Consider the following 69149-nt stretch of genomic DNA (forward strand, 5'->3'; position numbering starts at 1 on the left):
TGGGATGGAAGGAGCTGTGCAAGGATAAGCTGAGCCCAGGGAGAAGCAAGAGAGGGAACAAGCATGGAAGAAGAAGCTTGTCAGATAACCCAAGAACTCCTGTTTGTGCGTGGGTGTGCACACGTGTGTGTGAAGCACAGCTCTGCCATTTGGTCTTGGTTTGGTCTGCATGCAAGGGGAAGATTTTTGCTCTCACACCTGGATGGAAAGAGGAAACATTTCCAAAGGAGCAGGGATGCCAAGGCAGGTTCATTCACTCTCTTCACAGATCCTCTGGCATTCTCACAGAAGGAACCTTTTGCAACAGGGGCATGTCTCAACCCCATCTTGTTTCCTCTGTCCCTGCGGCTGCCAGCAATTCCATCCCTCTCTGCCTCCTCCCTGGGTCCATTCAAAGCCTTCCCAGACAGGGCTGGATCAGGAAGCCAGGCCTCTCCCAGCTTTGGCAGTCCAAAGCTGGCCTTTCCCCAGCAATTCAATCATTCCTTCTCTCCCAAAGGGAACGTGCCCCAACACCTTTGCCTTGAACCGAGCTGCATTCAGGAACCTGGGTTTGCCCACACATGTTAAAGGTACGGCTGGAGGCCAGGAGCAGGGAAGCCAGCCACAGCTCCAGCGTGGAGGAAAAGGGGAGCCCTGAGCAGAGCCCCGAGTTTGGGGCTGTGGAGGGGGGGCTGGATGCTGGAGCAGCAAGGTGTGCCCTGACATCCCAGCCCAGCTCCTTTCCAAAGGAGTTCCTCCTCAGCTAACATCTGGCTGTTCAAGCCACAATGGAGCGTCCTTGGGGACAGGAACCATCCAGAGCAGGAGGACTGGGTCTGCCAGGGGTCATAGCCTGCATGCTGGGTGATGACTGCAGCTGTGTGCTGGGGATGGGGTCTGGGGGTGGCAGGAGGAGGGATGGGCACAGCAGTGTGGGAGTGCTGGGCTGAGCCCCGCAGTGCCCAGGGCTGTGGAGGCTGCTTGGCTCCCAGCCCTGCTCTCCTCCCTGTGGGCAGCACGGGCAGGGGTCTGTAGGTGTGAGCTCTAGGTGCAGCACTTTCATCCCTGCCAGTTTTTAGGCAGAGGCAGCCAAGGAGAGGAGGATGGTCTTCTCCTCTCTTCCTGTTTTGCCCTTTGCATATGGAGAGGGAAATTCATTCTCCTTCCAGTCTGTCTGCCATGCCAAGATCTCCAGGGGAAATGAGTTTCCATGGCCAGGGGTTGAAGTTTGCCAGCACTGGCTTGAGAACATCTGTATGCACAGGCCCTGTGTTATGGTTAATGTGCAAGGGATATGGGCATCTGCCTCTGAAGGGCAACAAACCTCTGGAGCCCTCCAGATTTCCCCTCTGATTATTGCAGCATGTTTCTTCCTGCCACAGGTAGTTCATCCGATGCCAGCTGCCAGGCAAAGGAGAAGGATGCAAACAAGACATGTTAAGTAAAATACTCCTGGATGAGCAAGCTGTAAAGGAAAAGGAAATTATTCCTGTGGAGCAGGATAAAGGCTCACCAAACAGACAGTATGTGGGCAGTGCTCAGAATGGGGAACGGCTCTTTGAAGGGCATGAAAATCTGCACCAGAGCTAAAACCTGCAGCTGGCTCTCAAGTGAAAAGGGAATCATCTGATGGAAGATAAGGTAAGGTTTTCATTAAGGACACCATGACCAGGAGGAAACAACAAGAATCCTGCAGGATGAATGGTGCTGCTCAAGCCCCAGCAGACAGGGCATGATTGCAGGTGTGGTTGGTGCAGAAGAGCAGCAGGACTGGGTCAGACCAAAGGTCTGCCCTGACTCATCTCTGCTCTCAACAGCAGATGCTTCAGGGAGAAGGAGCAGAGCAAACAAATGGTGATACTTGACCCAGATATTAACCCAGCTTCCAGACTGCATCCAGTTCAGGCACTTGTGAGCTGAAGCAGCTCTTCTGGGCACATTGGTGTTGGGAGAGAAAGCTTCCAGTTTCCAGGAGATCCCTCATTTCATGGGAAGGAAATGCATTGCATGGCTGGGCAGCACTGGATGCTCACTGTAGGAGTCCTGTGGTGGTTTTACACCGCTCCTGGCTGTGAAAAGCCCTGTGACTGTCAGGCACAGCCCCAGCCACCAGGAATTGTCCTGCCAGGCATGGTTGTGGTGCCACAACTGCCCTGGGCAGCCGCAGGCAGTCACCATCAGGCTGTGGTCAGGCTTGGCTTTCAGCACGGAGAATTTCGGCCCCAGAGCTGATGGCAGCAGAGTCTCCAAAACCCAGGCAGTGAAGGTGATCAGTGAGGTATTTGGACAAGAAATAACAAGAGACTTGTGCAGTCTCTCGAATCCAGATGGAGTAGCAATCAAAAGGAATATGAAATTAAGAAAAATGTAGGGAATGCACATAAAAATGTGTCCTGGGGCGAGTAGTTTCCCAAGAATCACAGAATCAGAGTTGCTTTGATTAGGAGCATAATACTGAGCCTGTCAAAAAATGGGCTCAGCTGGGAAATGGCCCTTGTTTACGTGGTAGGACATAACACAGAAAGTAATGGAAGTTCTCCATGGGCAGTGCAGAAACTGGATAAAACCTGACACAAATAATTACTTACTGTACAATTACCTTGGCACCAGAGCATCAGGCCAAGCCCAGCTCCTGTTAGAATTCAGCATCACTGTGCAGTGAAGCACTTGTCTGTCTCTCTGTCTGTCTGTCTGTATGCATCCTCTCTCTGTCCTCAGGCCACCCAGAGGAATGCCATGGCTGTGGTTTTATGCCCCATCAAATCAAGTTAAGACCAGCCAGTAGATTCAAAAATTAGAGGAATGGTACTGAGAAAGACAGAGCGAGCTGCAAAACACAAAGCTTGGAATCACATAAGCCATGAATCCTTTAGAGTGCAAAATGTGCTCCAGAAGGGCTGGGGGTGGGCTTGGGCACCTCAGGGTGAGGTGGATGGTGTCATTAGGTCACTTAAAGAGTCACTGACAAAGGTGTCAGCAAAAGCAAGTTTGAATGAAAATTTGTGGAACTGCAGAATTTGATGGGCAACATCCACTCTGTCACTTCCTATGTGGATGAAGCACACAGAGGCAAAGTGACCAAAATCATCTTAAAAGGATTTACTTGGAGAGCAGAGACACAAAAGGATGAGTGCACAAAAGGGTAAGGATGAGCCTCCATTGAATTGTGAAGTTCAGAGTGGATCTCCTGGCCAAACTTAGCCTGAGATTTGATCAACTGCTTTGTGTCTAAAGGGTTTAGCAAATGGGACAGGACGGGATGGGATGGGATGGGATGGGATGGGATGGGATGGGATGGGATGGGATGGGATGGGATGGGATGGGATGGGATGGGACGCAATGGGATGCAATAGGATGCAGTGGGATGTGATGGGATGCAATGGGATGCAGTAGCCCATCGTGGTTGGGACGTAGCCCTAAAGGGATCAGGGCTGCGAGCCGCTCCCCTGCGAAGGGCAGAGCCCTCAGCTGAGGGATGAGGGAGCGGGTCTCTCCTCTCTCCCTGTGCCCGGGCAGCCCCGGGACAAGCTGCCCGCCCCGCTCCGCTCCAGCAGAGGCTCCCCGCAGCCCCGGCTCCATCCCCGGCCGCATCGCTCCCCCCGCCGGCCGCTCCGCGCCGCTGCCGCTGCCGGGGACGGGACCGGCCCGGGGAGGAGCGGGACGGGGAGGAAGGAGAGGTCACGCCTCTCACAGTTTCAGGGGGCGGACAAAAGTGTGTCTGCTTCCTTCCCTTCTGCCCTCCCTCCAGGCCGGCCGCCGGAGATGCGTCCCTCGAATGGTTTCCCTCGGCATTGTCTCCTCGCTGGAGGTTGGGCAAGATTTGACTGAATTCGTGCATCTTTCAAATGTAAGGGATTTTAAGACCAAAGGATGCTCCGCAGTGGATATGGGCAGTTTGGGAGCTGCTCCTCAGGCCGCAGCAGGGCAGATGGGTGGAGGAAATCCTGACACTGGGGGACACCCTCTGTGCCAGAGCCATGATAAGATCCCCCCTCAGTAATTCCGGGGGTGCTTGAACTGCTGTGGCAGAGAGCTGTGTGTGAGATTCCCACTGGGAATGGTGACTCCATCTACCCCACCACCCTGGGTACCTGAACACAGGTCAAAGCCCTCAGTTACATGGTTCAATCTTCCTTTGCTGGGCTGATTTTAGCTGATGAGACTCGAACCTGTGTGAAATACCAGCCTTCACACATGGAGCCTGAGGGAATGATGTGAAGCTGTGTCAGGAGAGGATTAGGTTGGATATTATCAAATATCCAGGGGTGTTGGGCGCTGGAAGAGGCTCCCAAGGAAAGTGGCCACAGCGCCTGCCTGATTTTTAGAAGCATTTGGACAACACTCAGACACATGTTGTAATTCTTGGGATTGTCCTGTCGCAGGAGTTGGACTCAGAGATCCTTGTGGGTCCCTTCCAACTCAGAATTTTCTGTGATTGCATGATTCTGTGCCGTAGGATGAGTTTAATTCCACAGGTTTCCAGCGTCACTGTTAGCTAGAGCAGAAGCAGCTCCAGGTGCAGCTGCACCTCACAAACAGTGGGGCTCTGAGTCCAGGCTGTTCCCAGGTGTGTGACTGGAGTAGTCCTGGTGATCCCTGGCTTGTCACCTTTTGCATCACCTGCATTTTGTACATTTCAGCCACAAACCTTAATACACTATGCCACAGTTTGTCTCTCTTACAAAAGTCAGAGTCGGGCAAACAGGACAGCACAAATCTCTACAGAAATCTTTGTCTGCCCCATCTTTCCTCTCTTGAATGCAGGACATGGCTCAGTGGGTAACTGCACCAAAAGGAACCATCTCTGCAGATGCACTGTAGCACTTGGGTCAGGCTGGTGCTGGTTTTGGATCCAGATCTGTCTGTTAGTTTTTTATTTAGTTTGGTTTTTTTTTTTCTTTTTCAGGTTTGCTGACTGTGTCCTCAGTCAGCACAAACCACAGGGAGAATTTCCACTCGGAAAGTACAGGGGAGTTTCTTTACTGCTGTGCAGGCACGGGAAGGCTCCATTTCAGCTCCAACAGGGAAAGGGCTGTTCTGTTCCACCCTTGCTGACTGTCTGGGTCTGAAAGCTCAAAGAGGCCAGCTTATTCCTCAAGACCTGACATAACCCCTTGTATGGCATTTGCCCCAAGGCAGTGAAATTCCAACCACTTGATACTTCAGGCTGTGACTTTTGAAGGGTTAAGAGAGCCCTGGCTCACATCTCCTGAGCTCATTGTGATGCTCAGTTAAAGCCAGGCCAGCTGCACTTTGTTATAGCACTGTGTTGGCTCCTTTGGGCTCTGCCAGACTGCTGGGACAGGAGTGTTGTCCCAGGGGATGGGACATGGCCTCGGAGAGGGATCACTGCACCTCCAGAGCCGTGATACCCAGCTCTCCCGGTGCAGCCTGCTGGCTTTCCTGAGCTCGCTGGGACTCAGGGCTGACTCGTGCACCAGAGGGGAAGGCAGGGGAGAGCAGGGCTGGACAGCCTTCCCCTGCACAGGAGCCAAGCTCCCGTGCCTGTCTGGTGGCACTGGCAGGAGGGCTGAGCTGGAAGGAGTGGAGCTGCCTCTCAGAGGGGAGCAGAGCCAGGGTTTCTGGCTGAGAGGGAGTAACTGGAGAGTGGTTTGCACGGGATGGCTGATCTCCTGCAGCCCCTGCCTGTCCTCCTGTCCTCTCCCCTGCCCAAAGCTTCTCTCAACAGCCCTCCAGGCCTGGAGGTGGGTCACATCCAGCTGGCTCTTGCAGGGGTGCCTGTCTCTGTGTCAGGTCTGCCAGTGTGTAGCAGCTGCTCCCACCGTGGGGATGCATTCACTGTGTCTCTGCTGAGAGCCCCCCTTGGCTAACAGCAGTGTGGCCAGGGGGAAGGGGTGCTCTGCTTCACCTGCCCCCTCTGGGCTCGGCTTTCCCTCGGGGGTCAAACACCTTGGCCATACAAAGTGTGTGTGTCCTGTGGGATCTGCCCTGGCTCTGCAGCCAGGGGTGACCCTGTGCAGGATCTGACCTGACAGCCCTGCTGGGAGCACAGCACATTCCACAGGGGCTGTCAGCAGCGACCTCACAGCTGAGCCAGAGCTCTTGCCACTTGGCTATTTTTAGCCCATGCAAATGGGGGTGTTTATTTTCCTACTCTCGTGCCTTTTTGCCTTTCCCAGGGATTTTATTGCTGATGAAAGCAAGGGCCTGAGAGCCATGTGGGTGTCTGTGCTGGCTGCTGCAGTGACCCCATGTTTCTCTGCCCGTATGTTTCCCATCCAATATTCCCCAAGCCCTTTACAGTGATGGGCTGGAATGGGCAGAAGCACCTCAGCTTACCTGGAACCAGAACCTTTTTTGGGGCTGGGAGACCTGTGGTAACAACTTGAACCTGTGCATGAGGCAGGTGTTGAGGGGGCAGTCCCTCTCACCAGAATGGGATGAAACAGAGGAACATTGCAGGCTGGTTTATTGTCAGTGTTTCAAATCAGTATTTTTTATTACAGAAACTCATCAGGTTGCTCACACTGTGGCAGGAATTTAATAATATAAGGCACAGGGAACATTCAGAGGTAAAAAAGGGTTCTCAGCCTGTGAGATTTAACCATCACTTTGCTCCTGTCAGGACCCTCTCTTATAAAGCAAAATCCAAATACCTTCTCCCTTCCATCCTTTGCATCCCTTAAATCCACAACAGGAAAACAATATTACAGCCTTTCCCTCGAGCATGTGGCAGACAGGCCACTTTCTGAGCAGAAATACCCCTTCCAAGTCTGACAAGCTTCCCTGGAAGAGCAGGGCTGGAATTTAGGCACACAGAGGGGTGGGAAGTGCTTAAGGGCACTGAGATTTGGGGAGAGCCAAGAGCTTTGTCTCACCTGCAGCTGAATCACAGCACCAAGGTGAGCCACACACACCCCGGGGAACAGGCAGCCACACAGAAAACACGACAGCAGCGTGGTCATTGAGTGATGGTGAAGCATGTAGCACTTTCAAACCTTTATTATTCAAGAGGATTTTACAGGATGGGAATAATTTCATCTTGTTTGTTTTAAATTCTGTGCGCTTCCCTATTTGCTTGTTCAGTTAATCTTTTTTTTTTTCTGTGCCCAATAACTGCTAAACCCTGGGAATGGGAGGAAAAGAAAAAAAAAGGAAAACAAAATCCTACCACTCTCTGTCTTTCTCACCCCTCTCCTTCCTTCCTACCACGAGCTGGGTGGCCACAATGTCACCTGCAGCTACTCTGCTTGAGAACCCAGTCCTCCTGCATCCTCTGGCTCTGCCTTCCCTCGCTGGCATCTGTGCCTGGGGTGGTGAATCAGCTGAGAGGGTTTTGTGTCTGAGTGTCCAGGAACGTGCTGTTAGCGAGAAGTTAAGAGAAGTCGATCTGAGAGCGGATGGTGAGGCAGAGCGGATATTTAGCACAGGAACAATCGGCAGTAAAGACGTAGGAGAGAGAAAAGGCTGGTAAGAGCGTGTGGAAACAGCTGGGTGAGTAATCTAGTGGTGATAGATAAGGCTATGAATGAGGACTGTTATTTCTCTTAGCACCGTTACTACATATGTTTAGACCTATATTAGCACCTTGTTCCCAGGGAAAAACAAAACAAAAGCAGTTTAAAAACCAAAGGAAGTGGGAAGGTTAAAACATGACAAAGTTGGCAGCGGAGCAGGAAGGTGAGCGTTTAGATCACAAGATCCTTGTCTATGTCCTCTGTGGAAGGAAAAGAGAGAGACAAAGTTAGGAGGTGGATACTGCCAGGCTCCCACTGTTCCTGCAGCCTTCCCACTCCCCCCAGCTTCCCCTCACCCAGGCTGGCTGCCATGCATTGCTTCATCCACAGTGGGGGTTCTGGGGGTGCTCTTCAGCCTCCTCCCACCCCCATTCCTCCCGGGTACTTACGCTCCTTGATGCCAAAGCAGCTGGCCCACTCCTCCAGGGCGATGTACTTGTCGTTGTCCAGGTCACAGGCCTCGAAGAAGCGAGTGGTGCAGTGCTCCATGGGGATCAGGGGGGCACGCAGCGGGGCCAGCTCCGTGTGGGACAGGTACCTGCCAGGGTCACCACACTCTCACTGGAGGGAAGGTGCTGGCCCCAGCTCTCTGCTTTGGCTGCTGTCCCTGTGCCCTCCCAATATCAGCCACGGAGTGTCACCAGGGTCAAGGGCTGGTCACAAAATAGCCACCAGCTGGGGGTCCCTGCCAGCTGCCCCCACCCCACCCCACAGGCCTGAGTGTGTGATCACTCCCATGCCCATCTGCAGCCCACAGCTAAGCCAGCAGCTGCTATCTCAGCTGCTGAAGTTATCCCAGGGCCTTTGGACTAAGATATTTTAGGGCACTGTCATAGAACAGTAAATCTGAGAAGAGAGAAACTCCACACGCAAGGGAAGTGGGAGCAGCTGGGGCTGGGGGAGGCCCCTCTTCCTACAGAAGAGCAGTTTGTGGGAGGCAAAGGTGCCTCTACCCCAGCCTGGTTTGCCACAACATCTGCCACCAGCCACCCACTTGTGTCACATCTCCACCCTGCCTTGACACCTTCTCCTGCCAAATCACCCTGGTCCTCAGGTAGGAGATGGTTCTGGGGTCCTCGTCCTGCTCTGCTGGCACTCACCCATCAATGGGGTGCTGGTCCAGCTGCCCGAACTGCCAGTGCACAGGGAAGATGTACATGTTGTAGTTCTTCTCAAAGTCCCGGGCCAGGAGCTCCACGGTGTGGTCACCGGCCTCCAGGCGCTTCTCGTTCTCGTGGATCTTCTTCACCTGCCATGGGAGAGGTGGGGAGGCCGTGTCAGCAGGGAAATGGGGTGCAAGGCTCAATCCCACAGGTCATTCTGGACGAGCTCCCTGTCTGTGCTGGCCTCCCCTGTGGGAGTGAGCTCCCAGACCCCTTCCCCTGTGCCCCACCTTGAGCTTCTGCTTCTCGGTCAGCAGGTTGTTGTCCTCGTCGCGCTCATAGAGCGTGATCAGCACGTTCTTGAGCCAGTCCCGCATGCGCAGGGGGAACTCGGTCAGCTCTGTGTCCAGGCAGGCAGGGATGACTGCAAGTCACACACAGGGCTCAGTGCAGCATCTGCACATGCAGCTCCACGCCCTGGACACAGCCCCGGTGCCCTCCCACCTCAGCCCTGACCTTGCCAGGACCTTTGCTCTCCACCAGGCTGTGAACATGGGGGCTGTGCCCAGTTAGGGGTCTCCTTGTCTGAGGGAGTGGCTCCACTTACATTTGCAAGGTCCAATGTAGTCCAGGTGGAGCTTGTGTCCCTTCTTGGTTCCCTCCAAGGTGCACTTGGTGGCAAAGAAATGGCAGGAGGAGTCGTAGGTCTTGTTGTCAGTGCCGCAGACCTGCACGGGAAGGGGAGATGCTGCGTGAGAGACAGGGAGAGCCTCCAGATGAGATGTTTAGCTTGTTCCTGGGGTGGGCAAGGGCTCCTCTTCACCACCAGATGGGGACCAGCCACCCTGACTCTGTCTCCACATGTCACCATCTCTGGCAAAGCCCATGTGGGTACCTCCCTGCCCCGGGCACCAAGCAGATGCTGCCCTCACCTTCTCGAAGACGCCGGCGGTGGCGGGGCAGCTGGAGGGGTCCTGGCACACACACATGGGCGAGTTGTTGTCATCCACCTCGCACACCTTGCCGTGCTTGCAGTGGTGGTTCTGGCAGGGGTCTGGAGCAGGAGGGAGCAAAGTCAGAGCCAGCCACATCCTCAGCTCCCACGAGATGCTCAGGGCACCTCAGCACAGAGGGAAGACTGGGACTTCACCAGGGACAGCCCCCCCACATCTGTTGTCACACTGGGAAGATGTGAAGGTTTACAGAAGCCCATGTTAGCCCTGGGGCTAATCCTGGACTCCTTTCTGTAGCCACACCAATGGCTTTTCTGTGGCAAAGATGGGCTTGCAGAGAGCCCTGGGCTGGAGAAGGCCATGTGCCTCTTGCTTTGAATGTACATCCAGGCTGGCATTGTCCTTGTGCTACAGCCCTTCCCAAAGGAGCCCCTCACTGTTTGGCGGGGTTAAAGCTCCCACACACAGGGAGGGGACAGTGTCCCTGCCAGCTGGAGGGCAGGGGAAGCGTGACTTACTCTCTGCAACAATCTCCTCTACATCCTCTGTGGGTTCCTCGAACTCTCCCACCTCAACCTGGACAGGATTAGCCCCCACGGGCTCCTGCAAAAGAGGTTGGTGTTTCTGCTGTTGGTGCACAGCCCCAGATCCTGGGGCTCAGAGCAGCCCCCATGGCTCCCCAGAGCTTTGGAGATGCTCTTTGCAGAGCAGTGGGTGCTGAGGAGTAGGGTGAGGAGGGTAGAACCGCCTACCTCTGTGGTGGGATCTTCGATGACCTCTGTCTCATCGGGCAGAGCCTCCTGCTGCAGAGGAAAATGCACATGAGTGAGGGTCCAAGGGGGGCAACCCACTGGAACAGGCAGTAGGGCCACCCTCAAGTTGTCCCTCATTCCTCAGTATTTGTTACAAAAGCAAATCCCCTTGGCTGCTCCAGAGGGACAATCCCAGCAGCAGAGGCTCTGCTGTCTCCTGCACTTACCGGAGCTGCCAGGGCTTTGCCTGCCAGGCAGAGAAGGAAGAAAATCCAGGCCCTCATCTTTCAGCAGACCTTGAATAAAGCAGAGGAAAAAGAGGGATGAGGAAGGAGGCCACTGTGTGCTGCTGGGCTCCAGGCTGAGCAGACACGTCGAGGAAGGCGTTCTCTCCATTTCCTGCCTCATCTGTTCAGTGTTACAGACCCACATGCTGGCTTTTCTAGCCAAAACCTTGGGCCAAATTGTGTTTCCAAGATAAATTCGTTTGATTTTGCAAAATGAGACAGTGGGGTTTAGATGTCTGTTGCTCTCCTGGATGCCTTTAGGAAAATCACAGTCAAAATGGCTCTTTCTTATCTAGAGGGTTTTTTTTTCACCAATCCCCCCACATTTTTCATGTTAAAAATCCCCTGATATGAGTGCCAGGTACAAAGAATGGAACTCTATCATCTTAGTTGCCAATCAGAATAAATATGGAAGTAGATGAAGGAAAGAGATAACAGAGAGACAATGAGACAGAGTTCTTGTGAATGAAATCCTTTAGAAAACCCCTTTCCCCATGGACACAGACATCCCTAGGGTATCAGAGACCAGTCTATCATCCCCAGCACCCCAAAATGTTGGGGTGTCTGTTGTTTTTCCCTTTCCTGCTCAGACCTGAGGGTCTCCAGACTGGGTTTGAGGGATCCAAGACACTTTGGGGTTGTGTCCTGCAGGGAGACGAGCTCCAGAAGGACGAGCCCTTTGCACCCTCCCTCTCTGGGCTGTTGCAGAGCCCCTGCAGGAGAGGCACCGGCTGGGGTGTGAGCCAGGAGAGCACAGCTGGTGGCATCCCCGTGTCCTTGTCCCCCCCGGTTCCTGTTTGGCAGGGCTGAGCGCTCTGTGTGCGGGCGGAGAGGAGCTCAGCTGCCCGCTTAGTATGCGGCTGGCATCGCTGCTGCCCGCGGGGGCTGCCCGCTCCTTCCGCCTGCGGGGACACTGGAACACCCCTGTCCTCTCTCCTGCCAGCGAGGGGACCCGTGCCCCTGCCAAGCCTTCCCTTCCGCCTGCCCTGCTCCACTCCACCTGCACCACAGCCCGCCCTGGGGGCAGCCACCGACAGGGGTTTGCTGGGACAGAAAGCGTTGGACGAGGTTTCGCCTTCTCTCCTTCTCTCCTTCTCTTCTTCTCTCCCAGGGTATCCAGTGTCACTGCAGTCTTTTCCTCTCTGGGTATAAAGTCACACCAAAGCTGTGCTGCCAGGGCACCCACCCAGCTGGGCTCTGCTTCCTGATTTAGAGAGGTTTGGCCACTCGGAGAAAATCCTCTTTCCAATCTCAGGACCTCACCCAGCCTCCAGTGGGGTGTCTGTGCAAAAGAGGGGTCAGGGAATGGAGGGCGGCTTTTTTGGGATGTCAGAGGGCTGGGAGGGGGTGGTGGGGATGGCTGCTGTGGTGGCGTGAAGGGGAGGGGTGATGAGCTCGTTGGGGCTGTGGGCAGGGGTGATGATCTCTTTGGGGCTGTGAGGAAGGGTGATGAGCTCTTGGGGCAGTGAGGAAGGGTGATGAGCTCTTTGGGGCTGTGGGCAGGGGTGATGAGCTCTTTGGGGCTGTGGGCAGGGGTGATGAGCTCTTTGGGGCTGTAGGCAGGGGTGATGAGCTCTTAGGGGCTGTTGAGGCTGCAGCTGAGCAGCTCTCACCTCTCCTGCTGGTGTGAGCTGTCCCTTCCTCTCGTCTTGATTTTTCTGGAGGTTTCTGTGAGCTTTGCCAGCGTTTGCCAGCAGAGATCACTGGTTCTTTCTTTCTGCAAGGGTTGTTTGGGGAGTGAGGTGGAAAAGTACAGGTGATCTGGCTATCTCCTCCTTGCTAGTATCCCCTGGCTAGTAAAGGCTCCTCCTGGGCTTCTCCCAGGGGCTTGTTTGCTTTGGAAGGTGCTCTGAGGTTCAGTGATGCTCACTGGGCAGTGCCCAGCCTGTAGGAGAGGGCAGTGCTTGCACATGTGGAAGGTGGAACTAAGAGGAATCCAACCCCATGCCAAGGCCATCTTAGATCATTTCCCCAAGCTTTAAAAAAGCCTTGAATTTCAAAGTCTGGGCATGTAGTAAGTGGGGTCAGGGAATTAGGTGTTTGCTAGGAGCCAGCAGACAGTTGGAGCTGCCAGTGTTGTGTTTGGAGGAAGAAGGAGCATGAAAAAGTCTGAGCAAACAACCTCTGCAGAGCTGTCTTGTGCCTTAGATGGTAAAACAAATTTATTATAAAATAACAACTTTTTGAAGGCAAAGCTGTGCAGTGAGGACATTACAGAGTCTGTCAGCCCCTGGCTGGGTTGCAAATGGTCATTCCTGAATGCCTGGTGGCCAAAAGTCCTGAAATAACAGCTCAGGAGCCCTGCACACAGGGTTGCTCCAGCAGGATAACATGGTCCATGGTGCAAGTCTCCCTCCTTGTGGAGCAACCATGGTCCTGCTATGCAAGAGGATGCTCTTTGGAGCTGGCAGCTGGGCCACACCCGGAGCTCAGCATCCATCCCCCAGCTGAGGGACTTGGGAGGATCCCTGAGAGGCTCTGCACTGGGAATGCCTGGCACTGCTTTGTGAGCCCTATGGAGGGCAGAGGGCAGCAAGGGGGGTACAGCCAGGAGGTCATTTTGGACAGAAGAAAACAGGGAAAAAGATTTTAGCAAGCAGGGACTTAGGCCCTTCTGCATCCTGAAGGAATCAACAGGCACCAGCACTTTGCAGGATGCTGGAAGCCAGCACAGAAAGTGCTGCTGAGTATAGAATAAGAGAAGCTCCATGGTCACCACCCTCTCCTCAGGCCTGCCCTCCTGAATGCTGTGGATTGAGCAGGCAACAGGGCACCATGGGCTGCAGGACCCATGGGCTGTGCAGATTTTTTAAGACCTGATCCCACTTGCATCCTACATGGGGACTTCAGCTCCCAGTCACTCTTTAAACAGAGTCTGGGGGCTCCCCCAAACCCCTCCCAATGGCTCACCTCTCCAGCATGGCCCTCAGCACCAGCTGCTCATTGCATTTCACAGCCATATCCCAGAGAAGGAAACCATGGGGTGTAGAGAGGTCAGAGCCTGACCCTCAGCCCCTCCATAAACCCCGAGCCAGCTGCTCAGGGAACTCTTCACCCCCCAAGCTTGTGGCACCACCATCAGCTCCTCCTGATGGGGAATGCTCCCCACAGTGATGCACTGTCTGTGCCCCTGGGTCTTTCCTGGGGACCCCAGCTGGGCCCTTTGTGGGCTGGGGAGGACCCTGATGTGGCGGGTGCAGCCTCCAGGAGAGGCTCCATGGATGGCAGAGCCGGGTCCATGTGGCGCTGGCCCTGGCCAGGGTTGCGTAAGCCCTTTGGGATGCCACGTTAGCGTGGGGAGGAGTCTCTCCCTGGCCACTTGGACAGCTCCTCCTCACCCCGGCTGCCACCCCTGCTAACCCGGGCAGAGAGGGGCTCTGCTGCCTCCTCCCACTGCAGCCACGGGGGCAGGAATGGGGGGCACAGCCCTGCCGTGCCTCAGCTCCCTCCTGCACCCAGCCTCCTCTGCTCACTGCTCCTCCAAGCCTCTGGAGGATCTGACATTCCCCCACCTCACACTGAGTGTCAAGGCAAAGCTGGTCTAGAAAGATTCTGCCAAACCCAACTGGGGTCCCAGTGTTGAAGGTGCAGATGGGGGACCAAGTGTGACCCCCACAGAGTCACAACACCAGGCCTGGGTCCCCACTGCCTGCCCTGCCCTCCCTGTGCAGGCAAGACCCTCTAAACTTTACTCAGCAGCCACTCCCAGGCTGAAATTCCATTTGAAGCCGGAGATGTTTGCGTGAGTTCCCATGAAGCTCCCTGCTGAACAGGTCCCTGCACGTTCAGTGCTGGCTTGCCCAGATGTGCTGCAGCTGCCCTGGGTGCCTGGGGAGCAGGGTAGGGGACTGGGCAGAAGCCAGCCTGGCCCCTGCCACCTGCACAGACCCCTCTCACACACTGTGCAGGCTCAGAGAGCCAGGCAAGGTTTAGATGGAAGTGAAATTCCCTTTAGCTCCCGTGTAGAGTCACTAAAGACACGGCTACACCACAGCACTGTGTGAAGCCATTCCCTGTGCTGGGAGCTGAGCAGCTCTGTGTGAGCTCTGTGTGAGTTCAGAAATGCTCAGATCTTACGGGGTGTGTTGGTACCACTGCAAGAGCCCAGCCCCATCACAGCTGTGTGCCGAAGCTGCCATAGTTTCTCCAGGTTACAGATCGAATCCATAACGGAAAACATTTAAATTAGTACCAAGAGAAGAGCCTGGATGTGCCGTGGGCTGCAGGCAGCCGCTCATGGATGAGCCCTGTGCAGACAGGCGAGACAGAATTTTGCTGTCCTGCCGGAGCTTTTCCTTTTCTGCGGGCTGGACCTAAGGCAGTGTCAAAAGCAGCCCGGACGCTTTGTGCCAGGTGCGGGAGGTCCCTCCGGCCCCGGGGGTGCCACCAGCTGGTCCCGCACAGCTCCACAAAGGAGGCAGAGAATAAACTGTCCGATAAATATGCTGCAAAAATGCAAACCGGCTCCAAAGCATTCCCTGGACCTGCCCTGCCACAAGCGCTCCAGCGATAACAGCCCCGACATCCCTCGGACCAGAGGACCCAGAAAAGGTTTCCATGGGAGCCGACATTCCTCTGAGGCTGAGTCATGGAAGAGCGGAGTGTTGTGGAAGGGAGGGTTTGAAAAAAAGTTCGAAAAGTTTGTTCCTGCTCTTCCCCCTCCCAACACCGCCCGCACCCCTGCTCCTGCCTATGTGGCAGACAATGGCTTGGCTTTAGCTGCTGAGCCGGACGCCACAGCTTTTCTTTTCCACTTAAAACTCGTCTGGTCGACCCTAACAAACGGCTGCAATTAACTTCTGTCCTTTCGGAGGGATGCTGAGTTTCTGGGCCGTTTCAAGTTGGTCGCCTCTGAGGACTCGGGAGTACTGCTGACATTGCCGGTACCCCCGGTTTCACTCCGGCTTGAAACCTCTGCCTTTCGGTTTGGGTGGGGATTCAGCCCCCAACCGGTTAAATTTCCCTTTTTTTTTGGCCAGATGCTTTCTCAGAGAAGGGACACAAAGAGCAGAGTGAGACTGTCACGTCAGCGGGCCGGGAAGGACAGCGGCTGCCTTTAAAGGAAACGAGCCCTCGTCTCTTCTATGTGGACCTAAAATTGTGGCTGACGGAACCCAAGTGCTTAAAACTTGAAAAATAAAACCACCCCGAAAGAGCTTTGCTCCTCCTCTCCGGCAATCTCCGTCTCCCTAACAGTCGATCAGCCAGAGTTTGGCAAGCCAGGGCAGCAGACTTGAAAGGCTTTCTGAGTTTGCTTGGAACAAAAAGCCGAGTGTCTTTTTTTTTTTTTTTTTTTTTTTTCAAAGGAGAAAAAGGACCGGCTGCACTGAAAAAAATAAAACCGCTGACATGAAGCCAGCAGCTCTTTTGTCCTTCCTCTGGATACTCTGGTGAGTAAAACATCACCTGCCAACACACCTCAGGCTGGGAGAAGTGGGGACTGTTCGTAACTACATCTGATTTTCTCTGCAGGTTGGTTTGATGTGCCCAGACCTTGGTGTCATGGATCTCACTAAAGAACTACCCACCAGCTGAAAACACAGAGGGGAAAAAGGGAGGAGAGAGAAGAATGAGGGCAAGTTAAACCTTTACAGTCAGATGCCACCAAAGCATTAAAGTTCTGTCAGCGAAATTGAGTCAGAGTCAGTTTAGAAGGGGAAATGCTGGGAAGAGGAGAAGGGGGTGAAGTCAGGAGGGGTCTCTAAATGCACCGCTTGGGGTGGAGAGCGTCCAGCTCCCCATCCCGAGTGACGCACGGCCAGCACTGGACGGACTCCCCGGGCTGGGACAGCGGGTCCCGGGACCCCCACGAGTGGGGCTGTGGGACCCCCGTGTCGGGAGGAAAAGCACAGCAAAGACAATCGCGAAGCTCGGGCCATACCTCGCAGTCCCGGCAGCACGGCTGAGGGAACTTCAGGCGCTTGGACAGGCTGGAGGAATCTGCAAGTTTTAGAAGGAGGCAGGAGGAAGCCAAAGGGTGGGCTGGGTTTCCCTCTGCCTCTCCCCCTCCTCCTCCTCTCCGGCTTTCCAAATCGGTCTCTTCCTCTCCTCCGCTTCCCAGTGGGCAGTCCCTGAGCCTGCCTCCAAAGGATAGACCAGAGAAATCAAGCTGAAAATCAAAGGGTCCCTGTCAGGGACAGACCAGTCCCCAGCACAGCCCTCCCAGCAGTCACTGTCACAGCAGCTGCCTGCACTGAATTTTCAGTTCTCTGTCTCTCTCAGACTGACAGCACACGGGGATGGGGAAATGCCGTCTCTCTGCCTGGTTTTGCACCTCTTAGCACCTCGACCTGCTGCAATTATAATGTTAAATGCTGTCATTTCTCAGCGGGGTAGCTCAGTCCCTGAACTTGTGTTTCCCATCCTCAGGGGGATGCAGAGAAAAACAGTTTTTGCTTCTTCATCCTGTCTCCTAATATTGCTGCTATCTGTGACTGCCTTGTAGAGAGGGAGAGGAAAGAATGAGCCAGAGAATGTGGAGGATAGATAATTTCATATCTGAAATGCTGTAAGTAGGCAGAGAAATGCTGGGCTGGTAGATGTGACTCTCAGCACAGTGATCTCTCTGTTGTTGTTATCATCCAGCAGATCTGGACTGATTGAACAAAACCCACAGCCAGAATTGCCACTCAGCTGAATTGGGTGGTCTCTTCAGACATCACTCACTATTTACAGATCATAACTCAGCTAGAGCAGCTGCCCAGCCAGAGGCAGCCAAGCAGCAAAGCTGTTTGCAGTAGAGTTTTCCCATCTGTTCCTCTCCTTGCCCAGGGTGAAAACCCAGCTCCTCTCTCCTTGCTTCTCTCCATGGCTGAGAGGATCTGAGGTGCATCTGCTCCCGCGGCACCAGCATGGCCTTGGCGCTGCACTGCAAAGGAGAACCAGTAGCCAAAAATTGCTACAATTTGGGCATCCCTAAAGAATGTCTCTGTGCCATACAGGGCCGTCCTGAGCCCTGTGGATAATCCAGCTCTTTGCAGTTTGTGATCCCCCTGTGGCATCAAACCTCACCCTGGGGCTGCTCTCCAGGGCAAGGGAAGGATGGTGTCTCGTGTAGCCAGCAGGACTGAGGACATCTGGGCACCAGCAGTGAGATTGTGGATGCTGGGTGAAGGACACCCGAGATCATAGCAAAATTCAACATTGTGTTTTGTCTTGGCTGCCTGGGGTTTGGGCTCATTCTTGATTATGTGCTATCTTTGAGACGGCTGAGATGTGGACCTGGGTGCTTAACTCTTGCCACTGATGTTGCTGAGGATTCAGATGTCAGCACAGGGACTGGCCCGTGATGACCTGCCAGGCTGTGCTGGCTCTCTGCTCTGTGGGATGCCTTTGTGTCGTGGCTCTGTATCAGCTCACTCCTCACCCAGCCTCACAGCACTTCTGCTGCATGTGAGAGATCAGAGGTAAGACTAAACATCCCATGGCCAACAAGGAAAAAAATATAAACAGCCCAGAAAGGGAAAGCAGAGGGGAAAGAATGGAGGAGGGTTTAATGAGAATCCATCATCACTTCCCAGTGAACAGGCAATCTCTGTGATCAGGCAGCTCAGGAGGCCGGTGGCAAAGAACAAGCGAAGAAAATCTTCTTCACCCATTTCTTTACTTGGCTGCACACTCCCCAAAAGCCATCCCTGAGTGCTGGTATGTGGATGTTGATACGACTCACAGAGACATTCATAAATATTCAATGTGACCCTCCTAGGTCCCTCTGGAGGCTGGATTTGTGATGGTGTCTAAGACTCCATGGCTCCTTTTAATGCAACCGACTGGAGCACCTTGTCCTCCCACCACAAGTGTCCGTGGCTCCCAGGTGCAGCCCAGTGCCACTTGTAGGTCCAGTTTGGCTCCAAGAGGTCACACATCCCCTAAGCCAAAGTCTCATTTGCTTGAGTCCTAACCCAAGGAGCTGGACACAGCTGTTGAATGCTCTCTGCAGTGGATTAGTCACGGCTCGCATTGAAATTGTGCTGCTGCTGGTTCTTGTCCTAAGGAAAAAAAAAAAAAGACATCTGGAAAAAATTTTAGAGAAGGAAAAAAAAAAAAAAAGAAGAGAAAAGAAACCACGACTTTTCTAACTGACAACGTGGCAATTGCTCTGCACTGCAGCCTGAAGTTAAGCCCTCTACTAAGGGCTTAAACAAATGAGAGTGCCATGGAGATAATTATAGCAGGGATTTCTTTGTGGATGTGGTGGCTTAGGCCCTGGGTCTGAGTGAGAGCGAAAAGCAGTGCTGCAGTCACATCTGGAAATGGCCCCCAGGCTCATCCAGTGAGCCCGGGGGTGGGAGTGAGGGGTGCTCATGGTGCACAGGATGGGGACAGCCAGGTCCTGTGCCTTGGGAAGGACACAGTGCCAGGCATCAGCACTGGGATGGAGGGGGATCACAAAGCGCCTGGAGCAACAGCCTGGCTCTTTAAACTCAGCAGCTTTAAAGAGCTCCAGAAATGACTGAGGGCTTGCAAAGGAAGTCCTGGAAAGTCCTTTCCACTCTTGTAAGGCTTAGTGGGGTCAGCAAAGAGGAGATTTTTCTGTCAGGCTGCCAGGAGGAAAACTGGACCTCACACATATTTAGAAAGCTGTCTTATGCCATCTGGGGCAATGGATGGGCAGGAGATTGCCCAAGGGGCCTCTTCAGCCCCAGGAACCCTGGCAGGGCTGCAGCAGGTCCAGCTCAGGCTCCTGACCTGTGCCCGAGGGTGCTTTGGGCACAGCAGATGAACCCCAGGGCTCCCAGTGCTCGCTCCCAGCTCAAGTGACTGCACAAACTCCGACAGAAACAGCAAACAGGGCAAGACCCTTTGGAGCCTGAGCTCATTTTACAGCAAAGCCAAGAGGTCTGGAGGGGTGAGGTGGTTTGAACTCCAGCTAACCCCAGATGAAAATCCAAATTTCTTCATCCTGCTTTGAGCCAGGCTGGGCAGATCTGGGCTGGTGCAGTTGAGAAAGCCCTGGTGCTTTCCAAGAGGGGAACAATTCTGCTGTAAGAGATGAAGAAAAAGGCAAGTGAGCAACTCTGTAGGAGTGATACAAGTGTAGATTAATAATCTTGCTGTCCCCTGCTCACAAATCTATCAGTGTGAGGAGCCTTTCCTTCCCTCTGCTCTGGGAGGGATTCTCTAATGAGTTTTTCTCTAATGTGTCTGCATTAATTTCTGGCGGATGCTGCTGCAAAACAATGAATCCAAAGTGCATATAAATAAACAGGATGCCCTGGAACCACTGTGGGAATGTAATTTGCTAAGTCTTCATCCCTGGTTGTGTGGCTGAAGGCTGAGCTCCTCACAGGTGCAGGGCAGCGTGGGGGAAGTCAATGGCTGCAGGGGTGGGAGCCCAGCACCCAGCTCAGGAAAAGTTGAGAGTAAATGCAGAGCAGAGAGGAATCTGCTTATCCCAGGAATTTCCCATCTCTCCTGCTCTCTGGGAGTGTGTCAGCTGGAGGGTTTCTGTTTTTTTCCATTTCAGAAGCAGATCAGAGGCAGAAGGGCTGTGCTCTCTGGGCTTGCACTAAGCAGATGCAGGGCCACTGGAAGCACCATCTGCACAGGGCAGGATGAACCTGAAATGCACTTGGAACATGCCTGAGAGTGGCTGTCTTTGTCCTGCATGGGGCAAGGAATTCTTCCCAGTGGGATAGGACTCTGTCCCTCAGCTGAGCTGTGGGGCTGATGCCTGGTTTAGATGGAGCACACACTCACAGTCTCTTGGATGCCTGCGCTGGGGTGCTGGTCAGAAGCAGATGGAGAAGGAGGAGTGGATTGCAGATTCTCAGCTGGAATCCAGCAGGGCAGGGGATGGAAAGGCAGCTGTGCATGGCTCTGCAGTGACTCATGGCCTGGGAGCAGGCTGCAGAGCTAGAAAGCAGGACAGGCTTACTGTGGGGTGACTTGTTCTTCCCATGAGGTGTGTGGACTCTCACAGCTGTCCCAGGGGTCTCTGGTGGAAGGCTCTTCCATGCCCCATAGGGAAGGTCTCTCCTCCTTCTCCTTCAAACTCTCCCTGCATTATCATCTCACTCATTTAAAAATGTGTGGGGCTGCAGGCCTGGGAGAAGCCTGTCTGTCCTCCCTGAAACCAAACTGAGGTCAAAGAAGCAGGGGAGTAAAATCCATCACCTTCCTCAGCTGTGGTGCAAGACTGGAGCTCTGTGTGCTGCAGCTGGCCCTGCACTGCCCAGGATGTTGCTCCTGGGCATCCATCTGAACACCCAGAAAGGGTGGCAGAGAGAACCCCTCTGGCTGCAGCCCCCACTCTGTCCCTGTGGCAGAGTCCCTACAGCCCTGCCTGGAGACATCACAGCAGGCACTGGCAGGCAGGACACCTCCTCAGCTGATTTGAAACTCCCAGGCACACCCAGCATGGCTGAGCTTGGTGCCACCCCAGCACCTACAGTGTCCAAAGAACCTGAATGTCCATCCCAATGTCCTCCCTTGCTGCCAGGGCTGTTCCCTGCTCATCCTGGGCACAGGGATGTTGAGTGCCTGAATTACAGTTGGGAGTCTCAGCCCAACTCTACTCTTGCTTGAGACCTGGTGCTGGAGTTGCGCCTGTGACTTGCAGAAGGTGAAATAAAACTTCCAGGAGGGAGGTGCTGCTAACTCCAGGTAGTCCCACCTTGTTCCTGGTGTTTACCTACGATGCACTTTTCAGTCCTCTCGAGCCCGACAGATGCGGTTTGGCAGCTTTTGAAGGATATGAATAGAACTGCTTGAGGAAATAAACAGGAATCCACTCTCAGGCCCCTGGGACCTGTGGGGAGGGAAGCTCCTGGGTTGCAGTGGCAGCTCTTTTCCATGGAGAAACACAGCCTAAAGGGCAGCTTTGATGGGAGTACCCAGGTGAAGCTGTGGCAGCCTCAGAACATCAAATGTCATCTGGAAAGTAGTGGCAATAACCATGGGTGAGGAAAAGCCCAGAAAGGCAAATTCCAGGGTTCACAAGGCTCTCTGGGGCCAGCTCCATTTGGTTTTTTTGAGTCATGATTGTGAGGTCCTCTAAGAGAAGCTTGATTCTCAGATGAGTTGGCCGCTCACCCCAAAACCCTTTTTAATTTAATCAGCCACACCAGCTTTCACCTAAGGGATGAAAACAATGCTTTTTCTGGGCCATGTCTATGCTGGGAGCCCATTTACAAGGCTCCCCTTTGGGATCGTGGTGCAGTGGTTTGGCTGGTGAGTGTCCAGTGGGGCCAAGCAGTGATGGGGCTTCATTTTCATTTTGAGTTGTAAACCATGAAATTTTCAGGGTTTTGCAGTAATAATCTGTAATAATTATGTTTGTATTTATTAAAGTCTTATAAACAATTGAAGAATTGTTATCTGAGATGTATGTGAAGATGAACTGCAGGTCCTCAAGTACCCCTCTGTGGGAGCTGCTATGGATTGGGAATGCAACTGAGGCAAAGCAGGCAGCAGGGTTTGGTGTTCTGAGCATAAGGAATCCTCGCTGCTCCCAGGATCCAGCAGCTGAGAACGCTGTAAGCGAGGGCTGCCTTCACTGCAGGCTTGTGCATCGCTGGAGGCAACAAGGAGCAAAAGCCGGTCTTGGCGAGGGCAAGGCACACTGTGACAGGCAGGCTGGAATCTGAGCTGAAGCCTGGAAAGTTTAGCAGCTCCCCGTGGAGGCTGAAGAACAGGACTTTAGTGTCCTCCTTTTAACCCTCGCTGCTGGCAAAACCCAATGAAAACATCCCGGCTCCCGGGCAGCCCTGCCCCGCTCACAGTGCCTCGGTGTGTGCGCCCTCCCCGCTCCCTGCTCCTCCCCATCCCTCCATCCCTGCCCTCTGCGCAGCGGTGACACAAGCCGGGAAAGGCTCCGGACAGAGCCATCCCCAGGGGCCACATCCCCCTGCACTGCTGGTGGATGAACTACAGCATCCCTGGGTGGGAGCTGAGCTGTGCTGGAGCATCCACAGTACTTGAGGTGCCTGAGGTGCTTGGGCCACCCCCGGCTGAGCCTGCACCCATCTGCCCTGAGAATGCACATTTTTCTGTCCATTGCTCTGCCACTTTCTGCTCCAGCTGAGCTCACTTTAGAACAAGCTCTGGCTTGAAAGGTACCAGACAGGCTGCTGGATGCAGGAGGCTCCATAAACAGGGTGTCCCTCAGAGGAGGCAAAATGGGATTGGTTTTGGCAAAATGCATTTGGGAGGATTGGCTACAGAGGAAAAAACAAGTGTTGGTGCTTGGTTGCCCACTGGGGTTGCACCACCATAGCTAGCCACAGGCAGCCTTAGAAGCTGGTAAAGAAGATATTGGGGGAGACAGTAGGAAATAGTTTTGACAAGACTTTGGATATCTTGTGAGCCTGAGCCACCCCTGTCACGCAGGATCTGTGTGAAGGGCTGTAGGGTCAGGCAGGCAGGGCTGGTAGGGGCAGTGCTGGGAACCACTCTGGGATTTTGGCATCTGTGATTTACAAACATGGCCATTCCAGGCTAACACCAAGTGCAAGCACTGACCTCCACACCATCTCTGCTTGCTGTCTCCTTTCAGATCATCTCCTGTGCACTTTTGAACCTCTCTGAGCTCCCCTGTCCAGTGTGGATTTTACTCTGGGGAGTTCAAGTTCCTTAAAGTCTTCTTACCTTGAGCAATGCAGATCTTTAAGGCCATGTATAGGCCCTTGCAAGGGCCAGTCAGTGGAGGAATCATTCTCATCATCTGTGTGGAGCTTGATGGAATTTCACTGATCAGGGAGTAAAGGAAACTGAGAGGACACAACCCCCTTAGGTGCATGAAAACACAGCGGACATATGTGGGCAGAAAATACCTCTTCCATCAGTGCTTCAGTGTGTGAGTTGTGGGGATCTCAATTTAGCCCTGCAGCTTGTTTACTTCCCTTCAGAAACCTCCATCCCCTCTGGCCGGGGTTTGGCAGAGCGGCACTGCGGCAGCAGCAGCTGGGCTGTGGGAAGGCTCGGGCTGAGGCCACGCTGTGTCTGTGGGCTTGGGGCAACGTGGGACGTGGGCAGCCCCAAAATAGAGGGGTTGTGTGGGGCCCTGAGCAAACGCTGTGACTTTCCATCCTGTGCCTGGCCAGAGCAGGGTCCTCCCTCAGGAGCTGCTGCTAAAATTAGCAGTGCTTCCCCAGCTGTATGCCCTGCATATGTTATCAGCAGCTGTTTAAGGAGAGGGAGGGACCAAAATCACAGTTTAAAAAAACCCTGTCAGATTTGGAGAAGTCCCCTTTAAGCTTCTATTTTATGGGAAAAGCAGAGAGAAAACATCCTTCCTGAAATGTGGGAGAGAGAGAGAACACTGGACTCTCCCCTGTGTGATAATGCTGTGAGACTGCTAATGAACATTAATTGTATCAGGCATCTGCAAAGACTAACCAGAAAATTTCTGAGATGAGACAAGCACTGGTGATGTCACCCCCCCAGTTCCTTAACTTCAGACATGCCCACATGTACCCACTGCAATCTCTCTCCTGTGCCTGCCCATGTCACCCCAGGGAGCAAGATTACCCAGGATTTGCTACCAGGATTACTGCAGTGGATTTTTAATGGCATGAACATTCAAAATATTCTGTTGTTCACTTAGGGGGAAAAGGTGGGAACTGGAAAATTATGGAAACAGCAGCTTTCTCAATGGTGGTGCAGGGAATTGTCTGGGCCCCTCTGGAGGTACTCAGCTGCAAAACAGGAGGGAGGCAGCACTATGCTTTAGGATTATTGAAGGCCCCCCAGCTGGATGCAGGCACCAAACCTGCAGTGGGGATGTTCCTCTGTTCCTTCACTAGTGCACACAGAGGCTGATGGAGCTGTGGGCAGTGGGGGCATCTGGGCAGCTGCTGAGGGAGCTTGGCTCCTGCCTGTGCCCATGGGCTCCTTTCCTTCTCCTCTCCCCCAGGCAACTCTGGAGAATCCCAGAACCATACAAGAGTTTGGATTGGAAGGAACCTTTAAAAATTATCCTCTGCAACCACCAAGAACAGAGGTCCTCATTGCCTGAGGTGTGCCTGGCCTGACACTGATGCCATCTCTCTCAAGACCCGGCCATTCATGCTGGTTTTTCTCCAAGGCATTAGAAATAGTGAGTGCTACCAAGGGAATCTGTGCTGCTTCTGGATGGAAAGTGAAAAGGCTGGATGAGAAGTGACACTTCTTTCTCTGACCCCTCCCCAAATCTCTCTGTGTTCAACCTTTTCCAGTGGAATCAGAAAGTTCATCCCTCTCCCTGAAATTTTGGGGGCTGTGGAAGAAATGGAGGGAGGAGCGAGATCTCAACTCTTGGCCCCTCTTTTTGCACCTACCAAGGGCCACATCTGGAGTGTGGTCCCAGCCTGGTGTGTCTGGGGGGGCTCCAGCTGCTGCCCCCAGCCCTGGAGCAAGGTCTGCCCTGCAACCCAGGGAGGGCCCTCTGCAGCTGGGACAGGGACACTTTCCCTCCTGCTCCCCACATGTTGTGAGGCTGAGACAGCTGGGGACAGGGGGACAATGCCAGCGTGGGGAGCAATGCCTGGCTGTCAGTTTTATGCAGACACACAAACAAGTTTGCTGCTCTGGCAAGAATTGGCTGCTCCTCTGTTGGGGTTGCAAATCTGGAAATAACAGCTGGAGGTTTTCAGCATTATCCTGCTCTAGGGATGAATTTTAAAACCCTCTAGCACTGGGTTGGGTCTATTGTTTTCCATGGCAAAGAGCAGTTCATGCCCAGCTCCCTTTGCCTCAAAGTGGCTCTTCAGCATTGATCCAGAGGGCAGCTCCTGCTGTTCATTGGATCTCTGGGTGGCCCACAGGGAAGGGGTCTTGGCTTCTGGCAAGGCCTGGGGTGCAGCTGAGCCCGTGCCATCCCACTGGCATGCTGAGACCCTGTTTGGAGGAATTGTGAGCAGTTCTCTGCCGGGGGAAGGAAAGCAAGGGTATGGCAGGAGGGGGTGGGAGACACTTTGCTGAGTTGATTTCTGGACACACCAGGACCTGTATCTTCAGCTGTTCATAGCAGAGGTGACCAGCACTAGTGGCAAAGGATGATGATTCATACCTGGGGATACACATCTGTGTCTTCTGCACATGTACCCTTGGTGAGAAGCTCAGCACAGAGCCTTTAGAGCCAGAGCTGGCCTCCTGCCTTCCTATGCTCTTCCTTTGACCATGCTTTGACACATTTTGACCTGAGGGCAAGGCAAGCTTGGAGGGCTGCTCCTGAAACTGGAAAGCTAAAAATGCCCCAGCAGTTGTAAAGCCAGCTGGGAGGACTCTGGATGTGCCACATCTCTGCTTTTTTGGCCTCTTCCCTGGCAAAGGACAGGCTGAATTAAGAAAGCAAATGGAGAGGAAACTGTGGAGAAATAAGAGCAGCTCTGTGAGTCGAGGACACTCTGGACTCAGTCCCGTCCCAGTTGCCCTGGAAATTGGATCATTCCCACCAAGCTCCCTGCTTTGCTGGCTGCTCCTGGGAGGGCACAAGCATGGAGCACTGGACAGATGCAGGGGAAGGAAAAAACACAGGGAAATAGAGATGCAAATGCTGATGTCAGAGTTTCTTCCACCAAAGGGAGACCCTGTGTCCCATGCCTTTGTGGGGATAATAAAATAATAATATAATAATAATAATAGCCAGCTGACAAAGGCAAGGGAAAAGCCAAAGGACCTCAGGCTCTATCTGTAGAGCAGGACAGCACAAGCCTGCACTGTGGCTTTGTCCACAGACCCTGGGACAGCCCCAGGGACACCAGAGCTGCTCCCCAGGCACCCCCACCCTGGGCCCTGGAGACAGCCCCGTGTCCCAGGCAGACTGATGATGCAATCAATGGGATCACCCTGACAATAGCTGTGTGGGATGGGGCTTTTTGAAGCTGTGCAGAACAGATTAAGCTCGAGGCCCCTGTTGTCATTGCCAGGCATTGTGCACCCTGCTGACATTGGCTTCTGCGGGCCAAGCTCTGCCCACAGCCCAGCAGGAGCTTCAGGGGGGGGGAAATTGCTCCATCTGAGATGGAACAGGAGGGTACTTGCACACAGTGGATTCCTTCTCCATTCAGGCATCTCCTTTCATTTACAAGGGGATGAGTTGTGTTTGTTGTTTTAGCATTTTCTCACCCATCTGTTGAAAATAGGTGAGCAGGTCACAGATGGGCTGAGAGATAGATGGTCCTGCCCTAGGAATGTCATGCCAGATGGGAATTGTGGAAAAGTCTGAAATGCTGCAAGATCTCTCTTCTGGCCCAGTGTGTCTTGCCCCAGTGACAGCAACCCACTAGTGTGGAGTGGTGAAGAGGAAACGTGAAGGCAGCTCTGCAGCACCCAGCAGTGCTTTGGGAGGTGCTCAGGAACAGACATGATGGGCAGAGGGACAATAGCAGGAAGGGCCAGGCTGAAGGCTCCCGTTTGTGCAGACCAGTTTCTGTCATCCCTTAAGAGGACCTGGACAGGCCCTTGTAGCAGAAGAGTCAAGAGGGCAGATCTGCTCTCCCCAGAGCAGCCAGGGTCATCACATCGTGTCCTGGGCATCCCACAGCCCCTCTGAGGGAGCTGCTCACTTATCAGAGCTGGCTCCCACCCCTCTTCCCTGCCTCTGCCCCAATGTGCCACTGCCTGCAGCAGCTGTGGGGCTGTGAACCTCGGCTCTCCAGAGCCCAATAAATTAAACCTTAGTCCAAAAGGGGCTTGGGCTGTCTTTTGCAAACAGAGGCTGCACAAAAGCTGCCTTTCTCCCTCTCGTTTGACTTTGTTTTCTCTCCCTCCCCATCTGCTTTTAGCCAAATGGTTGAATAGCTTCAGTATATACTGTGGGAGCCCAAAGCCAAAGGCTGGAGCATGGGGAAGGATGCAGAACAGCAGTGCCCTGTGGCCGCTGCCTTCCGGAGGGGATGGGAACTGTTTGCTACCCTTGCTCTGTAACCCAGCCTCCATCACCTTACTGAACCCTTGGAGAAAGCAGCTCCAAAAGAAAATATTTGTGCTCTGGCAAGCACACGTGTGCACATTTCCTGCTCTTGAAGTCCTTAATTAAGCCTGTTTTTTGTTTGTTTGATTTGTTGGGTGTTTTTTTTTCTATTTATGCTGCCACAGTCTTGGAGGGGGAGTCTGTCAGGTCCCTGTGTGTTTTGCTGCTTTGGATGCTGCAATGTGGAAACTGCCTGTGATAATCACTCGGGGAATCTGCATGTATCAACAGGGGAGCTGGCAACCAGCCAGGCCTTTGATGTTGCTCTGTTTGTCAGTGCTGCACTGGGACAGTTCTGCAAATCACCCAGCACAGAGGGGCCACAGCCCAGTTGAGGCAGATTGGGTCTTTGCAGACCTTATTGAAAAGATTCAAGACCAGCACATTTAGCTCAGAGAGACCACCAAGCTTTTTCCAACCAGTTTGGAGTCCTTCTGAGGGACACATCATTTACAGAGATGTTTGACCACTTCAGGTGATGCTTTTGACTTTGAACACCCAGCCCGGGGCAACTCCCAGGTCCAGAGCCCAGATTTAGCTCAAAGAGCAGCTGCTCAGGGCAACGTTGCTGATGTTGATCCCAAAAGTGTGGGGGTATGATCCTGCCACCAGCCCATCACTCATGGTGCTCATCACCTCCCACCTCTGCCTCTGGGCTGGGAACAGGCAGGCAAGCGAAGGTGGAAGCCTGGGCTGGGCTGTTTCTTACAGCAAACATTTAAAAGCACAGTAAGACTAGAAAATCCCCATCTTTTGGTAATAAATCCCCCATGGAACCATGTAACACGTGTGTCTTAACACCCAGACAGCCACGCCTGTGAAATTCCTGAGATTGTTGCAAACTGAACCCTTCTTTCCCACCCTGAAATTTCACAGCAATTTACATCTCCAAGCCACCAGGAATCACCATTTGCAGGCACTGAGGGGGATCTCCTGTCCTTTGCCTGCTTTCTGCAGCCCGTGGTGCTATTTTGGAAATGCTCTCATTTACTGGGTGGTTCGACTGAGTACAACTGCTCCTTTGGCTAAAATCATCCCCTGCCTGTCATCAGGTAATTAGAAAGTGCCCAAAAGCCAGTGGTGCTTAAGGCAGCCCTGGGATAACCACGGCTTTTCTTTTGTGGATAAAGGACTGGGCTTTGGAGGCTGTAGACTTTTCCACCTAAATTAGATTTTTGTTTAAAATGCAGGGGAAGGTAACACTGGGTGAAAAATGACACCCAGAAGCACAGCAGCAACGCTGCAAACACACAGAGATGGGTGAGAAAAGCAAATGCTGTCTGCTGGAAACACTGTGGAGGGGGGTCAGGGGGAAAGATCATTTTGGGGCAGAGGAAACAAAAGAACTTTTAGAGCCAGTCCCTCAGGGTTTGCCCAGTTCTTACTGGTGCTGCAGCTAGAGGCAGTTTGTGGATTCTCACAGTTCAGCTGGAGCTGGGCTGAGACCCTTCTGAAGAAACCAGAAGTGAAGAAATTAAACAAAAAAAGAGACCAGCAGTGAAGTCTCCCTGCTGCTGGGACGACACATTCTTGGATGGCAATGAACCATGGACCTGACCAGCTGCTCATCCTGCTGACACATCACTCTTCCAGCAGGTCACTGGGATGTCCTGCACAGTCTGGGTGTCTGTGGTATAGGAAAGCTCCTTTTCCAAGTGCCACCCTTTCCTGTTTGCATTGCAAACTGAGCATTTCCTTGTCTGAAAACAGCCTCACAGCCTCAGTGTCTGGCATATTGTTTCCTGTGGAAAATATTGTGATGATGTTATCTGTGTGGGTTTGTCAGGGTCCCACTCCATGAGATGCAGTCAAGTTCAGGCTAACATGATAAATGAAGATGTTGCAGTTGGGCAGTGGTGGAACAAGAAAACTCTGCTTAGGTAGTGACTCTCCTATTCTTTTAGTCTATGAAGTTGTTTTTTCTCCCAAAGCTTTGCCATAAGCCTCTCAGGCAGCCACCCTGCAGGCCTGCAGCTCTGTTCAGACTCAACCATCCCAGCTGTATTCAGCCCAAATGCAGCCCATGGTCCAAAGTGAGGACTGTCACAGAGTGTCATTACTCAACAGGCCAGAGCTTAAAGCAGTCTGCCCTCTGCCCACACTAACAATGAAGGGGAGAGCTGGGAGATTGCAGCCCTGCAGATGGATGCTGGAGCTTCAGGGATGTGCATGAACCTCCTGGCTGGCTGTAGGTAGAAACCCTTCCTTGTCTGCCTCAGAGATAAGCAGGCTTTACCCAAAGCAGAGCGAGGAGGAGGGAGCAGAGCAGCCAGGGCAGCGTGGGCAGCATAAGCTGCACCCCAGACACCAAGGACGAGCAGCCTGGTTTCAGCAAGATGGAGTGGGAGCTGTCCTGTGTGGGCACCACACTGCCCCTGCCCCCTGCCAGCCTGGCAGACAGCAAGTGCCAGCAGGACTGTGGCCCCAAGGCCACTGTGCCATCCAGCTCCTCGCCAGGCTGCCAGCACACATCCTCCCCCAGCCACCAGAGCTGAGCCACTGGCTCTGGCTGGGCACTGGCCAACCCTGGGAGGAAGACGAAAGCAATAAATAATAACCGAGCTTGGCAAACAACAGCTCAGGGCAGCAAGGGCAGTCTAGGGAAGGGGATTCACTCACTCCCCAGGACTCTGGAGGTGTCACAAAGGGCATCTGAGTGCATGGACACGAAGCAGAAATAGGTCCGGGTTCTGGGTATGGTCTCTGGAAGCTTCCTGCCAAACTGGGAGACTTTAAGGCAAGAAAATAAAGCAATGATGTTACACTTGTAGCCTTCAGCTTCCCTTAATTTAAACAGTAATAAAAAGCATCTGCAAGACATCCCTTGAAGTGCCTCTCCAGCCCCCTGCAAGTCCATCTACAGCAATTAATCATGCTTGGATCAAAGGTAAAGAAGGACTTTGAAGCAGCAAACTACTCTAAGAAAGAATAAATTGCAATTATGTCAAAATTAATCTAAATTAGTTGCAAAAAATCTCTGAAATGCAGAGTAACCTTTTCCTCCAAACTTTAGTTACTTTTCCTTTCTGTAGAACAAGCCCACGTCACTGGTAGGTGTGGGAGAAATCCCCCACATGAAACCAGACAGCAGACTGGGACACACACATGCAATCCCTCACTGGGCTGAAAGCCTGAATTAAATGAAAGCAGCAGTACAGTCCAGAAAGCTGGTCACTGGGCCAGGAAATAAGAGACCTTGGATATGCCCACACCCTTCTCCTTCCTCCATCCCTTCTGTGTTTCTCATCAGCCCAGGCATTCTCTTTTGCACACTTGTGCCTCAAGGCCACATCGAGCTCAAAAGGACACTTGGTTACCCTTGACTTACAGGGGCTGCTAAAGTCCCTCCTTCCCAGCACTTGCATCCCAAATGGAAAGTTAGCTTGTTTGCTTGTTCTGTGATGGAAAAACAACTTCCAAGATGCAGATTCCCTGAATCTAAGTGACATTCAAGTACAGTTCTCCTGAGATGTGTCCCTCAGGCAGAGGTTGCAGTCAGCTTCTAAGGATAGCTGCAATTTCCTGGGAGACCTGTCTTGCATGGAGAGGGGAGTTTTCCATCCCTAAAAGCTGCCTCTTTCACAAAAAAAACCCTCAAAGCAGTACAAAGACACACAGGACACACAGACACACACTGAAAGTTAAAAGCAGTGCCTTGATTTACTGTGGGACTAGAAACACCACACAACCTCCCCCACACCTCTCCACTTCTGGAGCACAAGGCCCAGCTGTCTCCTCCTGCCAGCCCTCTGCTTTCTGACATCTGGCAAAGGTCAAATGACACAGCAAGCTGGGACACATGCAGACAGTTAAGCCATCTTTTTGCTGAAGTCATGATTGAGTTCCTGCAAAATAAAGACATAAATAAATAAATGAATAAATGAAGGGGGAAAACCAGCAAGGCCCAGAGGAGATAATGTTATACAGAGATGCCCTCTGCCGGTCAAGCAGGAAGAGGGCCAAAGGAAATCTTTCCAGCAGAGCCAAGGATTTGCAACTTCCCTCCCTCCTTTTACAGATGGGCCCCTAAAAACATTCCCTATGTGGTGTGCAAAATTTAAATTTAGTGGATTTTCAGCCTGACTGCTGAAGTGATCTTGCAAGGCCAGTCCAGCCCCCTGCTCTCCTTTGTTTTGGGTCTTAAGATCCTTGGATAAGTCAAAGAGCTTCAGTTAAAATGCAACAGGAAAACACAGGCATCCAGAGAAACGTTCTGCCACGCTGGCCAGTTGAACTGACTCACCAGCTGCCTTGATGTCATATAAGGAAAGAAGTGGCAAAACTGGGCCAGGAAAAGAGACACACCCCCCTTATTTGAGACTGACTTTGCTGTAATAGTTAAATTCTGCAGACACATAGTCCACAAGTCCCTGCAAGCTGTAACAGCCCTTCTTGCAGTCAATAGTAGGAAACTGAAATACACTGAAAACTATTTAAGGCACTGATCAATTCAGAGCATGCCTCCCTCTGTTGAAGTGGGGTTGTTATTTGATTACAGCTATGATTTTAAACAATTTCTAAGAAGCACGGAGAGCTTGCTCAGATGATACAAACTGCAGAATTTAAATCTGTTGTCAGCCTATTAAGCAATGCAGATCTATTGCACACACATCACTACCAGCTCAGCTCTTTCCTGTATCAATTTAATTCCTGCTGGTATAAATCCCTGATTTAATTTACTGACTGGGAATTAAATCAGCATGAACTGGTTTCAGTGCATCTGTGCTGGGTATTTGTGATACTCCAACTAGACCATTAAAAAATGTCACTGGATCAGAAAGATGCACTGACAGAAAAAAATTCTTAGGAGATGCCATGTAATAATTTTGCACACTAAAGAACGATACATGCAGTGAGTGGGAAGCCCTCTCCCACTTTATTCTTTTCACTGAAATTGAACTTTATCTGCCAATATATTTTACAGTCAGCAGAGATTTGTACATGTCTTCATAATGCTGGAATTCTGGGAAAATTGACAGGCTGCAACCATGAGGCTGTCACTGGAGTAGACAGTTGGCCAAGGAACGTGTGTACTGGGAGCTATTCTGAAAACCAACATTTTACATCCAGAAGAGTACCAGGGAGCTGTTGTTTCTCCATCCTTAAGTGTAGTGGAGGATTAAAAGCCTTATCAGGAGAATCAGCTGTTGGAGGTCCTTGTGCTAAGAGCCAACCCACAGCATCTTACACCCAAAGGACTCTTTGTGTCCCATCACCCTCCCTGCGCTTGCTGGGGCCTACCACACTCTCTGGCCAGCTGTTAAGTGTGTTTGGGATTTGTTTTCATGCACAATATGCTCTGGCAAACTCTGGGATCATCTGGGAATGGCACAGAGGCTGTGTTCTACCTCTCCAGCCAAAGCTGGGATCCCACAGGCTGTGCAGAATAGCTAAGTGGTCCCTGTGTGTGCTCCAGCTGCTTCTCTGACATGAAGGGTTTGCTAAAGCTGGACCTGCAAGTCTTTTTAAATTTGTGCTTTCCAGGAAGATGCCCGTTTTACTGGGAGAACTGGAAAAAGCTCAGATGTCTCTCTTCCACACTGGGTACAGCTGGTATATACCTAGCTCCTCACACCAGGCAAGGCTACTGTGCAGACTTCTCCCCGAGGTAGGAAGCATTCTTTCCAGTCTTCTTGAGGGTTTCCAACAGGGTGTCAACGTTGTGCTCTGAGTCAATGTACACCTTCTTGTTGGGCAGGTCAATATCAAAGTTGACACCTATGAGGGAAAACATTTTGCAGAGTTAGAAGCAGCCAAATGGTGTATGCACAGGGGAAGCTCACCTTCACACATCTCTGCTCCCCAGGTCATCAGACAAATGGACATTTATCTCCTGCCAGCACACTCTGATACCACCACCAGCCAGCAAAACCAACCTGCTGTCCTGCCAGCAGTGGTATGAAGGCAGTTAAATCTGCTTTAGCTCTACATCAGGTACCACAGTCTCTCTACTGCTTTAATCTGCTCACCCCACCTTGGATCAACACAATCACTCATGTAGGAACCTGGGTAAGCTGAGTTCAAACCAACCACTAAAATTTCCATCCAGCTCAGTCTGTGCTCTGGTTTAGTGTGAACAGGGTTAGGAAAGGCTCAGGGCAAGATGTCTAAACTGGCAGTAGGAGGGAAAAGACATTTTACCATGTGCATTTCCCAGTGCATAATAAAGGTGAGCCACTCTCATCCCAGTGAGAGGAACTGGACATGCAGTCTCTATCCAGTTACGTGTTTTCACAAAACCTGGAGGTATGTAGCAGCTTTGAGAGCTGTGCCTCATCATCACATGAGGCTGATACTGGCTAGCCTGTTGAAGAGTGATGGAGGTGTGCTGACAACCACACACAGAGAAAATGGAACTGTCACAGCCTGGTAATGGGGTGTGGAAGAAGTTGCAAGGCCTTTGCCTTGGTGGCTGGATGCTGCTCTCCCTTGGAGGGGAGCAGGTCCTCACAACTGACGAGATCCTTCTCTCATGGAGATCCTTCTCTCTTGGAAATGCCAGCAAACAGAAGACATGGGTTATAATTTTTATAATTTTCCAGGTGGTATTAGAAATAGGCTACACAGACAACCACCAAAGGCTCTGCTCAGCAGCTCTACCCTGTGACTGCTGATGACACATCTGGGGAAGCACCACAGACACCCCAGGCCTCCTTGGAAACAGGGCCAGGCAGGACATTCACCTCCCTTCCCTCTGGCAGCCTGAGCAGGGGTCCACCAGTGTCCTTCCCAGAGGACTCAGGGTGAGGCCCTGGTGACTCAGAGCCACCTGCAGCCGTGGCAGCTCCTCCCTCCCTTGACACTTCTCCAAGGGTCACAGACCTGCAAACAACCAGTGACTTGCTAGCAGCTAAGGAGCAGCCTCAGAGCAGAGCAAGGAGAAGTTTCCAACTTTCAACTTTTACTCACAGTGTTATTCTTGAGGATGGAGGACCCCAGGGCACTGCCCTGGAGCTGGCTGTCCCACAGCCAGCACTGACTCACCTCCCAGCCTGTGCAGGACACGGGTGACTGCATTGGAACAGCCCTCACAGGTCATGTCCACGAAGAACTCGTGTTTCTGGAAAGAAAAGAGGCAGTCCAGGGGTCAGAGAGAGCCCAGCTGGAAATGCAGCATGAGCACTCCACACTTGCCTTTTTCCTTGGGGAACTTCAAAGCCTCCCAAGTCAAAAAGGTCCATACACAGAGCACTAAGGGATCCTCAGCAAAACTGAGAACTCTTGGTACTCCTCCCTACAATGTCCTTGTGCTGTCCCCCACAGCATAATCCTGAGGGGCCTTTGGGGATTGTGTGGCTACCTCCAGAGTCAGCACAAATGGCCATCTCCATGGCCTCTGCTGGACTTAGCCTGTACAGGGGACCCAAGGAAAAGCAAATCTCCTGCCTCCAGCTGCTCGCAGTCCTGACTTAAGTCTGTGAGGTTTTCAATGCTTCCCCATGCTATTCTTGCACCTACGAGGCTTCTGGTCCCCCACATAATAAAAATAAAAGCAAAACAGAAATTTAAGGACCATTAGTGCTGTTTTTTCATCCCTCTATTCCACTGGGGCCCCAGCGATATCTTTACTACTTGTGAGCAACACGGGGTCAACAAAACACTGTTTGCCTGTAACTAACCACTGCCTTCAACCTTTGGTACCAGATGGGTCCTAATTTCCTTCTCTTGCACGTGCTTTTTACTTTCCTTTTCAAAGGAAAAGTAAAACTATTGCGCATTTGTTGCCTGCAACCCATATTTCCTTCTATTCAGAACCACCCTGTGCCCCCTGCCACTGTGAAGCTAAAAACCTCTTGGGATCTTTCACCCAGGATGGAGCTTGGGATGGAGGCTCCCATTTTTTTCGGTTTTATTTCCCAGAGGCCCTGGGTGCTTTGGGGAAGCGTGCAGGCAGGGGGGAAAGAGCGTCCCATCTATGCTGCCCTTTTGTGTCCAAGCCCTGGGGGTTGGGAATGGCCTGGGTTTTGGGGGAGTTCGGGACTGGGGGAGCCCTGGGGTTTGGAGGAGCTGCAGGATCTGGGGGACCTTGGGGGACTGGGGAAGCTTTGTAGGGCTGGGGGAGCTCTGGGGAACTAGGGGAGCATCGAGGAGAGGGGGAACGCTGGGGGAGCCTCGAGGACTGGGAGAGTCGGGGCTTTGGGGGAGCCCCAGAGGCTGGAGGAGCCCTGGGGGTCCCGGAGAGCCTCGGGAGATGGAGGAGCCTCAGGGAACTGGGGAGCGCTGGGGGCTGAAAGAGCCCCGGAGGTCCGGGGAACCTCGGGGACTGCGGGAGCACCGAGGGTCGGGGGAGCCCCGCGGCCGCTCCGGGGCAGCGCCCTCCCTGCCCCGCCACGTCCCCCGGGCCCGGGGAGGCCCTCGGGCCCCGCACCCACCGGCATGGCGGAGCCGCTCCCGGCTCCCGGCTCCCCGATCGCGGCTGCGGGCGCGGCGCGGAGGAAGGGGCGGGCCTGCCGCGGCCTCGGGAGGCGGGGATGCCGCGGAGGGCGAAGGAAGAAGCGGGGCAGAGTGTTGGCATGGTGGCTGGGCCGAGCTGCAGCACGGGTGCTCTGCTCGCCTCCCGGATAGGGATCAGCACGGAGAAAGGGCTGCGGGAGGGCGGTGGGGACAGCCATGAGGATGGGGCCGGGCTGCTAAAGACAGCTCGTTCGTGTCCGTTTTTTGAGGTTTTGAGATTTATTGGCTTGGGAGAGCTCCGGTAGACTGGATACTGAGGACGGGAGGTTTGGGGGGAGTCTCTAATGTAGGGCAGGTTGGAAGATGGGTCCTGGTCCCTGAAGATGTGTTTGCTTTGTTTGGTTGGTGGTGTTTGGTGGAGGAGCCGGGAGCAGCTCAGGTGCTTTCACAGGGAAGCTGGAGAGGGGGCAGAGCATCACACCAGGGCTGAGGAGAGCTGGCCGAGCTCTGTGTGTGTGACACTTCCCCACCACGTGCTGGCTTTCAGCATCTTCCCCTTGAGAAGCCCAACCTGTAGCAGGCAATGTAACCAGCGTGTTTCTTGTTTTCTGCCTCCCCAGCGGGGTGGTCAGGGCATTTCTTTTGAGGTGCACAGGAAGCTGCTGCTGTACCGACGGTTTTATAAAAGGGGAATTCCCTACTCCACTACAGAGAGACGCCCAAGATCTCCCTAGCAGAGTTAATTCGGGGCGGGCTGTTGTGCTGGGTCACTGGGCTCACGTTAAACTTTGTAAAAGTCTGCAGTGCTGATTTATGAACTGGCAAATTGCAGAGTGACTTAGGCTAAAAATAGCCAGGAGGTATTGGGGGGGAGGATATTAATGCCGAGGGTGGCCCCATGCCAATCCTGTCTGTATCCCTTGCTGCAAGGCATGGCAGGGAGAGGTTTAGGCAGCGCTCAGGGATGTGGCCGTGGGCAGGAAGTCATTTTTATAGGGTGAAATCCATCTCTGAGTGCTTCATGTCATAGATACGTGTGGGATGGGATGTGACACAAACAAATGGAAAGCTATGGCTGCCTGGAAGCTGCTTAGCTCTGGCTCATTGCCTGCTCCCATTCCCTCCTGCTCGATGGGATCTCTGGACCAGCATCTGCTGGTGAGCGAAAGGATCTGAGAACTTCCAGGCCTTTCTCCTTTGTAGATGTGTTAGAAAACGCTCCTGCTTGCATTGGCTTTCCTCTGGGCCAGACGATGCTGAGTCTGCTTTGCTCAGAAGTTGAGAAGGAAAAGCAGCAGCTGTGTGAGCCTCCCGGGATGGGCAGGAGTCAGTGACCACCACCTTCGGCTTGGCGTGAGTGGCCGGGCTGGGTGTGGTGGAGCTGCCTTGGGGTGCGCAGCTCCTTCTACCCACCCGCACTGGGGGTTTCTCTCAGGTGCGTGGGACAGGTGAGCCCCAAGCAGCCTGTGGAGACGCCGCCAAAGCGGGAGGCCACTGCCTGTTCGCTGCCGGGAGTCGGCAGCGCTCGGCCGCGGGGGCCGGGCCCTGAGAGCCCCCTCAGCCCCCTCATGGCGCCCGCCGCCATGTTAGCGCCTCCCTCTATCCAGCAGGGGGCGAGGCGGAGCGCGGGACGCCGCCCCGCGTGGCGGCCGCCTGCCCCTTTAAGAGCCGCGGCGGGGAACTGTCCGTCAGCCCCCAGCGCGCCCTCCCATTGGCTGCCGCGCCCCGCGGGGCCCGCCCCATCTATAACGGGGTTTACCAGCACCTTCTCAAGGGCGCTGCAGTGCGGCTCAACCACACTGCGGCGTCCGGCGCGCGCCGCCTTGCGCGCCTGCTGGTGCGGAGAGCGTCGTCCCATTGGCCAAAGCGCAAATCTATCAGCAGTCACCCACCGCCCATTGGTTCGCTCAGCTGTCAATCACTTTCCCCGCCCCGCGGAATGCTACCGCATGGTTGGCTGATTGAGTTGTCCCTCAGCTCCCCGCCCGCCTCCTCACGGCTGTGAGCCAACCGGCATCCGAGTGAGGGTGAGCGCAGCTCTCTGACTGGCTGGGCCGGGCCCGCTGGGGTAGGCTGCGCGCCGGATATATGTAGCCGGCGGCAGAGCACGCCGCTGCGTGAGGCGCTTCTCGTCCGCCGGGCCCTGTGGTGAAGCGGCGCCTCCGCTCCCGTCCCGCTCTGCCCGCAGGTGAGGGGGTGGGGGGCGCGGGGAGACACCGGCGCGGCCGCGCCTTTCCCGGTGGGGCCGCGGGCCGCACGCACCGCCCCGGCTCCGAGGCGCCCCCGGCTCTCAGTAGGCCGCGGGCCGTGCGGGACGGCGCTGCTGGCGCCCCCCTCCCCCTCCATCCCGTCCGGTCCCCGCGGCGCTTTGTGGCGGGCGCCGGCGCCCTCCCGCCCGACCCGCGACCGCGCGGCCCCCGTGGGCTCCGCAGCCTTCGCCCGAGCTCCCGGTGCCGCGGCGGCCTCGGAGCTCCCGGCGGGAGCGGTGCGGAGCAGGGGGGGCGGCGGGGGATCGGCTGCTCGCGGGCCCGCATTGTGCGAGGCGAGGTGTGCGGGTCGAGCTTTGTTCTCGGGTTTCCAGGCTCGGAGGCTTTTTCGCTCTCTGCTTTTGGGTTTTGTTTTGGGAAGGTGGGGCCGGGGAGGAGCCCACCCAAAGCCCGAGGTGTTCCCGGTTCAGGGGGAGCTGTAGCTGCGGATTGAGGGGCAGTGTTGGCTGCTCGCACCGTCCGGACCTGGGTATCAGCTCGAGGTGCCTCCCTTGCTATAACTTCGTAGGTGAAGGAAGTTATAATTCCAGCAGGAGAGCGTGGATCTTAACCTGGTTTAACGCATGACCTTGGCTGAATCCGAGATTAAGCTAAGATTTAAATGCGAAGTAGTGCTTGTAATGAGACTTTCCAGCATCCTGTAAGGCCCCAGATGTACGTGCTGGAGAAACCCCAGAGAAGAGGTTTCGATACATCTTCCAGTAGCTCCCAGCGTTGATCTGGATGTTCTACCGCGTTCCTCATTCTCTGCGGGCTTACCTGGTGACCTTCTGTGTTAAGGCTTGCATGAATATAATAAGTAGTCTTTACCAAAAAATGGATTTTTTTGTTCCACCACCGGGGGAAAAGCAGCATTTGCAGCAAGCCGCCATATTTCCAGTGTGTGCTATTTTTGGCAAGCCCCTGCTCTCACAGCCAGGAGTGACAGATTTAGGAAATCTGGACACTGCTATCAAGCTTTGGAAGCTGATGCTTCCAGATGCCATAAATCAAGCGTGGGGAGGGTTGTGTTGGATTTTTTTTTTTTTCAGCTAACAAAGCTTTTTCGATTGATGTCATAAAGGGAAGTGCAGAAGTTGACAGACAAAAACTGCATTTCAGACCTTTCCTGATATTTTTCCCTTCGACCAAATTTTCACTTTTCTTATTCTCTGTCTGTAAAGAATGAGCCAAACCATTTCTTTAGATAGCTCTGTGATACTTCCATGATGCTGATGGTAGCATCTTCTCCTCCTGGGGACTGAACTCGCCTTTCCTGGGATGTTTCCATCACCATATATAATAATGTAAAGTTGTGACTCTAGCTTTTTTGTTTTAGTGGATGGTATACGTAGCTAATTTGAAGGTTGGCTGGAAGTGTTCACGTGCTTAAAGTCTTACATCCTTATCTTTATGATGGAGATCTCACAACCTTTTTGACAGCATCACGTGTGTCAGGGACTGGTTTGCCTGAAAGGCACTAGTGAAACCTGCTAGAAAGTGTAACTGTACAAAGTCTCTTAGGAAAAAAAAAATCAATGCTGGAACCTTTGCAAATGTATGTAAAAATTTTATAAATATGACTTTTTAAAAACCTTATTTTTGTATACATCAGGAGGTAAAGAGTGGCCCCAGTTCCTGACTGGGGTGAATTTGCCCTTTTTTTGCTAAGTGTGGACTCCTTAAGTTGAAGGTAGCAAAGCATAATTAAAATTAAAGAAGAAAACCTGGTGGACAAGACTTGGTCAATGTGTGCCAAGCCCATCAGGATTTCTGTTGAAAATCTTTGTATTTGCAGTCTGAGAAACAACAAAAGGACACCAGAGGATTTGTTTGTGCTGTGATGGCAGGACCACTGCTCTGCTGCTCCCTTTGGTGCTGGCACAACAGCATCAGTAGAGTTCAACACATCTGATAGAGTTTGAACGCCTGAATTTTAAACAGAATCTTTATGCACTCGATGAAGCAGCAAATTCTTTGTTTCAGAGCTTTATTTTTCATGTTGCAAATTGTAAGGCAAACACACAGAGCAAGACTTTTTACTGAAACGGAAATAAACCAAAGGTGATGTTGCTTTAAGTGCATCTTGGTATTTCTGTTTAAAACAGTAGGACCTGGTAAGAGAGCACTCATAAGGGTGGCATAAGTGGCCTGTTAGAATTAGAAAACACTATTCCAGTTTTTAATAGTAGCACCTGGGCCTTTTTCTCTGACTAAGGTGATGACTGAAGAATCAGAGAGGAAATCCAAGCAGATCAGGGCTTCAGCAGGGTGGTGCTAGTTGCTGTGCTGGCTGTAGTCTGCTCTGCCTGGAATAAACCAGAAGTGATAGTTTGCTCTAGAAGACTGGGTGATTTTTTTTTTACAGGTGCCTATATAAAATTGGCAGAGTTGAAGTAGTTATTTGATTTCCTTGGGTACCTACTGGTAGACTTGATAACCTTAAGCTACCTCATTGAGTAATTAAAAAGAAAACTAGAAGTCTGATCCTCAGGTACTGTAAAAGAATCCTTAAACTTTGCAGGCAGTGAGTGTTGTGCTGGCTTGAGGTCCCAGCTTTGCTATATTAAGTCTGGAGCTCTTCCAGGAGGACATGGCTGGTGCAGTGCAGCTTTCAGAGCAGGACCTGGCTGCTGTCAGTTATGCAGGACTGATCTGTGCTGAACCTGATTCCTTGCTGAGGCAAAGGTGCAGCACTGCTCTGCAGAGTGCTGGTGCCCATCTTCCATTTCCATCTGCTCTGCCCTGTGCTGTTTCCTGGCTGCTGCTGGGCTGCCTGTATTTTGTTTTTAATTAACAGTGTTGGGATGGGTCAGTCCTGAGTGCCAGGATACAGCTGATACATCAGGTTTAAGCCTCTTCTGTGACCTAAGTGGGTAGAGGTGAAAGAGTTGATTCTCTTTACAGTTCTCTGTTGCTTGGCATGCAGAAAATATTTTGAATCTTAATCTTAGTGATTCTAATCTGAGTGGCATTAAGCTTGAATTTCGCTGTAGTGTTGGTGTAGCTCAGGGTTCTGATCTGCCTCTTTTGACTGCTGATGAGTAACTTTTGCTTTTTTACTTTAAGAAGCTGCACTGGAGCCAAATGGAAAATTTGCAGACCTAAGAGAAGATGACTGGACCTGCTGCCAACTTCATCGAGATGTTGGAGCAGCTCTTGGATGTCAAAACAAAACCTGTTCTAATGGCAAAATCACAGGGTCTAAGTAGCTGCTTTATTGTGAAGCAGTCTGGAGAGGGGTAGAGGCAGAAAGCTCACTTATTTTTTATTAAAGAAAAAGTAAACAAACCATTCAGCACTATCCTACTGCCCTTCAGGATGAAATTTGCATGTTTAAAATGTAATTTTGCAGAAAAACATTGCTTCTAACTGAGGGGTCAATGAGGTTGAAGTAAGTTCAGTTAGAAAGGCAAATCCTTCCCCCACATTTGAGAGCCCATTTAGAATAATCTGATTTTAGGATTATTAAAAATGTAGAAATATTTCTGGGAATTCTCAAGGCTTTGAGTTTTCAGAGAACTCAGATTTTGAAGAGGAGTTCCTTTTTGGCTTCTGTCAAATCAAAAGGGCCATGTGTATTTCTGTACTGCTAAATTTAATGCTGCTCTCCTTTTGTGAGGATATGAAGTGTTGCTTATTAGGCTCAGGACAAATCATCTTAGTTTAATGTTACAGCAGGTAACTGCTGAATAGAAGTGATAATTGGTATCAAGTAGAAACTTGGAAGCCAAGTAAAACAGCTTTAAAAAGGAAGGAAAACCCAAACCCGCACCATACTAAGCTCATCACCCAGGGAAGGCAAAGTGTTTTGAGGGAGGAATAGAAAACCCAAACGCATTCTTGAGAATTTCTTACTATGTCACTTAGTTTTAATAGCAAGTTTTCAAGGTTCTTCTCTCTTAGTTTTTCTTTTTTTTTTTTCTTGTAAGCAGGACCTGATTTGCTATTTGTCTTTGGAGCTTTATGCTCTTAGCCACAGGAATAGTGTTTGGTATCATTTTCCTTACCCAGATGAATGTTCATCCCTTACTGTAGGGGTATGCTGATCTCAAGTACCCTGACTTACACTTCATGTGATCTTTGTGTTTTTAATCTTGCTTTTGAGCTTAATGCCCTGGAAATAACATTTCTCCAAAATCATCTCTTTTCTTTTAGATTCTGACTGAAAGCATTAGAAATCTTCAGTTTGTCTCTTTCTTGCTTGGTAGAACTGAAAAACACAAGTGCTGAATTTTGTCTAAAAAATGGCAGACTCCATCATATCCATCAACTTGTGGATCACACTTAGGTTTGTTAGCAAAAACACAGGCAGACTTCTACACTGACAGCTCTTTAGCAATTGCTGGCTTGTTTATTTGTATTCTCCCAGTGTTTGAAGGGCTGTGCATTGCTGCTGAGTAAGGCTTCCCATCTGCCACTGGCAAGCAGAGGATTTTTGGTAGTAGCATGGGCAGTGCTGAATGTAATTCTGAATTATTTTTTAATCTTGTGATGAAAATTCCTTTTTATTGTGCTTAAATTTTGTTTGATTGGTTGATTTGATTAGAAAATAGTTAAGCTTCTAACTTAGTTTTTCTTATCTGTGTGTTGGTGTGATACATGGCTTTTTTAGAGAATCCCTTGTCAGTGTGTCTCAAACTTCAGAAGGGGCTGAGGTATTGCTCTGCTTTTCTGCTGCATCTGGATAATTAAGCACAGAGAAAGCTGATTGCCTGATGATCGCTGTGTGGGTTTTTTTTTTTCAGGATCTAGTTCCCTGTAGCACCTCAAGTATCTTATGAATGTAGGCACTGCCTGTCTTTGTAGGTTGTGTGGGTCATACAGTGGAGATGAGTCACAAGTGAAAGGAGAAATAGCTGTGCTAAGCTTGACAGTCTAGATCCACGTTTTATTAGGTGTTTGGAAGATTATTAAAGGCTCCTCTGTCTGCATGATATGCCTCACACTTCATTCACACTGCTCTGAAGTGCCTGCTTCTGGAAATTCCTGGTGAATACATTCACCTCACAGACTCTCAATGTTTCCTGGAGATGCTAGTAAGAGTTGAATGCTGGTAACTTCACAACTTGTCCCAATTTGCTCCTCAAATATTTATTTATTGCATAACTTAGCCCATCATTGAGCTTCCATCGACTGTGGCTACCAAGCATCTTGCCTCCTGTGGAATAGTGCTGACTTAAGATAACTTCTTCCAGGCTGAATGCTTTGCCTCTGAATCTATCAAAAGGCAGAAAAGGTGAAGTGGTTACAGGTAGGCAGCTGTAATGGTTTGTGTCTGAAGCACAGGCTGTGCTGCTGGGACTCTGTCCCAGTGACATTGTCTGCCTCTGCATCCAGTGGGAGGCAAGTAATGAGACCTAATTTTTAAAGCAGATTAGTGTTTTGGGACTTCATTTGCCTGCTTATTTGAGGTGCACTTTCAGCTCTCTATAATTTAAGCTCAGGTCAACTACTGGATTGTTTTGGGTTTCTTTGTTCCCTTTGGATAGTTAAGGCTGTATTAAAATAATGGTATCTCAGTGTATCTGCAGTCTTTGTGTTTTAAATACACATTTACTTAACATCACTCTTCTACTTCAGAGCAAGCTGGTGTGGTGATATAAATCCCCAGCTGAGATGGGCCCTGGAATTTGCCATGGGGTGCAAGTTTAGCTTGTGTTTCATTGTTCACTTTAATGTTTTGTATCATGGTTCACACAGGTACCAGCCCCATGGTTTTTTTTCTTTTATTACTTAGTCAGCAGCAGAGCAGATGCCAATCATATAAAATGTATGGAGAGTTGGAATTAACTGCATTTGTTGTTTTGTAGTTCAACTTTGTTTATATCATGCCTATTAGAGGCCTACTGGCATTTTCTTCTATTACTTTAATTTTCTTTTTGTCCATAACTGCTTCTAGAGCTGGTTATTCTAAATAAATGGTTTGTGGCTTTGAGCATGCTCACCTGTTGCTAAGCAACTTGGAGAAATCCCAAATGACACTTAATTATGCAATCCTATTAACTATTGACCAGACCTTTAATTTCCAGCAAAATTGCTGTTTGCCACATTTGTGGTGTTTTGTGCTTGGATACCGACACCTCTTTTCTGTGTAAGCTTCTCCTGCTGTTTCTTCAATTTCCAAAAAGCCTTTTTAAGTTAAGGAATTCACTGATACCAAAATGAGGGAGTAGGGTTGTGTGAAAAGTTTGATATTCTGAATGGCGGTTCTGGCACAGAAACTCCGCCAGTTTATAGAGGTGGAAGGAGTGGAGTTCAGATGGTCACCTTATAGCACTTGAGTAGCCAAAGGAGAAGGGGTGAGCTGTATGTAATGTTCCACTCAGGACTAGAGTGCATTGTAGGAATTTTGGGTTTCCTGAGAAGGTTCCTTCTTAAAATGCGAGTCAAAAAAAATGTAATTAAAGATGGCAGAGAACAAAGAAATGAGGGTAATGTTAAAAACACATCAGAGCCTGTTGAGATTATGATTCAATTTTAATTTGTCTTCTTGTTAGGTCTAACTTTTTCTTAACAGAAGTTTAAAACTGCCACACTCTTTGGGAAGTGAAATTTGGGTTTTGGTCCTTTGGCTCGTTACATCAGGCCAAGGGGCTTTTTGCCTTAGTCTTGGGACTGGTTGTCTTGAGAGCCCAAACATCCTGTGATGAGAATAACACAGACTTCTGTTGTGTAGGAAGTCCAGTAGAAGCAACATTCAGGCTAAACTTGTCTGATTCAAAAATTTTTTAAAAACCCCAAATCCACAAAAACCCCAAACAAATGGAGTGGGGACAGCAGTGATTAGTTTGCTTTTACCACGTTGCAGTTTGGTAAAAAAATAATAACCCATGCTAGATGTGAGTGCTGAGTGCATTTTCTGAACACTAATATACTAATAGCTTTTGTGGGTCTAAATCTGAGTCTCCTAATGTGGAATTTGCATAAATGGCTCTAATTTACATAACAGTATTTCAGAAATTTGGTGCCTGACATTGATTTTCTGCCATGTGGGAGCATTGTAACAGATGGTGGAATTTTCCATCAGCCAGGTGATAACCACTGTAAAGGAGATATTTGTCTTCCTCTAAATCCTTGGCTTAGGTAAGGGGCTCAGTTATGCTGGAGAATTGTTACGGTGTAATTGTAAAAATTTGACTTATCCAATTTGTTTTACATATGGGATAACATGAATGCATGATTATGAATGAATCTTAAATAATCAGATTTTCGGCTTTTCCTGTCAATTTTCACCCTTTCATCATTATGTCAATTGACAGAAAAATGTGTGGATAAGCATTTATCAGGAGTAGCATAGTGACAGTTCAAACATTTGGTGCTATTATGTGCTGTGCAATGAAAATGTAGTATAAAGTACTAGCAGTTTTTCTTGGATCAGGGAATAGTGGAGTAGTAAATTGCTCATGAGTGGTAGGGAGCAAATGCTCTCTGAGGAGATGCTTGGCTTCCACCATTCAGGTTGTGCTGGCTGGAGAACAAGAGCAGATGGCAACTGGCAACGTAGCAGCAGGTGCAACAGCAGTAAAAACAGATTGTTGTCCTCTGATTAGGTCATGTAGGTCTTTCCCATTTCTTTTCAGATCTGCTTGAGAGCAATTGGGCACTCAGCAATTCCTCTTCTCATGTTAGGAGTTAGTTCTGATAGATTTTTCACCCTTAGCAGGAGAGAAGTTTTTTTATGTATATTTTTAAGTATGTAAGCATGACCTAATCAAACCACTTCCAATATTTCTTGAGACCAGCATGGAAGATGATGTGTCTGTGCGTTAATTTAGGTGAGGGCTTTCACTGTAGAACAGAAATCTGAAAGAGCTGTTGGTGAATCAGCTGTTGAACTTAAAGTGCTACAGGAAGATAATGTGAGAATGTCAAGCTTTGTACATTGGTGTTCTAGGAAGCACTTGAAAATAATTCTCAGAAGAGCCCAGTTCATCATTTATCAGAACTGAATAGAAAACTGCCTGTTTACATCTGTAGGAATAAGCTTGAATTCCAGGGAAACTATATCTTCACAAAGAAATTGTGTGCCTCCTGTCATTCTCCAAATGCTGATGTGGTGTGTGGTAGGACTGGCTTCCTGGCTCTAAACTGTCAGCACAGAAGCAAATTTTTACCTATTGTGGAGCAAAGAAATCCTGCTTTGTCAATTAAGCTGACTAGAGCTAAAAGTGCAGGTCATGTCTTTCTGCCATTTCTGCTCCCACTGCTTTAGGGTTGGCCTGCTCCTTCTGGAGCTTCACAGGTACTCAAGAGGAAACAAAGTGGGATGAGGAAGTCAGCAGTGGTAGTCACCACTTAGCTGTACTTTACCTTTGCTGTGTTCTCGTATTGTCTGATAATATTTTTATGGGGATCTTATTTAACATGCAGTAGAAGGCAAGAGTTCATTTCTTGGAGGTTTTTGTCACCTCAGACTGTGCTGGGTGTTGGACATCTGTATCTATAACACATGACGTTTTGAGTTCAAAGGCTTCTGCAAAACCACAGATGGTAGAACTTTCCTGAAATGAAAGTGGTTTGCAGAATCTGAGCATTTCCTGCAGGCCAGACCCAGCCATGGACTATTTCTTCCTTTCTGCATGGTTAACTCTTGAAAATCCTCTAACAGCTGAAAGCTTCTGAATGTTTTGAAAAGCCTCTTTAACTTCTAGGTCATATTTAGTCTTATTTTTTCTGTACATTTTCATGTAGGTTAACATTTCTTTGTGTGGTGGTGGTAGGCACATAACCTGCTGAAAGAGAGAGAGTTCATGGACCCATCTTCTGGAGCTCACCAGATCTTTCTTGCTGTGTTTAAACCTGGAGAAAAGTGTGTTTCAGAATAGAATGGGAAAATTTCTCATTTATTCTAGACTTAAAAAGATGGTAGCATGTGATTGCATTAAAAGCAGAGCAAAACACCTTAATGTATACAAAATTATGGCTTTGCTGTTATGTCTTCTGGCTTGAGTCTTAGCTGCGTTCCTCCATCAAAGCGGATTTTAGTGCATTCTGCCCACTGCTGGGAGCTTGGGTGTGATCACATCCTTGGGTCTATTACCTGGATGTTCTGACAGTGTGGCTGAACATTGCCTTGTCCCTTGATTAACATGTGTTGGGTGTTTGACCATTGATTGAGATATATGAAATTTGCCAGGTTCATTTGGACTTGGCTTCACCCAAAGTATCAGGTTCCGCGGCATCTTCCTAAGTACGTTCATCTCTTTGAGGCTTAAAACTTCTTTTTTGCATTCCTGGTCCATCCAGCAGTGTGGTTGTGACTTCCTTTGTGGCTCTGTGTAGGTTGTGTGTTTGAAATTAACAACAGCCTGGTCATCTCTGTTTCCTGAAGCTCAGCTCTCTTGTCAGTTTTTGGTGTTTAAAGGACAAGTTCTCTGAAATTCACTAAATACAGTGAGTATCAAACATTTAAGATCCTTGGATGAACTGGGATAGGGCTAAGTATAAGCAGGTAGGAAAGCCAGTCTTTTTCTTTCCCTTTTGCTATGTTTGAAGGATAAGTTTTGGGCAACTCAGTTTTCCCAGGATGTGGGATGCTCTTGGGTATAGTGACAAGAGAAAACTTGGCAGGAGACATGCCTGTCTTGGCATGAGCTTTTGCAGGCTCCTTCTGGATTATTCTATGTTAAAAGGCTACTCAGTTTGGTTTCCTTTCTCCCTCCCTCCCCCTGCATTCTGTGTTCTGGCTGTGATCCAGTCTGGGTTTTCCCCCAGTCATTGATGCCACCATTTCCTGTCACTATTTATGGTTATAAGTATTAAATAAAAGCAGATAAATAATCAATGATTCCTGAATTGCTTTTTAGATTGCTCAGCTGAATAGTGTCAGTTTTGACTTGCTTGTTATACCTGGAAAATGTGCATATGGAATTTGAATACCATGTGGTTGGGAAAAGGGCTCTGTAGTGAAGGAGATTGGGGGTGAGTAGTGGGGAGAAAGTTTGCAAAGCCCCCATTCTCTACTGATTGGTACATCTGAGTGTGAAGCAGAAAATCTGCTGTTGGTTCTGTATTTGGCACTAAGAACATGCCCTGCTGTTGGTGTTTATCTCTGTGAGTTTAAAACTATTTTGAATGAGTTTGAACAGTGTTTGAGTATTTAATAACAAGAAAATGTGAGAATCTGCTCTGGTTTGGGCTGAAGATACATATATTGTGTAACTTACCTGCAAATACTTTATTTTTGTAACTTACAGCTCCATGGAAGGTAGGTAGAAGGTACCCAGATGGATTTCTCCCTGGGCATGGGTGGTGCTGTTCACTTGACTGGCGGTCTGAATTTAAGTGAGAAAAGACTTGCTGAGACTGGTGGAAGCAGGGGAAGAGCAGTATGTGTTAGTTTGTAGCATAATAATTTTAATATAATCTAATATTTCCCCAGAGTGCTTGACACTCACAGCAAATAGTGCTGTGCTGCTGATAAAAATAGATTGGACTTATTCTGACCTTCTAAAAATGCCCTTAATACAGTAGCACAGGCTTTGCCTGAGAACATCTGACTTTTAATTCTGATTGTGAAGTCAAGTGAGGTAAGTAGAATTTGGATCGACTGTAAATGTCTTAGCCACTTAGCAAATCCTCTTGAAGAACCTTACTTGCTTGCCACCTGCTTTTTCCTGAGGATATGTGGGATGCTTAACTACTGGCAGGTTATGAGGTGACCTGCCTCGGCCTTGCAGCCTCTCCCACCTCTGGTTTGGTACCCAGGAATCCTCTCCTTGGCACCAAAACTCTGATGACTCTGAAAACACATAGCTTAAACTGCTTACAGGGGTAAAACAGTCCTGGTGCGTGCTTTCCGCTGTGATTAGGTGGCTTATGCAATCAGGATGAGAACAGCCATTTGAAATGCTCATGGTTTATGGAGCTTTTGTTTTTTTCCATAGTTTTCAGTTGACCAAAGAAATGGTGATGGAGAAGCCAAGTCCCCTGCTGGTCGGGCGGGAGTTCGTGAGGCAGTACTATACCCTGCTGAACCAAGCACCTGACTATTTGCACAGGTAAAGCTCTGCTTCACTCTGAGCTGGTTTTCTGTGTGAATTTCTTAACTCGTGTGCTAAAATTGGTGAATGATCTTATTACTGTGTCTTAGCTTGCTGAATTTGGTCACTTAAAAAACATATTTATTCAAGATGATGGGCATTGTTTACTTTGGTTTTGATCAGCTGGGTTAAAAGATGGATAATAAAGATTATAGGAATTCTTTAAATATCTGAGTTCTGGTTCTAACTGAAGTGGTGCTTGCCACTTCTGCTTATAATCAATAGAAATTGAAGTTGGAGAAACACCACTTAGTTGAGCATTTCTGTAGTTTTTGGCTTGATAAAATGCCCCCTCACTAGGAGGAAACATTGAATAAGTTGTGTGCCTGTCTACTGGTCTCTCTTGGGAGTCACACCAGCTCTTTCTTAAAGGAAAGTAATGAAATTGTGGTTATGCAGCAGACTATAATCCATTATCTGAACAAATCAGTCCTGTTTGGTATGACAGGTATCCTTCTGAAACTAGTCTTGTTTATCAAGATACACTTTGTTTTGTTGTGTTTTGAGTAGCCAGATAAAGTTTCTGACACCTTCCCTCCCATGCAGTCTCAGGAACAGTTACTCAGAGTGTTTCTCCACTTAGGTGGACAGCTGACCTCATCCCCTTGGGTCAGGGGATAGTTGATTGTGCCATGGAATCCATTCCAGTCTTTTATCCACTGGCAGAGTGCAGTGCTATGGTGCACTGGGCATTTCAGCTGGTAACCTCTCAGTTCCAGAAAGGAAGATTTACTTTTTTTTTTTTACTGTAGGAGAGCAAAACAGTCCTGTTGCTCCTTGCTCAAGCTTGAAATCAGAACTTGAGAGGGAGTCTTCAGCATCCCAGATGTTCAGGGTGTTGTTTTGGGGACCTCGTGGAGAAAGAGGATAATGAGATTGGATCATGAACTCTCATGAGACTTTGGTTTTGGTTGTTGGTGCCTGGGTCTGACACACCTGAATGCTACAGCTTACATTAGAAAACTTTGTTTTCCCCCCCACCCCCTGATTAGTAACAGGATTATGAGATTTTGTGGCTTTATTCTAGTGATTCAGACAGGAAACTTACTTGAAAGTGTATTATTTGTACTGCACTCTAATATAGAGGCTCAATGTTCTTACACAGCAAAGCATTAAAATATTTCTTTCCAACAGGTTTTATGGAAAGAACTCTTCCTATGTCCACGGTGGCTTGGATTCCAATGGAAAACCAGCTGATGCAGTCTATGGGCAATCTGTAAGAACTTTTAAAAAAGAAAGCTGTTCTTTCCTTCTATTTTGTCATCTTTATGGTTGGGAAGAGGAATGTATCCAGCTGTGATTCACCCCCACACTGTTCAAGTGCTTTCTATAAAAGAAGAAAAAAAAATGGGGAGGAAAAAACCCCTCTTGACTGTAGACAGCAATAGTTAGGCAAAATGTGCTTCCTTTATAGAAAGCTTGTAATGTAAAATTGCTTGCAAAGCATACTTAACAAAGATCCTGCCAAACTCTCTCTCCAGAGTTAGGGAATGTATCTTTAACCAGTTTTTATGATTTTGCTCTCTCTGAAAGCTGCTAACTTGGCAGAAATGGCTTTTGCAGCATAACCCACGTGTACCATTCTTTCCTAGGATATCCACAAGAAGGTGCTGTCACTAAACTTCAAGGATTGCCACACAAAGATCCGTCACGTGGACGCCCACGCCACCCTCAACGATGGAGTGGTGGTGCAGGTGATGGGGGAGCTCTCCAATAACATGCAGCCCGTGCGCAGGTTCATGCAGACCTTCGTGCTCGCTCCTGAGGTGGGTGTGCTGGGCTGCCAGGGGCTTCTGGCACCCCTGCTGAGCTCTGTCTGCCTCAGAGCTGCAGTCTCAAGGGTTTAAACTGGGAAGGTTACTTGCCACAAAATTCAGCAGTGACGTTCTGAAAATTCCTTTGGGAATTACACTACTTCTGTGTGATTGTACATTGACCTTGGATATTGAAATCAGTTATAAATATCCTGACTTTGGACTCCTAGGTTACTGCATTTTTTTCTTATGCATATTAAAATTATATTGTCTTTGATTTACTATCCTAGCAACTGGTCTTTTTACTGAAAAAGAGGTAGTAGAAAGAGGGAAATGCTTCCTGTCACTTTAAAAATATGGGTTCCAGATTTTCTTGTTCATAAAGTGCTGACTCAGCATTTGAAGTGGCATTTTTAAATAGATTTCTTTCATAAAGCAGTTCACAGAATTGAAAATGATAGTGAAAAAGGAGTGTGTTGCAAGATCACTCGGTTTGACAATATGACTTGGAGATAAAAATTGATACTTTGGACACCAGGAAGTTGTCCATCACACTTCTTTAGTGTTGTGAGCTATTGGAATTAAAAGCACTTCAACAATTTTTTTTTCGTTTGTTCCATCCATACTCAACTTGTTAGGAGTGATGGCTTTTTTTCTTTCTTGTTTTCCTGCCCCGAATAACATTTTCTTATCCTGCCCCTAATAACATTATTTTCTTAAAAGAGGCAAATTTGGATTAATCTTGTACAAAGGACAATTTGCTCAAACCTTTCTTGTTTTCACATTATTTCAGTTTTTACATTACTGGACTGTTGTTATTGATTCAGTTCTTCCCTTTGATTTGCTCTTAGGGCTCTGTTGCAAACAAGTTCTATGTCCACAACGATATCTTCCGCTACCAGGATGAGGTTTTTGGGGACTCTGATACTGAGCCTCCAGAGGGTAAGCAGCAGAAATTTTTAGATGGTTCTGTTGGTGTTTTGGTTCTGGATCTATATCAAAATTCTGTTTCCAGATCAAAGGAAATCTTCTTGCTGGAGAAGACAGATCAGTGTTAGATTTCATGTGCTTGTAGGTTTTTTCCTTGCCTGTGGTTCTTTACGGTCCAGCAAGGAGTTGTGACATGCAGATGATTATTTTTCTGGCATAATCTGTTTCTATTACAAGAACTGTAAGACTTACTTGGGCAGTTGCAGTCAGATTTGTAGGTTATAAATCTTGTTCTCTGAAGTATTTGGAGCATATTTTTTAGCCTTTTAACCCTGGTCAAAACTGAATAACCGAAGTGATAGACATGTCTGTTTCATGTCACATCTCAAAAGTGCTTCTTGTGTGTTCTTTGGCAGAAACTTCACCTGTATTTTGTGGTAGTTGCCTTGTGTTTGAGCCTCTTACTAAAGATGTGTTCTGGTTTTTTTTTTTTTCTTACCTTATTTAGAATCAGAGGAGGAAGGGGAGGAACCTGAGGAAAGACAGCAGACACCTGAGGCTGTTCCTGATGATAGTGGTGCTTATTATGAGCAGGCTGTCAGGTAATAATATATTTATAGATGAAGTCAGGTGTTGTGTGAGACAGGCTGTGTCTTGTAGAGCAGGTCACATGAATTTATTGCTATTAATAGTTATCTTCTGACAGTCAAAAAAATTCTGTTTATTGATCAGCTGAAATTTAAATGCTGTTAGACTAAACATGGAGACTCTGGAAATTTATTTTTTTTTTGCTGCTTTATAGTGTACCAGTGCAAAATTTTCAATGTGCAATGTGGCCTTATGTGGCCTTGTTCTTCCTCTCAGATGTCTGTATTGCATGAGTAGCTCTGCTTATCACCACTAATAGAATAAATACAATACTACCTCTTTTTCCTGCTTTGTGTTGCTGTATAATAGCAATGACATTGAGGAACACCTGGAAGAGACAGCTGCAGAGGCAGAGCCTGAGCCAGAGGCAGAACCTGAACAGGAACCTGAACCAGAGGTGCAGGAAGAAAAGTCTGAGCCAGTATTAGAGGAATCTGCTCCAGAAGAGACTGTGGAAAAGAGTCCTTCTCCAGCTCCTGCTGATCCAGCTCCTGCAGTGCAAGAGGACTCCAGGGTAATGACAGTGGATTTCTCTTTTCTCTGATGTGGTTTCATTAGTATGGCTCTCTTGTCTATTTACACAGCTTTATTTTTACCTGGGGATTTTTGTCACTTCTCAGTGTTAAGGAAGGTAAAAGTGGACAGGTTGGGACTCAGGAGTCCAATACTTTGGTTAGCCAATTGTGGGGAAACTGCTGTTGGCTGGCTCCAGATTTTCAAGTATAAGTTAAAATTTCTTCCTGGTATCCTGTGTCTGTTAGCTGTCCTATCAGTAATATATTTTAGAAGGAGACATAGTTATGTTATCATCCTCTCTCTTTTTTTTTTTTTTTTTAAGACATTTTCCTGGGCATCAGTAACCAGCAAGAACCTTCCTCCCAGTGGGGCTGTCCCAGTGTCAGGAATACCACCTCATGTTGTGAAAGTACCGGTCTCGCAGGTAGGAATCCAACACCTGGAGAAGCTTGAGTGCTAAACTGGCTGACAGGAGAAAGGGAGTGAAATCTGCTTGCTTCTGATTTGACTTCCCAGGCCCCAAAGACTTAGGCATTCTGTGATTCCTGGTAGACTTAATGAAGATGTTATTCCTTGGTTTTTGCGTTGAGAATTAATTGTTTCTCATGGAGGAAAACAGGGAATGTTCATGGGAATGCTGCTTGCTTTTAGCATATAAGCCAACATGAGCTAATATGTATTTTAGTCACAGGTGGAAAAAACTATTACCTTTTCCTGTATTTTTTTAATACCAGTTTGACAGTGAGCTCTTAAAAGCTGAACCTGCTGGTATGTCTGTCTGACTCTAACTGTTCACTCCTTTTTGAATTGATGCAGCCCCGCCCTGAGGCAAAGCCCGAATCTCAGACCCCCCCTCAGAGACCTCAGAGGGATCAGCGAGTGAGGGAGCAGCGAACGAGCATCCCACCTCAGCGGGGTCCTAGGCCAAGTAAGAGAAGCTGCAAAGAAGCTGTTTTCTGTTGCTTAAAGGTTTTGGGGAGGCAGATAGACAGTGTGAATAGATTCTTTCTAATGGTGATAATTCTGACCATGGCTTGTTTTTCTGTTTGTTGTGGGGACTGACTTTCCTAAAATCAGTTTTTCTTTTCTGTTCCAAGTTCGCGAGGGTGAACAAGGCGATGTGGAAACCAGGCGGATTGTGAGATACCCAGACAGTCATCAGCTGTTTGTTGGGAACCTTCCACATGATGTGGATAAATCTGAACTTAAAGACTTCTTCCAAAGTAAGTTGGTTGCTTTGCTGTCCTTTGAGGGGTTGGGGGTTGCAGCCATGGGCGTGGTCAACAGAGCATTCTAATGTATGACCCAAGAACTTGGCTTTTCTCTTGCAGGCTATGGCAATGTTGTTGAACTCCGCATCAACAGTGGTGGAAAGCTCCCTAATTTTGGGTTTGTGGTGTTTGATGATCCTGAGCCTGTTCAGAAGATCCTTAGCAACAGGGTAAATAAATTTCCAGGCAGTGGTTTTTGGTCTGTTGACAACAGTGTTTTTCTGCTTAACAGGAAGAGAATGTACTTGATACCTTTAGATTTTTTTGAGCATATTAAAGTAGACGTGATGTTTTTCCCTCCTGTTACCAAGATTTGTGCAGTCTTTGTCATTGAAGTAGCTTGTAGGAGCTCATTACAGTGCCTTTTTCTAGTGGGAGATTGCTGAACACAGGAAGTGTATAAACAGCTTTCAGGAAGACAAGGTAGAGAGAGTCTGATTCTATGGACAAGTAGAATCTTGTTTGTCAGAGGCTGAAAGGAAGAAGCTGTATTGGTGTGCACGCTGAAAAGAATTTTGCTAACAAAGGCAGCAGGTACCTGCTCAGCCTGTCAGCAGTGATTGCTAATGCAGAATGTGTGTCCGTGCCTGCCTGCTGTGGTAGGTAGGGACTCTGGATGCAGCCACATAACCATGCAGGGAGCTTGCTTACAGCCCTGGTCTTTTCTAAAACACATCAGAATGCTCAGTGTTAAGCCTGAGATGGCTTTTCAAGGGTCACTCCTTCGCATCTTTATTTTTTCCAGTAAAGCCCCAAGACTGGATGCATGGTTTTGCTATTGCCATTGTTTAGTAAGTAATCCTAAGACCCTTCAGTCTTTCATGGAGAGGAGGATATGAGACAAAATTGCAGGAATCTGCTTGACCTTGAAGAGCTCCTGGTGACCCATTAATGACAGCACCTTCTGTGCTTCTGTTGCAGCCCATCATGTTCAGGGGAGAGGTGCGCCTGAACGTGGAGGAGAAGAAAACACGAGCTGCCAGGGAGGGTGACCGCAGAGATAACAGACCCCGTGGACCTGGAGGCACTCGTGGGGGGCTGGGAGGTGGGATTCGAGGGCCTCCACGTGGAGGAATGTCCCAGAAGCCAGGATTTGGAGCTGGAAGGGGGATCGGGCAACGCCAGTGAATTCATCGCGGATGTTGACGTGGTGGCGCAAACCCTTTTTCCTGCAGATTTGTGAATTTCAGCCTTGGGTATCTTGGAATGTGGCCCTAGCCTGTTATAGACTGCTGCGTTTGATACTATTTTGGCCCCTTTTTGTTTGTGTTATGGTTCTGTGATTTATTTTTTTCTAGTCCATGTCCCAGATTCCAGCTTTGTGGAACAACGTTTTAGGAAAAGTGGATTTTAAAAAGAAAAGAACTGAATTTTCTTCTTCACCTCAAACTTACGGACTGATTTTTGGTTTTTTTGGTACCAGTGGTTTTTCCTAAAGGAATGTCTGTCTTTTTTCTTTTTATTTTTTTTTTCCTCCCCTCTTTCTAATGAATTTGGGTGCAGTCAGCGGAATAATATTTCACGTGCATGCGTTCAAGAGCCTGTAGGAAAACATAGTTCTTGGCAAGTATTCCAAGGGCAGAAAAGCAAAACTCTTGGTGTTTCTTTGAGGGTCATATGAACATCCTCTGGTCTGGAGACATTGCCACTTGAAAAAATTGACTTTCACCTTTCTCTCTGTGGCGCTGTAAAAGTGGAATAATGGGTATCGGTAGAATCTCTTTTCCTTTTGATACATGATCACAGCAAGGAATTCGAACTACTGTTTTACCACTTTGAAATTTTGGATTGTGGGATAGGTTTTAAATGTCTAGAACTTGACTCTTCAAACACTTTTCCTGAACTTGTGAAATTTTTTATTGAAATAGGGAGTTTTTTTCATGTTTAGTTTGTATTTGTATAAAAAAAAAAAGCAAAATTGTTGTGCCTTCTATTTATCTCTCATTCCAGTTTTGGCAAATTGTTTAAAAAAAATAAAATAAAAAAGGTCTAGATTTGCTTTATCAAGTCAAGAGTATTTTGGAGTTTGTCCAAGGGGAAGAGGCTCTTCAGTCACTAGGTTTACAAGGTAGAGGTGGTTGTAGCTAAAGCTTTTAATACCTTCTGTGCATCACTTTGCATTTAAATTATTGAAAACAAATACTTCTTGGATGCAGAAGTTAATAACTTGAACTTGAAACTGGGCAGGTCCTGTTGTAACTATTGCAAAATTACAAGCAAAGCAGAAATACCTCTGTCACATCCTTTACATTTCCAACTGCTGTAAGTAATAATTATTTTTTGCAGTACTTCATTCCTTGCTTCAGACCTGAAGTGGATAAGAAGGAATTTTTGTCAGAAGTATGGAAGGTGCTTGTCTGTCCTGGTGTTAAGATGTTGATCACTCTCCACTGCCTCTGAAAGAAGATGAAACTGAAAATAAATACAAAACGGGGTAATTTCAATCCAAGAGATCCTGTAAGATGGTGCTGCACAAAGCAGTATTTCTCTAATGGCTGGTGTTAAACATCTGGATAAAAATGGTGGATTTGTGTATCCACTGGACCTCCAGGTCTCTTGGTAGCACAGTACAGCTGTGTAGGAAGTTTGCTAATCTGTGTCAGGTGCGACTGTTTCCATGTTTCTTGGTTTATGACTATAATGACTGTGCATATGCAGTGTATCATCTCTTGACCTGTGCTTGCTGTAAGCTCTGGAGCAGAGCTGCCATTGGTATTGCCTGTCCCCAACAGTCATGTTTTGCCTTTTCCTTTGCCAGACTTACTGGTTGAAGCTGGTTGTACTAAGTGTTGGTAGAGTTTTGGTTTCTGTTTTATTTTTCTCTTTGCATTTGTTACACTGTTTGTCCCTTCCCTCCTCACACCTGTGTCTCAGATCGGCCTGCTTACCATCTGTACCTGGAGATGTGATACCTTAGTGAACTGGGGGAGAGTGTGAGCTGTGGTGTGCTCTCACAGCCAGCATTTGGGGAAATTCTGCTGCTTCCTCTTGTGGTGGTAACTGGTATTTAAAAAAAAAAAAAAAAGCTGTCTGCATTTTTCCTATCAGGAATGCCTGTGAGGTGAAAGTATGCAATGGAGATCTTTTACTGAACCCTGTCCTTGTCGTTTGTGATATGTTTTTTCCCCTTTGTTGGGTTTCTACTGTTCTTGACATTGAATCCGAAGACTGCAGTAACAGGTTGCACTTCAGACTTATCAAAGTGCTTTTAACAGAAGCTTTTATAGCTCCTAACCAAATCTACAAAAGCATCCATAAGCTTGAACCCCCATTTCTGTAGTGGGAGCTGCACAGTTCTGGCTCATTGCTGTCTGATTTGAAAGAAGAGTGTCAGTAAAGAATTTTAAAGGGTGAAGTGTGTGCTTGTTCTCATATGAATCATACTCAATATGTTGACCCAGAAAGTCATGTTCTTGTCCCAAGATGACAGGCAAATAAAATATTTACATAAAATTCTGTGGGAATGTCTTGTAAAGAAATACTTTCAAAAAAAGTTATGTTGTAGAGTGACTCTTGGTATTTGCATTTTGGTGGCTCTGTGACTCACTCTCTGAAGAGTCCGTGCTGTAAGGTGTTGCACATTGGTTTTGATGTTTAAGCTTTCTGTAGCCTCCAGCCCTTCTGGTTTCTGCCTTGCTGCACTGTTAACCTCAGTATCTCTTGTCTAAGGCCTCCAGTGCTTTGCAAGGATTCTTGAAGATGACTATGAAGAAGCCACAATTTGATTTGCCTCAGCTGGCTGCAGTGGGCTACATGAGCTCCAAGGAGGCTAATAACCAAGGTAGTCCAGTTCTTTCTAGGAATAAAATACTACAGTCTGAAATGAATCAGATTGTCTCATTTCTAGTGCCTCCAGTCAAGACAAGGAGGTGGTGGTACTGAAGTGCTCTTGGTGTCCCAGTGCTCTGCAGGGAGTTGGCAACTGAAGAAGAGCTGTCTAGAGCTGTAAGACTTGTGCACCCATCACAGCCTCATGGACGGATCTGGAATAACCTTCATGGTCATGATACCTTTATCTGCCCTTCTGAGAGTACAGAGTGTGTTTCATGTATGACTGGTGTGATCTGGCCTCTTCTGCCTGATCTTAATCTATTAAGACAAGTAGAAATGAGGGCATTTCACTTGCAGGGGTGTTTCATGGCACCCAGATCAGAACTGGAGGCCATGATCTGCCCTTGCTGCCTTCCTGCAAGAGCATTGCACAATTAAGAATTTAGGTTACCCCTTCAGCACATCTGCAGTACTGGGATGCACTAGTAGACTCGTGTGGGGCTGTTTTGTAAAGCTGAACTGAGATCTTTGTGTGTTTGGGAATGCAGATGTTGGTTCTGCATTTCAAGATTCAGACTGGGATCACTTCCTTGCTCTGCAGGGCCCTTTTTTTCTTATTTTTCTTTAAATTTGCTAAGACTGAAGCTCTGTTGCTGAGTGTCCACTATCCACATACAGGTGAGTGTGAAACTGGTGAGCTTGGCAGAGGATTTACTCCTGAGGTAGAAAACAGCCTGTGAGGTAACAGTGAGCTCTGACTTCAATCTGAGCAACTTCCTTCTGGTGCCACGTGGCAGAGATGCCCTTGTAGTGAAAAGGATGGTTCTGGGTGCAGGTGTGGAGATCTGGAGTTGATCCCTGCAGCTGCTTATTCTGCACATCATGGAAGGGCATATTTTTGAACTGTTTTTGCCCCATTACAAGGTTTTTCTTGGGGATAGGAGCACACACGGTGAAGAAGGAATTGCCTCACTAATTTTGTTTCCCAACACTTAGGATCTTTGTCCTTATTTGAATATTATATGGAAGAATGGGGAAAGATGGTCCATTAGTAACTTTTGGTTAAGAGACATGAAACTGAATAAAATTCTTTCAAATTCCATCATCACTTAAAGACAGTTTTCAGAGTAATGGAATGTTCTCAGAATAAATTTGAAGGGCAGGATGCTGCCTTTCTATTTCTTGTCACAAAATGCCATTTGCCAAGCCAAGAGGGACCTGCTGTTCCACTGGTGATATTTCAAACTTGACAGATCACCTGACAGTGCAAGGAAAAACACTTTCTTGTGACCATCTTTGTGATTCAGTGTGAGTCCTGCATTCTGAAATGTCGTTTTGGGTGTTTGCACCAAGGTCGCTCCATCTACCAAAGAATTTTAAAGCTATATATAAATAATGTCCTAGCTTGCAAAATAGTACAAGCAATACATTTTTCTTGGTGTTTCCAGCTGCTGTGTGGAACAACCAGCAGTAAAAAATCCATGGAGAGAAATTTCAGAAAAATCTTTAATTTTTTTTATTGGAATCAGCATGAATGTATGATTCAATAAATATATTTTATATACATTTAACAGCAGAAACTTTACATTCCATCTTCAAACTGCTGAAATAGAACTTCTGTTTTAAAATTATTTTACAAGCCAGAAAAATAATTTGCCACTGTGGCTGTGTGGTCATGCAAATTGTCTAAGTTACAGGTTTATGTCTTCATGATGTAAAAATACTGATTTGACGGAAGCAATTGCTTTGCACTCTGACCAATGTAGCAAAATATCCTTAAATGGAGTGTAAGGCCATACCAATTCTGTGTATGTATAGATTTATACATATGTATATATAGTAAATTCATACAGAAAATACAGGGACATCCCTTTTTAAGGTGGTAGGGAGAAGATATGTAGGTACTTAATGAATAAACTGATTTATTAATTTTGAAAAATCTTACCTCTTCTGTTTCAAACACAACTGTATATTACATTTTGTATTTCTCACCTGCCTCCTTTGTTCTTGAAGGGAGAATAGCATGAAAAATAAAAAGCACTGACTTTTCCATCCTTTTTTCAACTTGTATAAATGAACCAGTAGAGGTACTCAGAGAGCACTTGCATTGCCCACTTCTTTCCTCCTTCTTACATTAACTCCAGGGATTCTTACTCTGAATATTTTTCTGATTATCTCCTGTGAGATGTGGATATTTCAGCACCCACCTTACAAAGAAGAAAGTGAAAACAGCTGCATATGCAGCTCTTCCATTGTTTTAAAGATGCTCATGTGAAGTTAAAGGGAGATGAGATTTGTCCTGTTAAGAGCAGCTGCTCCTTTTTCCTATGCTGAAAAGTTGATCAGACTGGGTCAATTTAATGTCACTGCTTCTGAGATCTTGGTAAGAGTGAAGAAGGAAAACACTGACCTTCTTGCCATCCTTTCCTGCTGATGAACAACCTTGAGAAAATATCCTTTTTTTTTTTTTTTTTTTTTAAAGCAAGCAGATGAAACCCCACGTAAATAGCTCCAATCTGGATTCAGTACTTACAAAAGAACACTGATACAGAGGCTCTGTCCTACATTCTAACCCTGAGGGAGGGTGGCTGGCATTGCCCTCCCTGGGACAGGGAGTGCTGGCAGAGGGATGGGACACCCAGAACATCTCCCACTGCTGCTGCTGAGCCAGCCCAGCCTCTGGCTGCCCCTGCTGTAAACAGCACCAAGGCGCTGTTGTGTTTGGGAACAAATGAGCTTTAGTAAGCCAACTTTTGGAAACAAAGATTTTCTTTATACAAATGGCTTGCAGATGGGAGCGATACAGAAAATGGGGCAGTACAATGCCATTGCTTAATAGGCTTTTTTTCCTGAAGTTTTTGTGAGGTGTTCTTCCTAGATCCCAGATTTTGAGGATTTGACTAGTGAAGTAAATGCTGTGGGAAACAGATATTGTTTATCAAGGACAGAAGGAAAATGCTGTCTAGGTGCTGAGCTGTTCCCACTTCTATTTGTTTTGCATATTTTCAATTGGAGAGTATTCCTGCTGTGTTTGTATCTCCCCTCCAAAGCAAAACCAAATGTGCAATGGTTGTCCTGAAGAGAAATATCTTAATATTTTTATTTTTCTTCTAAATTCATTTACAAAACAATGTAAATGGGTGTGCGTTTATAGTTGGATGGGAGAAATTTGTGGGTCCTCCCCGCCTTTTTTATGTCACTTAAGTGTAAGTTCTTCATTACTCCTTAGTTGTAATTTAACAAGCATGATATGCTGTACACTGTGGTAGAAGGTGAGAGACAACACAGTCCATAAAATGTCACTGTCCACGATGTTTAGCCTGTCCATGGCTGTGGTTTGATCTTGGGTGGATGGTGACAAACTGCTTGGGACAGGCTGGTTCATCTTCAGGGTTCCAAGGCTGCTTCCAGAGTGGTGTCACCAATGCTGCAGGATGGCAAACTGCGGTGGAATGCAGTGACCTTTGCATGTCAGGCCATTTGTAGGTGAAGTCCTCTGTGTGTTGCTTTGTCTCTACTTCTCTCAGTCTCTTAATGCACTGAAGTGTTGCTGTATCTCACACACACACAAGTATGATTGGCTTTTAGCACAGTTACCTCCTATTTCAGTTCTTTTGAAACAGTCAAACCTTTGCTGCAGCTTGATAAGTCCACGAAAGAAGAGGTGAGCTCTGGCCATGATCAGTGCTGTCAGTGTGTCATGGCCAGACTTGGGAACCACACAAACTTCTCTTTTTGTGTAGGAATTCCATTTCACAGTAGGCTTGAGACGCTCCAGGTGGTGCATTTTTCAGGATCATTCATTCCACATGCATGTGGTGAGGTAAGTCCCTCGGCCTTTGTGCCTCAGGTACCTCTGGAGCTGCTGGTGTCCCCTGACCTCTGCCCTGGTCACAGGGAGCACCAGGCTGGTTGTACAGTGAGAAGGAGCTCAGAGGCAGAGTTCAAGCACAACAGGTCACTCTTCCCAGTGAGGGGAAGGTTAACTGCTTACCTGCCTCTCAAATTCTCACATCACATCACTGTTTGGATCTTAATGTTTGTTTCCCGAGAGTTACAATATGAACGCTCCCAAAGCTGACAGATCCCCAGATTTACCCTGCTGTTGTTACCTGATGTAAGGATGGATGGACGGATCAATTATTGTTCTGAAATGTGTGGATGACTTTTAAATGCCCTGTCAAGTTAAGTGGCACCAGTCAGGGCTGGAGGGCTGTGAATGGGGTGGGGTGGGTCTGGGTGAGGAGGTGCTGTTTTCACAGTTCTCCACTCTGAGCAGGTTAACTTGGGGATTTGTCAGCTTGGCCCATGGTGTTTCTGAGCTTATTTTCTCTTCTGATCTAACCCTGGAATTGGAAGAATGAGAGTGTTCTGGACAAAAACATAGCAGATGTGGGAAGACTGGAATAGAAAGGAAAGTACAGATTCAGTCTAGGCAGAGCAGAGTGTTTCAAAGCTCTGGTTCAGTTGTTTCCCTGGCCTAGATAAGCACAAGGCAAAGGAACTTCTGCTCCCTTTGCTATGATTTTGTTGGGTCAGCCTCTAGCTGGAGCCTTATTGCTGTGACCAAGGGACTGGCCACAGCCTCTTCAAATGGTAAAGAGAGGATGTAACAACAGCCTAAGTCATTAGTGATTTTTTTTTTTAATTATTCTAGTTATCCTGATCACAAGTGGGATTGATGGCAAGTGGAGGCATGCATCTGACCAAGGACTTGCCAGGATGGTCACACTCCTGCCCGTGAAGGATGTACCTGTGTCCCACACCTTGGCATGCAGCAAGGTGTGATCCCAGCACCATTCTTAGGTAACAGGGGCTGTCCCTTCTCCACTTCCTTTCCTTGCTGGTTTCTTGAGCCCTGTTTTTAGGTGACACTGCCCATGCTGTCCCATGTCTCTTCCTCCATGGGACAAGTCCAGCCTCCTGAAATCTCTTTCCAGCCCCTCAAGGAATAAGCAGCACCTTATTAAAGTCTTGCCTCCCAGGAACACCATATTGGTTGCAGTGACTGCACTTAACTTCAGCAAGGAGCGAGTACTCCAGGTGCCTCTGCCTTACGTGATCCTTGACCTGCTCTTCCTTTCTCTTTTCAGATCCCTGCCTTCACTCTGCTCTTGGCTGGGGAGCTGAACTCTCAGGACTCTTCTACTTTCTAACAGTGCAGCCTCACCAGAGCAGACCTGGCTGAGGTCACAACATGGTTGTGGCACATCACAAGCTCCAGAGCTGGCTCTGCTCCTCAAGAACTCCTTGGTCCTTCACCCCAGCCCGAGTAATGGGGTGAGGACACTTCTGAGAATGTGTGAGTGCATACCCAGGAGAGGTGGCTAAGGCACCACCCGTGGCACAGTCTTCACTATTGCATAGTATTCATTCAGGAAAGGTCAGTGTTTTGGGATTAGGTGCCAAGCAAGAAACGCTGGAGCCCAGGCCCCAGTTCTGTTCCCATTGCAGGCCATGCCCTGCTGATGTGTCAGGGCTCTGACAGAGCCTTGCTGCTCTAAGCAGTTGCCAGGCCTCCACTGTAATTGTGACTGCAATGGTGTCATCACTGCAAAGGTGGTTCAGCTTGAACCTGGAGCAGTAATTTAGTGCCCAAATCCTGTGGTGTGTTAAACACAGGCCATCTGGCTCAGCTGGTTGCAGCCTAAAGCCTGATTCATGTTTTTGTCAGACAGGTAACCCAGCCGTGCTGCAGTGTCACCAAGTGCCTGGATAAGGCAGCTGTCCTCCCACAGACCCTCTGGGGAAGGGGATTTTGGCTTGCTACAGCGCTAACCGTCCTGGGAACAGCTTCCCAAATGCCTCAGCAGCAAAAACTACCTGTGAGCTCTGTGTCCCTCAGACCTGGCAGCTCCAGGCAGCTCTACCTGCCCCTGCTTGTGCCAAGCTTGACTCATGTGCCACAGCAGTGACATGATCACAGCCTGGGCACGTGGTTACTGATGATACCTCATGCCCCAGTTTCTTGGATAGGTGAGGAGGATGTCCTTGTTTGACTTAAGCTACTTATGCAATTCAAGTGGAAAATCTGTAAATAAAAGCTAAATTCAAGCTGTGCTGATGGCTTATTTATGCTGGTATCATCCTCTGCCCAGGAAAACATGGATGATTTTATACTGGAAGTGCTGACATACTTGACCCTCAGTCTGGGGACAGGGTTTGTGTCCCCTCTCCTGGCTGGGAACTGCTGCTCCCTCTCCCTTGTGCTTTTTGAGGCTCTGAGTGCTGCAGGGATTGTTAAGCCAACACACAGCAACGCCCCTGCCTTGCCCCAGAGTGGCAACATCAGCTTGTGCTGAATCTGTTCCATCTGTTCCCTCTCCTTGTGCATGGTCTGGGTCAAACCACAGCTGCCCCAGCACTGCTGGGACCCAGTCCTGTCCCAGGATGGGCTTCAGCACTGTCTGTAACAGACCCAGGAGCAGGAACATCACAAACACTGCTCAGAAACCTGGCAGTGAAGTGCACAGGGACTGCAGCTGAGGTTTGCCAGACTTGATGGTCTCATTTCAATACAATCATATAATTCCTGCTGCCTTGCACAACCCTTGTTGGCCTTGGGTGGCAGGAGTGATGTGGCATGCAAACTAAACCTCTCCTAGTGCTTTCCCTTTCCCTTCTCTGCCACTCTTTGCCAGGATCCTCATTTGACAATTCAACCAGTAATTTCCTCTGCTGGGGGCTGAAATCATCCCTCTTGTTTCCTGCCCTGTGGTTTGTGTCCTTTCCAATGCTCCAGCAGCAGGCAGGTGGTGCTGGGACAGTATGATCAGGGCAGGGAGGAGCTGAAGCAGGAAAGCTGCAAGCAGAGAGGTCACTGCTCCTGGGCTTGGGGGCTCTCAGGTCAGGATTGCTCACCTGGCACAGGCTGTGCTTCCCACTGCCACGCTGCCTCTGGTGCCTCCACCCTGGGCTGTGCCCTTCAGTGCTCCTGCAGCCTGGCATCACCCCAGGGCATCACCCCAGGGCTGCTCATGCCAGCAGCTCCCAGAGGAGAAGGTCTCAGCCACTGCAAACACCTGCAGGCAGAGCTGGGGCAGCTCTGAGTGGATTCTCTGCTCAAAGAGCAGCAGCTCCTTCCACCCTGCCTGGTTCACAGGAGCTGATTTCTGGTGGGGGCCTCTGCTCCACACCACAGGAGGAGACTGAGAATGCAAGGAGCTGATTTCCCAGAAGCAGCTGCTGTAGAGCTGGATCAGTGTGAAACAGGGAGCTCCACAGGAATAACAGCCAGAGACTGGATTCCCTCTCACTGACCCTGCTTTCTTTCACAGAGCACAGTCAAGAAAGCTCTCAGTGGCCACCTTTGCATCCCCCAGGAGTACTCTCCATGCCTGGCTGGCCATGAGAGCGCTTCCCTGGGAGCTGTCACTGTGCCTGCCTTGGGGAATGGTTTTAGTGCCATATTTTGCCAAGACACTGATCCCAGGCCCTTCAAAGTTTGTAGTGCTGAGGAACTGAGCCCCAAGGGAATGAAAAAAGGGAGATGAACACAGAGAAGTGCATTAGACTTGAATGAAGTGAGAGACTCGTGCAGGTTCATTTGAGCAAGAGATGTGTGACTGCCCTTAAGAAATAATTGTTAAGGAGGAAGAAAGAAGGGAATGGGAAGACTTAAAGAACCTGAAGTAATTTAAGATGCTAAAATTAATGACTATTAGCTTCTGCTTTGGTGCTCATCCTAGCACCCTGAAGAACAATCAAGTATCTCAATTTTCTACTTAACTAGTACACTCTCTCCATGCAAATAATGGAAAACTGTTGATGCAGGAGCAGCACAAGATGCCCCTTCCATCCACCTCCTTTTGAGAAGAAGATAGGAATGTGTGGGTGCCTCCAAGCTGGGAATGGACCAGATAATTCCTTTGCTGAGCTGAACTCTGTGGGGTGCTGCAGCAGGATTGGGGTTTCAGGTACTGGGGCCCACATTGTGCTGTCCACTGCTGCCAGTATCAAGGTTTTGGAGTAAGGAATAGGATATTGAAAGAGATTGTCTGTCTTTGGCACAGGGATAAGAACTTTATTTTATTAAGTAATGGTAGTACAGTACAAAAATATGATTGTATGCAACCTTGGAAAAATATGGCACCACTGAAAAGAGCCTTTTCTCCTTTCATATGTTCCTCTCTTTTCATAAATATACATTGTAAATGCTTCTAACCTTTTTTTCTACCAGCACTGGGAAATGGAGTCTTTAACTCACAGTCAAGATAAAGGGCAGCCAACAGTGTAATTTGAATTATCTTTGCTTTTCAAAATGAAAGATCTTCAGAAGAATAAGAAAAAGCTTCCAGAAAAATCTGAGGAAAACAAAGCCAAAAAAAGTTCCTGTTTGGAGGATATGAGATTATTGAGTATTTGACATTTTTTGATGGTTTTAGAAGCAAAGCCCTCAGGCCTAACAAGCAAAGTCTTCTAGGACAGGAGAATTAGGGCACCACCAGAGCCGTGGAGGGAATGACCTGAGTGTTCCCAGGCAGCTGGTGCTTGGCCAAGGCCAAGGCTGAGCTCTGCAGATTGCAGCAGGCCACGTGCTCACTGCTCTGTCCTGGACCCTCTTCAGCCCCTCTCTGGCTTCCATGGCACTGGGATCCCAGATGGATCAAGTATTAAAGTGGGAGGGACTCTTCTACCTGATCAAAATATAGTAAGCTGGTGGTTTTTTACTCTGGACAATTATATTTATGTGTAAGGAAAAAGAATTCCTGCTCACAAAGCATTATGTCTCCAGCAACATCTGGAAATAGTATTTGAGATAAAGCTCTCTTTTTCCAAAGAAGCCAAGTGAATTAGGACCCAATTTTCTCTTTTTACTGCCAGACAACTGCTGCTTTATTCAGAGGTTTTGCTTCTGAGCCTCATTCTTAAGGAAAGATAAAAATTATGGAGTTAAATTCCATCAATATCCTGGGAAGTTACCCTGCAATATCAAACCCTGTGCATTCTTACTAATAAGCATAATTGCTGGCACCATTAAAGCAGCCTACTTTAAAAATGAGATAAGTTATCAAAATGACTTCTTTTGCAATACAGAGACTAAACACAACCTGGCACAGATGGAGGCAAACCTTTGATTTTCAAAACTACCCAGACCTGCCAGGGGATCATAGGACAGTCTAAAGGCTTATCTGGGTGGTGGAACTCTCTGGCAAGACATCCCTGGGACAGTTATCTCAGCACTGTCACACCTTCACCAAGATTCCCGTGTGTTTCCTGGTGGGATGTGAGTGCTGCTCACTGTCACCTGATGGCCCAAATGGAAACTGGCAGCTTAAGGGAGAGAAAAAAACACTGCTTATGGTGAGCATTAAATGTGCCCAGAGCTTGGCCAAGCTGAACTGGAAGCCAAGGCAGGCTGCTAAGAGTGTGATTCTTATTTCAGTCCCTAAACTTCCATGGGCTCCACTGGCAGCTGAAGTGCTTCTGTATGGGTAAGAAACAGCATCTTCCTGATGATTTTTATCCCTACATGCCTTATTCTGTGCCAGGAAGTGGCACTGGAGCTCCAGTGAAGCAGCAGCTGTGACATAACTGCATGTGCACCCGGGAGGTCCAGGATGAACACGGGATTCTCCCATGCACAGCTGGAGCAGAATGAAGCGGGGCAGAAATGTCCTCTTCCTCCTTGCTCTGCTCCTGCCCTCGGTGTTTGGGTTTGGTGTAGGACCAAAGCTCAGCTAGGTGGGAAGATGGGGCATGGGATACAGGCAGCTCCTTTAGGAAGGAGCCCTGCAGCCCTGGAGAGCCAGCCCAGGTAGCCTGGGGGGACAAAAGCTGTGTGAGCCACAGCCAGATTGCCCCAGTCCAAAGTGCAAGGTCCAGGCAGGGAGGCAGGACGTTTTTACCCCAATGACAGCAATCTGAGGTCATTCACCTGCATGAGGAAGGAGCTGTGGTATGTGGGCTGCCAAGCCTCTGCTGTGCTGCTGGGCAGGGAAGGAAATTCCCTGGATTTGCCTTTCATCTCCGACAAGGACACGGCGTTTGAAGCAATCACAAACCGCAGCTGGCACAGCCGGCGCTGCGCACGCGAGGAGAGTTCAATAATTCAGCAAAAAACCCAGAGCCAGCAGCAGACTTGGGCTCCAGCCAAGGCTCGGGACTCTGCCCCAGCATCAAACAACGCCTCTGCTTGAGATCTCCCTGCCTGGGAAAGCACCGTCTGCCAGGGGAAGGAGGAATCCTCAGCCCACAGGTTTTCTGCTGCTCCAGAGCAGGGAAAGGGCTGATGTGCTGGCTCATGCTCCCACTGAGTGACCTGGTGACCTGCCCCTGTCTCAGCAGTACAAAGGGACTCAGAAAACTGGGTGGCCTTTGCCAAAACATTTGCCCTAGTCCACACAGTGACCGCTGTGGTTTTTTCTTTTTTTCTCCCTTTTTTCCTCTTGCTATTTTTGTCCTTTGTTCCTTTCTTTTTTTTTTTTTTTCTTTTTCTTTTGTTCATCTTAAATAAAAGTGTTTTTAGTGCTGGTGAAAGGTGCTGAATGGCAGCCTTGGAGATGGATGTCCCTCTACCCAGCCCCAGCAAGCCCTGGTGTTTTCTCTGGTGTTTCTCCTGCTGGCATCATCCCTGTACAGGACAGATCCCAGGCTCCCTTGTGCTCTCACCTGCTTCTTCCTGTGCTCTTTGGGACACCCATGGCTTAAGCATGACTTCAACCTCCCATCCTAGGCTTGTGTGTTGCTGACCTGGGCCAGGCTGGACCTGTCAGTGCCCTTTGCTGTGAGCTATTGCAGCCTCTCAGGAGGGAGCTTTGTGCTCCCACAGCAAGCAGCAGATCCCCAGCCCAGCTCAGCCCTGCTCCCATCCTGAGCAGGAGAGGGAGGAGGGTTGATGCACCCCGTGGGTGCCACTTTTCTCTCTGCCTTCCTTTGGTGCCTAACTCAGAGCTGACCCCAAGTGCTTCAGTGCAGACTGATTGTCTCCTCCTTGGTGCTCTCTTTCACCTCCCTCCCTAAAGTGCAAACGAACACAACAGAGTCACCCTGGGTGCTCACACCCAGGGGCCCAGAGGGACAAGTGGGACATCAAGCCCTTGGCTTGCCCACAGGCCCCAAGCCAGGCTTTCAAGTAACACCCTAGAGGTGCTTGGCACATTTCTCCCCACCCCAAACACCAATG

General features: G+C 49.0%; 3 protein-coding genes across 4 annotated transcripts; 1 reads left to right on the top strand and 2 right to left on the bottom strand.

The window, feature by feature from the left end:
- Positions 1-6416: 6416 nt before the first annotated feature.
- SPARC (secreted protein acidic and cysteine rich) lies at positions 6417-16562 on the bottom strand. The gene is made up of 10 exons (XM_084215688.1): positions 16437-16562; positions 10496-10564; positions 10269-10319; positions 10035-10119; positions 9496-9617; positions 9171-9291; positions 8854-8987; positions 8561-8709; positions 7850-7998; positions 6417-7660 (listed from the first exon to the last, which is right to left on the bottom strand). The coding sequence occupies exons 2-10, from the start codon at positions 10550-10552 to the stop codon at positions 7632-7634; spliced, it is 897 nt and encodes a 298-aa protein (XP_084071814.1). The 5' UTR covers positions 10553-10564; positions 16437-16562; the 3' UTR covers positions 6417-7631.
- A 14528-nt stretch (positions 16563-31090) lies between these two features.
- On the bottom strand, positions 31091-35889 carry ATOX1 (antioxidant 1 copper chaperone). Its single transcript, XM_084215540.1, has 4 exons — positions 35822-35889; positions 34434-34509; positions 33011-33167; positions 31091-31294 (listed from the first exon to the last, which is right to left on the bottom strand). Exons 1-3 carry the CDS (start codon positions 35825-35827, stop codon positions 33034-33036), a joined length of 216 nt encoding a protein of 71 aa, XP_084071666.1. The 5' UTR covers positions 35828-35889; the 3' UTR covers positions 31091-31294; positions 33011-33033.
- Positions 35890-37920: 2031 nt separating this feature from the next.
- On the top strand, positions 37921-57643 carry G3BP1 (G3BP stress granule assembly factor 1). 2 transcript variants are annotated; one of them, XM_084215675.1, is made up of 12 exons: positions 37921-38031; positions 48979-49092; positions 50269-50350; positions 50727-50900; positions 51740-51830; positions 52327-52420; positions 52776-52980; positions 53305-53406; positions 53799-53910; positions 54080-54205; positions 54293-54423; positions 55175-57643. In XM_084215675.1, exons 2-12 carry the CDS (start codon positions 48998-49000, stop codon positions 55379-55381), a joined length of 1419 nt encoding a protein of 472 aa, XP_084071801.1. In that variant the 5' UTR covers positions 37921-38031; positions 48979-48997; the 3' UTR covers positions 55382-57643. The 2 variants fall into 2 exon arrangements, with proteins under 2 accessions (XP_084071801.1, XP_084071802.1); XM_084215676.1 differs by having other exon boundaries at positions 54314-54423.
- The last annotated feature ends 11506 nt before the right edge of the window (positions 57644-69149 follow it).

The sequence above is a fragment of the Fringilla coelebs genome, assembly GCF_963513975.1.
Source record: "Fringilla coelebs genome assembly, chromosome: 15".
Lineage (NCBI taxonomy): Eukaryota > Metazoa > Chordata > Aves > Passeriformes > Fringillidae > Fringilla > Fringilla coelebs.

What these genes read in the sequence shown, in the direction of transcription:
- G3BP1 (XM_084215675.1), top strand. Translation starts at nt 48,998, where the DNA reads ATGGTGATGGAGAAGCCAAGTCCCCTGCTGGTCGGGCGGGAGTTCGTG. An exon ending in TGATACTGAGCCTCCAGAGG is followed by an intron (nt 51,831 to 52,326) that starts GTAAGCAGCAGA and finishes TACCTTATTTAG; the next exon opens with AATCAGAGGAGGAAGGGGAG. An exon ending in AGAAGATCCTTAGCAACAGG is followed by an intron (nt 54,424 to 55,174) that starts GTAAATAAATTT and finishes CTTCTGTTGCAG; the next exon opens with CCCATCATGTTCAGGGGAGA.
- ATOX1 (XM_084215540.1), bottom strand. An exon ending in TGTCCTGCACAGGCTGGGAG is followed by an intron (nt 33,168 to 34,433) that starts GTGAGTCAGTGC and finishes TTTCCCTCATAG; the next exon opens with GTGTCAACTTTGATATTGAC.
- SPARC (XM_084215688.1), bottom strand. Translation starts at nt 10,552, where the DNA reads ATGAGGGCCTGGATTTTCTTCCTTCTCTGCCTGGCAGGCAAAGCCCTG. An exon ending in TCGAAGATCCCACCACAGAG is followed by an intron (nt 10,120 to 10,268) that starts GTAGGCGGTTCT and finishes CCTCTTTTGCAG; the next exon opens with GAGCCCGTGGGGGCTAATCC. An exon ending in CTGCTTTGGCATCAAGGAGC is followed by an intron (nt 7,661 to 7,849) that starts GTAAGTACCCGG and finishes TTCCTTCCACAG; the next exon opens with AGGACATAGACAAGGATCTT.